The 72,089-nt window shown below is 40.6% G+C and overlaps 2 protein-coding genes and 1 long non-coding RNA gene across 3 annotated transcripts; all 3 read right to left on the reverse strand.

Moving 5' to 3' along the window:
• Positions 1-2,998: 2,998 nt before the first annotated feature.
• Positions 2,999-18,577, reverse strand: LOC104685417. Its single transcript, XR_751107.4, has 3 exons — positions 17,797-18,577; positions 13,266-13,389; positions 2,999-11,670 (listed from the first exon to the last, which is right to left on the reverse strand). It is a non-coding gene; the product is annotated as an uncharacterized LOC104685417 (long non-coding RNA).
• Positions 18,578-34,696: 16,119 nt separating this feature from the next.
• On the reverse strand, positions 34,697-39,808 carry LOC104685416 (retinol dehydrogenase 14). The gene is made up of 2 exons (XM_039569303.1): positions 39,454-39,808; positions 34,697-36,187 (listed from the first exon to the last, which is right to left on the reverse strand). The coding sequence occupies exons 1-2, from the start codon at positions 39,799-39,801 to the stop codon at positions 35,570-35,572; spliced, it is 966 nt and encodes a 321-aa protein (XP_039425237.1). The 5' UTR covers positions 39,802-39,808; the 3' UTR covers positions 34,697-35,569.
• Positions 39,809-44,439: 4,631 nt separating this feature from the next.
• Positions 44,440-50,695, reverse strand: LOC104685500 (cytosolic 5'-nucleotidase 1B-like). Its single transcript, XM_039569302.1, has 6 exons — positions 50,477-50,695; positions 50,189-50,356; positions 47,792-47,921; positions 47,198-47,320; positions 46,355-46,539; positions 44,440-45,348 (listed from the first exon to the last, which is right to left on the reverse strand). The coding sequence occupies exons 1-6, from the start codon at positions 50,603-50,605 to the stop codon at positions 45,010-45,012; spliced, it is 1,074 nt and encodes a 357-aa protein (XP_039425236.1). The 5' UTR covers positions 50,606-50,695; the 3' UTR covers positions 44,440-45,009.
• Positions 50,696-72,089: the final 21,394 nt, after the last annotated feature.

Genomic DNA, 72,089 nt, shown 5'->3' on the forward strand with positions numbered 1-72,089 from the left:
TCAGAGTTACAGAACTGGGTAACAAATTAAAAAGAAAAATATGGACTGATTAATTTTATTTTAACCTGAGAAGACATCAGGTAATTTGACCTGATAAACACTGTTATATAACGTGTTCCTATCTGAATTAAGGCCAACAGTTGTTCTCAGACAAAGTATATCTTTGCAACAGGGTCTGAGTCTGCATTTGAAAATAGAATAAGATGAATGCTTCTCTCATTCATGTAAACCCACCAGTTAATCACAGTTCAGCCACTTAAAACTATCCTACATTCTGTTTGAAAAAGAACCCATGGCATATGACCTTATTAGGGGAGATCACAGACTATAGAATAAATGAACCTATGAACAGACTTAATTATTTAAATTTCAGAGACAGGAAAATTCCTCAGTCATCCTGAAAGAAATAAAATGAGACATAGTAATAGAGACCAAAATGGATGTGATCAATATCTCTCATAAGCAGAAAATAAGACTGTAAGAACAGCACAGTATAAACTTCTTACTAGGAAGTGCTGAAAGATCCTCAGACATTGTTATCCATCAGGTCAAATTAAAAACATATTTACTGTATTTATCACCTCAAATTTTGAATTTAGAATGATTAAGTAGATAAAAGAAAACTGGCAACAGCAGTCTTTCTTCTGTGTATTATCATGGAAAAAATAGAAATGGATTGAAATGCAGACTTCGAAGGTAGTGGAGAACATGCAAGAAGAGGGCTGAGGATGTCAAACAGTAAACTCACGATGTAGTGGTGGGAGTTCAGCAGCTGTGTAATGGTTCATGGGGCCAATAACTCTGAACCTTGTTCATTGCAAAGAAATTCTGGTATGCACGTTTTGGGCACAAAAGCCTTTACACTGAAAAACCCTCATCAGAGTTCCCACAGCCATGGGGCTCTGCCCTGGGATGGGTATGAAGCTATGTGTCTGGAAAGAAAACCACAGCAAAGGAGTCAATGTACACCACATTTTATGCTTCAGTGAAGCATGGAACAAAACTGAGCAGACATTTGTTTTGGAGGACCATCATTTACCTCCAAACTGCAGGATTGAGAGAATGGCAATGCACTGCCAAGGACAGAAGGAAGAGATGGAGTTTCACTGAGCTGTGAAAAGAGATGGTCAGTCCACAGGCAGGGAACCTGTGCTCCTTCACAGTCTGTGTGATTTCATTACGTCTCAGCTCCCTGGAAGCACATTAGTGTATCTCAACACAGCCTGATGCTTAGATGACACCAGTTTTGGCTGCACTGTGAAACTCTGCAACACCACCATGTTCCAGTATCCTTTCACTTCCTGTGGTGCTGCAAGGTAATTTACAGACAGCAAAATTTTAAGAATAAGTGGAAAATTAACTGGGACTGGTAATTCTTCTAAAAATAAGCATGTAGGACCCAGATGGGATGCAGCCAGGACATTCAGGATGAGTGACCACAACTACTAAGCTGATTCCCTGGCCTCTCTAGTCCTAGTAGAGGCAATCCTAGCAGGAGCAGTCTAATCCCCAACAAATCTGTTCCTCTGAAGGATGAGCATGTCAACCAGAAGGCACACGTTTTCCATGGGAATCACTGAAATTGTACTGTGTCTTGTCAGTGATTGAATCACAGACTCAGACCGGCAGCGAAACTGAATCGTTTATTCAAAGGAATGAGCTGGTTTTATACACTTTTCCAAGGCACAGTATTTCCTTACATGGTAATTCTCACTACATGACCTATCCCATGTTGCCACATCAGTAACACACTTTCTAGATGTCCTTCTATGGGGTCATCACTCGCTGTTCACCCGTCCATCAGCTCCCAGCAGGCTCCTCTCTGTAGGGGTCTGCCCTGTGACACCTCCTCCCCCCAGGGCCCAGTGGAGACAAGCTTCTCTGTGCTGCCTGTGCTTCTCTGTGCTGCCTGTGCTCCTTTGTGCTGCCATGTGCCTCTGCAGGCAGGTTTTACAGCTCACAACCCAATTCTATCTTGTAATTCCCCATAGTGTCTTATGTCCAAAGTCTAATGGGATGATCATAATGGCCCCTTTGACCCAGAAGATTATGGCTCAGTGGTAGTTTGTAACAAATACAGTAGCCAAGAGATTTAGAAAGATAATTTTGACCAAAGCGATTTCAGAAAAACATCAGAGAAAAACTGACACTGAAAGGATTCCCCTCTACAAGCAGATACATCAAATTAAAAGACACAGTTACTTACAGGAAACAGAAAGATTCTTTCAAGACTTAAAACTTGGGAAAAGCATCAGCTACAGACAGATTTCCTGCAGCTTTTTAAAATATGTTTTTGCAACAGCTGTCTCAAGTTCTGTGGAAATATTCCAGAAGGGAATCCTGTCCCATGACAGAAGGACTGCTTTGATCACAGTGATTATAAAAGCAGATACCAAAGGTCACAGTGACAGAAACTTTCTAATTTTTTTTTCTGAATGTGGAACCTAACATATTAACTGAGACTTTAGCTACTTGGATATGTGAAATTGCTCCTATTCTCACCCTAAAGATTTAAACAACTTTGATGAAATGCAATTTTCAGCAGTCAGTACTCAGAACAGGCTTTCCTTTAGTGCATCAAGCTCAGCTAACTGTGAGATCAGCCTGCCTTTGCTTTGCTGAGAAGGCAGAAGATGTAGGTGGAGTATTCTAGGTTGAAAACATTTTGAGGAAAATTAAAAAAATTACCTTGATATTTATGAATTGTCTTCTACTTCCCCACTCCTATTAGCAAACACTGATTACTAAAATATTATTTTCTAAATTATGAGGATCCACCTTTTCCCCTTTATGCTACATTCTTTCCTATGTTTTATATGGATCTTTTTCTTATGCCAAAACCACTGACAACAAAATATGTGCTTTAAAGGAAGATTCTCTGCTAGAACGTTTTTGAATCTCAGAAACCTAAAATTTTTCACCTTAATGACCTACCCCATACCTTAAGCTTCATATACTTCCATGCAGAATGAAACAAACCATGGCAATTGGAGATATCCAAGGGACTAAAGCAGAAAGTATTTTATTTACTTTCAACTGACTTTACACAGACACAGCAGTTTGTGAATCCTGTCCAAAGCAGTTTCTGAGTTATGACCATGCTGCATATTAAGAAGGAGAAAGAGATGTCCGAAAGATCCTTTTATCAGTGCTACAGCATATGGAAAGCTAGAATGAATATCCATCCTTGGCTCTCCTACTTGCATTACAGGTTTATTACTGCTTGCATTCCTGTTTTGTGCGAGAGCTGTGAGACTATGTACAGCATGGACTAATACAGGATGATGGAGACAAAGAATATCCTGCTATTGCTATTTGTACTTCACAAGCTGGCAACAGCAAAAAGGATCTATTTTTCAAAGCTGTCAGAAATCTGGAGGCAACAACACTTAGGTGCCTCATGTTTACTTGCTTGCTTGGTTGCTATGTGAGTTTTATTAGGAAGCTAAATCCTGCACTGGCAAACAAATAAACACTTTGTTCCTAACCCTGATAAGGAAGCCCAAGGGTCGAAGGAAGAAAAGGGGAGCAGTGTCTTGGTTACAATTCAGCTTCACAGACTGGGAGCAAGAGAGCACAGACTACCCCTCTTTCTTATCACTTCTCTTGGATTTTTGGGATGTAGGTTTCAGTGCTGAGGGCCATGCGTGGGAGTGAGCTAGGTGAAAAGTTTCCCACACCAAAACCAGTTGTCCTCAAGAGAGATGGTTATTCCTGGCCCCTTCTTTTTCAACCCAAGCAGGATGCAAATAGCCAGGAGTCCCTGTTTCTCTCAGGGTAAACCTCCTGACCATGTAAATCCTGGCATCTTCTGCCTGCACAGATCCAGACATCACAACTGAGCCTCTCCCAGATATGAGCCACCAATGAAAACTGAGCAGAAGCTGGAAACCATGAGACAGAGCAATTCCCAAGTCTGCCTGCTTCACAGTACCCACAGGAGGTCAGAGGGCAGCTGATCCCTCCCTCCCATGCCACCTCCTGCTCATTTTCCATGACTATTCAGAAGGCAGCCTTTCTCCTTGAGGCATGGAGGCCTCTTGGTGCTCAGAACTGGCAAGTGATGTGGTAGAACACTGTCACTTTGGGGATAGCCTTGGCTATGGTTGGCATTCTCATATGCTTTTCTCTTTGTGAATCTGTTCCTATGCCCCTTTTGGTAAAGGGACTTGGATTCTTAAGCCGTTTAGGAGCTTCAACATGTTTCTCCCAAAGTAACTGCCCCGAGGTCACAGAGGAAATCTGTAGCAGAACTGGGAAATAAATCAAGATCTGAGTCCCAGTCTGGAACCTCAGACACAAAACTACCATTTTTCATAGGAGGCTTAAATATGTGATGAGTTCTTTTATAATCATATAGTTTCCTTTCCAATGCCTAAAGTTTTCTTGCTACAATCATTAAACTACTAGCTGTCCACTTTTAACAGTTCTGCAGGAATTCTTTCATGTCAGTAGTGTTTGATAATAGGCCACATATGAGGTTCCAAACTTACTTTTTCCATTATTAACCTTTCATTTACTGATATTTCCCTCAGTATGTTTTGTTCTTATACCCTCCTGCACCATATGTTTATAATCATCTGAAAATTCTGAGTAATCCCATTATTTTTCTATTCTCTCACACATAATAAATGTGGGCTGAGTTCCAGGATAATTTATGCAGGATTAAAACATGGAATTGGCTTCAATGCTTCATCAATGATGTCTTTAGAGTTTATCTCCCAAATTTGTATCGTTTTCAGGGCTAAAAGTCTGGTAGATGGAGATCACAAGCACAGGCACACACATTCACACACATCTTGAATACCAAACTAAGTGAAAGACGATGAAAAAACAGGATTCTGCAAGGAAAAATACCTCATTCAAAACATATTGAAATCCAGAAGAAGACTTCCTTCCATTTTGCTGTGCATCACACTAGCTCTCTACGTTTAACAGGGAAGCTTGAAACAATTATTGTACTGATGAAGTGTAGGATTGTAGAAAAGTTTTTCCAAAGGGCAGGCACAAGCAGTGAGTGTATGACAAGAAACAGTTGAGTATGTGACAGGAGAAATAGTAACTGAGAAAAATCTGGAAGCCTAAAGAGAACAAGATTCAGTCTATAAACCCAATGTGTGAGGCAGCAGCTAACACCTCTCCGAGTCCATTGGTTTTAATTAGCCTGTTTTCCTTTGCTCCAAAGGAGAAAAAAGCACCAAAGGCCTTCCTTCAGAGAGTCCACTGCCTGCAACTCCCAGTGAACGAGCTGGTTTGGCTTCTTTAATCTTCAAATTCAGTGGGAGGCCAAAGGAGCCCCAAAGGCTGTGTGACCAGAGTCGCTGAAGGCTTCGAGGTGATGAGAGCACTGCAAGTGCAGGTGGGGCCACGGGGACCCCAAAGCCAAGCACAGACAAGTGACAATAGAGGGAGGAGCAAGCTCTGAAGATAATGAGGGAGGACAGGAATCACCAGGAGCTGCACTTGCTGGAGGCAGATTTTGGCAGCTGGCTCAGGACTTACAGTCAATTTTAACAACCATTCTACCAAACCTACTGAACCATCTCCAGCTATATAGCTACAGAACCATCTCCAGCTATAGAGCTATAGAGCTGTGGCCTCAGGCAATGGGCCAAACATCCATCATGAAGATAAATGTGTTCCCCTCAGCATGCAGCCTTTGTTCCAGTAGATGACATAGGCTTTTGGTAAGACAGAAGACATAAATGTAGCATGAAAACCCCAGGTTCCTTCAGACAAGTGCAAGCTTCTGCTTATAAAGAGAAAATCAGATGTTTCCTAGAAACTACCTTTATTCCAACTACTTATTATTTTTCTAAACTCCCACAACCAGCATTGTTTTCAATGGTAGGTATTAGCTTGAAACAAAAATAATTTTAGGAGATCTTGGGTGAACACAAAAGTTATTTTTTTAAATTACGAAAATTCATTTCTTGGCCAATTCAAAAAAAAATTACTTGTTCACTTAACCCTAGTGACTTTCATATGCTTTTGGATACGGAAGGAATACCGACAGCTGTGGTCAGGGATAGGTGAAGGACCATGTTTGGGGTGTGGAAGGAGAGCAGGATACCTTTTTGGTGCAAATTGACTTACATGTATGTTAAATTGTGGCAATGACTTTCTAGGGTAGGACTCAAAAACTGAAATGAGGAAAAAAAAAGATTGGTGCATAGAAATAAATGAAACAAGTGGAAAAGGCAAGAGTGGGAAGGATGGTAAAAAACTAATTCTACTTGAGAGAAGAGACAGAAAAATCTTTGGCCATAGGGTCAAAATGTTCTCCACAGCCCAGGCTGCACCTTAGCAGTGGGACACACTGTGTCTCTTGTATTTCAAGTGAATTCCAGCAAGAGAGAAAATGAATTTGCAAAAGAAGGCCCTTCAGGAAAACATTTCAGTAATTTGGAGTAGGCTAAAAGGTGTGATGCAAATAGAAGAAGGTGGTGCATACGGATTGGGATAACTGCAACCAGTTTAGCATTGGTCTCTAATCCCAGATGAGAGAGGTATCTTATGAGAAAGAGGGTTTTTATTTTGCAACTAAAGAATATATAGCAGTGACTTCATATGACAGCTGTAAATGTCACTTGCTTCATTTTGTAACTTCTGAGTGCAGGACATCAAAACCCAAAACCTTTTAGCCTAGTCTCCATCTGTATATTTTTTGTATCTGATGAGAAATAGTCTGTCCCTACATTTATTACAGGGTACTTATGGGCCTTTCCAGTCTGGACTGAAAACTTTCACAGCACACTCCTGAAGACACTTCACCCCTTGTGGTGCCCTTCTGGGCAGTGGAACTGAGTGTTACCTGATGGGAAGGGGTTGTGCTGCAGCATTAGATGAGGGGCAGTGACAGGGTGCCGGCAGAAAGTCCGGATAACAAGGATTAATCAGGCAGTTCTAGAAGGATTCATAATGATCTGATGCACAGGGCTAGGGCTGCAACAGCTCATTCCTCTATTTTTAAAGAAAATGAGGTCTTCAGTCCTCTGCAGAGGGAGGAACAACATCTGTATGAGGAAATTAAATGGGCCAAGGACTGTGATTTGTCCCTAAGGCCATCTGGCATGGCATGGCTCATATTCATACCCTTCCAAAACAAAGAGAAGGGTGGTCCTCAGTCTGTGTCACCTGAATTGTGCCCAGGCATTATCCTGGATGGTGTTTGATGCCAAAAACAGTACCAGAGAGCCAATTTAACTGTGTGGATAACTGGGTGACAGTAGTGGGTCTGTATCCAGACCTTGGTTAGTCTGCTGATAACGTCACTGCCAATTAATCTTACCTTCTCTTTGATTACTTCTTGATACTCTACCTTCCTTGGCAAAAAAGTTTACTAAATAACAACAAAAACAAGAACAATGACAACAAAAAATTATTACCTAAATATTTATCTGGAGAAGGTCAGGAGAGCACTGGAACATGTACTTGGACAAAGAAGGTAAGATGACACTGCCGGGATGATGTCAGTATTCTGATTTGGAGAACTGGCATGGTTTTGAACCATTTACTACCCATAAGCTCATTTTGTAAAGTGATTTTCTTGTGTGCAAGTTAGGTTGCATTTAAAGGACAGTAAACTGTACCCTTGTCTCCCAGACTGCATCACAAACTTTCTAACTCTTGCAAATAAAATTTTTTAAAATTATGTTTTTAATAGCCGCAAACTATTATTATTAAATGCAAACTAAAATTACAGCAATGAGTAAAAATAATCTCTTTTTTTTTGAAAACCAAAAGTGCAAAACTGCAAAAATGGTGAATACGTACTCTGAGCACTATAAATTAAAAAAAAAAAATGGGGCAAATACTGTGCTTCGAACTTATCAGTGACAGTGCAATGCAGACAGCTCCCACAACTCTGAACATTACAGACTACAGCTGTTGGTGGCTGTGGGTTTTCTGCCTGATGACCTTTCAGGAATCTGAAGAGCTGGAAGAAATATTGTTGCAGCAATAAAGTCATATTTGGGTCAGAGGCGTCTGAGGCGGGCACTGGTGTGGTCAGTGGTTTGGGTTCTTGAGGACCTTGCCTTTCAAGTCTGATAGTTCTTTGGAGGTCTGGGGATCCAGACACAGAGCCACTTGAGGCTGCAGGATGAGAGAGAGTGGGAGGGAAGTTTCAGTACAACTTGTTTTCCATAAGAGCTGCTTGTCTGTTCAAAACCACATTAATCTCCCTGTCCTTTCCTACTGACTCCTGGGTCATTGCAAGGTTTCTCTGTCGACTTCCCGCTCATGGAAACACTGCTCTCTGCCAGTTCCCGAGCTGCCTTTTCACATGTTTAGCTGCAGTTCTGAAAAGTTGTGATTTCTCCAACCATTTCATACCTCTCAGATTTTGCAAGACATTTTGATAAGGGAAATGTACCCCAAAGCCACTTTGGTAAATCTTGCTCATAGTTCAAAAAATAACCAAGGGTTTGTTTTTCCTCCAGTTTCTATCACAAATAAACAATTTCTGTCTTAAAATGTCATCCTCATAATCTCTCATCAGCATCAAGGGGGCTGAAGATAGTAAGTGCTTTCCAACCTATGTTCATATGCCTGAAAGTCCTGTTTCAATGAACAGTCTTTGTATTCCAAAGGTCTTTGCAGCCAACTGCTTCAAGTAGCTGGCTTGATATTTTTCGTGTAGGTCTCTGTCACAGAAACAGTGGGTTTGCAAGCTTTGACACCAGCTTTGTCTTTATGTGCAGGAAATGTTGAGATAGAATGAGGACAGGATATTTCATGAAATAGGGAAGCAGGCACTAGATATTCTGGGCAGGTAGGTGTTCTGGCCACTGACATCTGTGCAGCTGTAATTCAACATTGGAGAATTTCTCACTGATCCATGAGCTCAGGGAACAGGGAAAATGATTGCTTAGGAGGTCTAAGGGGAGCAAAGCAAGATATTTTCTCTTGCTAGTCACCTGCTGTTTTGAGACTGTGGGAAAATTTAGCCATTTATTCTGGAATAAGTGAAAAAGATATAGTGCAGTGTTAATGGAGGTTATGTGTTCATTTTCTAGGCTTTTCAGCACAAGGCTTGTGATGAAATACATGAAGTTTGGAAATTGCTGCTGGGTCCATTTGCAGTTAATATGACTTGAATACACTGTTAGCTGGTACCTGTGGTACAAGGAAAACACATTCCATGGCCTTGCACTAATGGGTACTACAGGATGGACTTTAAAAGTTCCTCCAAGATACCTTAAAAGCAGTTCAGTACATGATCAATGGAATGATTTTAAATGTTCTCCATAAATTATTTTATTCCTAGTTTCTGACACCCTTCATGGAGGACACCAGGCAAAGTGACCTGAGCTGGATCTGGAGCTTTGGAGGGGAGCAGGGGATTGGAGGCAGAAGATCCTGCAGCAGGAGGAGCATGAAGGGTCAAATGCTGGGTGTGTAGCAGGAGAGTTGTAAAAGCTACTGGGTACTGCAGGGTAGTTAGACCACACCCCAAACAGTGCACAAAAGAGGGGAGATATGGGAAGGGTTGTAAGCAGGGTGAAAATAGTAGGGCTGAGATACATAAGTGTATGGGATAACAAATGGCAAAGTTTCTGATATTGTAGTCAAGGAGTTGTAACATTTCCCTGAGTAGACGCAGAGGGCATGGTAGGTGTGACTGGTCTCAGCCACAGTCCTGCCAGTCATGAGTCTGTTACTGGTTTTCCGGGAAGTCATGGTGTTAAATCTGGCTTTCTGGACTACTTCCAGCAAGAAACATCTGTGTTTCAACCTATCTGCAGCTCATATTTAACTGTGAATTTTACAGCAATTTGAATTTATAATCAAATATTTGCAAGTCACAGACATTACGTAACACTTATTGCACAGAGGTAATGAAGATGTCAGGAACAGGCTGGGACAATCTGGGCAGGCTATTTGAAAGCCATTGTGATACAGTCTGTGAAATCAGACTTGGTCTTAATCTTGTACTATGGCAACTACTGTGGAGGTGCTGATGATATCTCTGTGCTGTTGCCATGGTGCATTCTTGCCAAAATGCCCCTTGTTGCCTGTTGGAGTAGCCCATGTCCTGACAGGACAAAACCAGGTAATGCCATTCTTCACTGGGATTGCGGACCCTGCTAGAATGAGACTCAGATTTGCACTGTTCGAGCTTCTGTTGGCAGAGGAAAATAACTGAGCACAGAAAGTATGCACCAAAGAAGTACACCTGACAGCTCCAATGATACACACTTTCACTGCAGAAAACCATGCCGATGATAAGGTTTTGTTTGAAATAGCAAGGAGGTGTTTTCTCTTCAGTAGTGTGAACTGTGTAAAAATCTCTGGACGCAACATTCTTCACTATCTTGCTTTGCATAATATGGATGTCATGTGTATTTTTTCCCTGCTCTCTAACTGTTTGCCTTGTCCCACAGGCTCTCCATATGATAGCAAGATACATTTAATTGAAATAAAAGGCATTTTTCCACTCTAGGTCATAGACTAACCCAAATATAGTGACAGAGAATATATATGAACATCTATCCAGATCCTATAGGTTGAAGTATTTTAAAGACAGAGATTAATCCTTCCTGCCTAGCAGACAGATGTTTTGTGAAAATAGAAAACAGAGGAAAATAATCTTCATCTTTCTACACACTGCGTAATACCTAGAACTGGGTGTTCCTTTCTGGGACTGCAGCACTCTCCCCACTTTGACATTTCCCCATCTCTCTCCTGGAGCAACTTCTGTTGTCAGCTCACCCTCTATCACTGCTTTCTCCAACCCTTCCAGCCATGGAAATGTCTTTGCGACTGCAAGACCAGTCTTTTGGATTTAGCAGAGCATAAATGGTTTTCTGTGAGAGAGGAGGATCATATTTTCTCAATCACCATTTTTTCAGAGTTTTGGTACCTGAGCTTCCTCTGGCAGCTCAGATGAACTCATGATTACTTTCTCACTGTGAGAAAGGCTAGATGAACTTTAAAAGATATTCCTGTGGGCAAACTGAGATCAGAGATAGCCATCTCACAATGGACAAAGGTGTTGTGTCTGAGTCCTAGAAAATGGGTTGTGGTAGCAGTGTCCTCCTAAACATTTTAGGATGACTTTGGTCCCTCACTGTGGTTTCTTAATAGATCTGAATGATATGAACCCATTTTTTCCTCGTGCACTGCTTAGGATGATAGTGTGGCTATGTCTAGCAGGGGAACCTGAACATCTGCTCATTTTAATTTTTAGAGCAGTCTCTGATCTTCCCAAACAAACCTCAGCCACTGTTCAAAGTTTAGCAAGGACTTAAGACTGTTCTTGGTAGTAGTTTGGGTGTACCTGCCAAGCTTTAGAGGCTATGGGAATTCAATACAAAGGACATGGCCAGGCAGGGACTCAGACACAGAGGATGTGCTGTAGCCCTACTTAGTCCAAAGATACCTGACCTCTAGTAGTGGATCTTACCAGGGTTCAGTTAGAAGTGAGGGATAATGTGCACAGCAGTGCAAACCTAAGCTGTTTCTCTTCATCCAGTGATCAGGAAAGATGTGTCCCACAGGATCATGCAGAAAAATTTGCAGGAATGTGAAACCAAAACTATCCCAGTGATGTCCTGGCCAGCAGAGGCCCCTCAGAGCTGGGTGGTTTGAGCTTTGTTTTCCTGTTTTCTGTTCTCCACCTCTGACCACAATCTCTCTTGGTTGTCTGGGTTCCTATCCAGGTTCCTGCATATAAAAAGGATGTAAATAATGGAATACCATCACTCCTGTTATATCATCAAAGCATTTTGATACTGATGAAAGACAATGACCTGCACCATGTTATGGCTCATGACTAGAGTTTGTTAGAGGCCAGTTGATACACAAAGCATTTAAAAATAATTTTAGAATTTGTCTTGTGTAAATGTTAATACAATTTTAGAGCTAGATCATGAATTTTGTCCTTGGAGTTTGTGGCTGAATGTATGACTAGGATTCTTCTGTGATATCATAATGAAAATAACAGTAGTATCACTGTAGTCCAGGGCATTGCTGAAGACAATAGGAAATTTTTTTAACAGAGGAAGACAGTCACGGAAAAGCTAGATGTTCTGTTATGCAGAAAATGTTCTCATCTCAAAAAGCCCCATGGCAGCAATTTAACAAAAATAAAGCCCTAAAAAAAAGCACCCCACCAAAACCAGCCCAAAATCCCAAGCCAAACTAGGAAGTACTGGAAGCACTGAGGACTAAAACATGCAGTAGGCTGAGGAATAAGATACCATTATTCAAAGCATCCCTTCTTAGCACTGCAGTGCCTCTGAGGTGTGGGGGAAGCAAAAGAAAAACCAATCAACTTTTTCATTAATATTTTTAGTATTATATCTTAGTTCAGAATTTCAGGGGAAAATAAATAATTTGTGGAATTCTTTGGATTATTATATTATCTGCACATACCTGTTTTACTATTAAAAAGGAGCCAGACATCAGTAGCAATTATTACAAATACATGGATTCAGGCAATGCTTAGATAAAAGCTATCAGAGGAAACAACATAATAATGTTTTTTTTCATAATAACAAGAAGACTACAGAGAGAATAAATTTTTCCCTTTGGGATACTCCAGCACAGAGATGCATGAGCAGGTTGGTGGGACCTCACAGGCAAACCAGAGTGCAGGGGCACAGCAGAAAGAGGAGGATGAGACAGAGGGAAGGACATTGGTGTGCACATCCATCCACATGGATCCACTTTTTTTTTCACTGCTGGCCAGAACACTTCACAATTTCCATAGCTGGGAAGACATAGCCTTGAAATTATTATGTATTTTCTAATCTATCTACAGTACAAGGTTGAGGACTAATGAGGGGGGAAACCAGGCACCTGTGGATAAGTCTCTTTTGGAAGGCTTTCAGGATCCTCTGCTGACTCCATTCTAGACACCAATCTCTTGGAAACTGTAGAGTGGCAGTTTGCCTCACATGAATGTGAGAACACTGGGCACTCTTGTGGCAATGAAGATGGCAAAGCCACACTGATTTATGGGGTATTGTCACAATAGGACTTTTAAGGGAGATGATAATAAAATGGTTGGGATTGTATAAAACAATCTCTTCTTTATATCATGCCCACCAGAAGGCTTCAGCCATGATATATTTATCTGTTAGCATACCTCTGTGGGTGCATAACTTCTATCATCTCAGTGCAGAAATGGAGGACAGGTCAAGCAACAGGTATCTTAGCTTGTCCAATATACCAAATGGAGAGAAAAATTCTAAAATGAAAACTTTAATCAGCTAGGTTCATCCTGAATTACATCTCAGTACTTATAAATGCTTCACCTTAGTGTTAACGGAGTCAAGTCCGTATTAATCTTCTCCAGGTGCCTCAGTTTTGGTCCTCAGCTCCCAGCTGTCTCAGTTTTGGCAGCACTGAGAAAGCCAGTGGTTAAATCATCCTTGTGCCCTGAAAGAAGGCATAAATTAAAAACTGTTCCAGTCAGCCTCCTCTCAGCCTACACCCTACAGAATGGGCTTCAGGCAAAATGCGGCTGTTCCCTGTCTTTTATCCCACACCACTGTCTGTCCTGCTTACAGAGCACCTAAGAGGTGCATTCCATCCTTAGCTCATCTGTGGGTTTGTGCAGGACCTGTGTGGGAAGGCGGATGGAGGGGCTGGAAGGAGGGCTACCTCTACTCAGACAGTATAAGGGCAAAACCAGCCACACCAGCTGAAAAGTGAGCACAAAGGGGTTGTTCTGGAAGGGCTATTTTTAGCTTCGTTTGGATCATATTAAGTATTCACAGGTGTCCAAGACTCTGTTTCTCCCACTCAGGGATGCTACAAGGCCAGATTTGATTCTTCCAAAAGACCTATGAATAAGAGAGAGCAGTGACGGCCTTGATCCAAAACAATTGCTGTAACTAATGTGTTGTCAGTAGTGACAAATGTGGAGGAAAGGTGATTTTTTTCATCTGTGAAAAAAAGGAATGGTCTAGATTCATTGTTGAGATGTGCTGTGGCTCCTCAACTCCACAGCAGCATCTAGAAATGTGAATCCTAAACAGAAGGGATGCTTTAGTCCCAGAGGAGCAGGATTTTAGCCACATCCTTCCTTGTTCACCTGTTTTCCATCATCTGTATCACTCAGTTTTCTATTAAGTAACTCGGATTTGACAAATCTTTCTGATGCCATGCTTCGGAATTGGAACAGAACTGCCTTTCCCAATAGTGCAGGCCACTGTTTTTCTGCAAACCCATCTTCTTTCACTGAGTAGGAATCTTTCCTGTGTCTCTATAAATACTTTTTGCCACCATACTAGACTATACTAATTAATAATTCTGTGTGGTTGGAGCTTGGTAGAATGAACATGGATTTAGCAGACAGAAGGACTACAGAGTAAATCAGAGAGAGAACAACTTTTTCTAGCACAGTCAGATATTTCTTTTTTCCCCATGACAGGGTAATGTGTTACTTATTACCAGTAATGAAGGAGAAAAAAAAGGAGCAGAAAGAAAGCACTGAGCAGAAGAAATTGTTTAAAAAACCCCAAACTAAACCCAAAACCTCTTGCTCAGTGGGCACTGGCTGGTCACACAGTTAACTACATTGCTGCTCTGATATCTGATAAAGTGCAAATGGATTGAAGCACAGGAAGGTGTTCTATAGCATAAATATTTTCTGAAGCGGGAACCCTAGATGCTGCTAACAGACTGAGACTTGTGTAACTATCCTGCAAGTTTCTAGAAACTTGAATACCTTATAATTTTTTGTAATACACCATATTTCCGTAATGCAAAGTGCTCAAAAATAGCAATTAATGATGTGATTTGTATTTACATAGTGGAGAGTATTAGGAATATGAGTGAACTTGACAAAGATTGGTAGATGAACTGCTTTTCCAGTATCTATAAAGCTGGGATATTTGGCACTTGCTAGGAATGAATATTCCATATTGAGGATTTAAAACTTTCCGTAATTCTTACATATATAAGTTGCAATTTTGACACCTGCCCTGTAAAGTGCAAGTGTGAGGAATGGACTCACAGGCATAATCATCTTCCATATACTTTTTTGAACATTCATATGACTTTTCCAAATAATTACTCTTTGAATTTTATACATTTTTATACCAGGTGGCAAACTGCAGTGGTATAAACTGCATAGTACCTTGTTATGTAATGGGAAAGCATGCGATACCTGGCAATATATCCAATAAAATCTACACCTACCACCTCCTCCGTATGAGTGGGTTGTTTACTACACTTTGTGGGTTGGATTAGTGTTTTCTGTCTGCAGGTTTCATGAGCTCTGTCTTCATTGTGCACACCAATTTGCAGCATTCCCTCATGCCAAGACACTTGTATATGGTTTTATCGAGGGTGACAGTGATTTATTCAAAGAAAAATTTCTGTCTACATTTCATGGTGAGTTTGGCAACCATTTCTTTTCCAAACTTGCCATATCCTTCAAGAAAGAGGAATTAGGTTTAAGAGGCTCTGCAGCTGTTTGGCATCTGATATTCAGAGCTTATTATTATTAGTGATTTGTGATCTCTAACCAGTCAAATCATTCCTTTCTCTAAACATTTTTTACTTTATTTTTTTCACAGGGAATGTAAAACTTTCCTCCTTTCAAGTCCAATGAAGGGAGGTGAAGACATTTATTTTTCAAATGTTAATAAAATGAACTTTATATTATTATTTCAATGACTGATTAAAAATATTATTTATACCATACAAGTGCTTCCATGCATATTATAGGGTGTTTCATTTGTGATCCAGCTGAGATAGAACAGTTCCCTTTCACTTAGCAGTCCTAGAGAATGACCCCAAATTATTCACAGAACCTTATGCAAAGTAAACAGAAGTACCTCTGTGTAACATATACATTTATGGTTTTTCATTCTATGGAAAAAAGAGATTTCTGTTTGCAAAGATTTTGGGAAGTCCTGTGGCTTGTTTGAAGTGGGATGTCAAATAACTGAGCACAGTGATCTCATTGGTGTTAGACTCCATGAATCTATAACGAGCTACACTATGCACAGCAATCACAGGCCCCATTCCCCTGGCTCCAATGGCAGTGAACCCACTTAAACTGGTGGAGGACTTCGCCCAACATCCTCTCTTTCTCTGCTTTCACCAGAACGGGCAACTAAATCTTGCTAATTGAATTGTCCTGGGCAGGTTCTCAATAAGCCTCCCCATGGATTTTGTTGATGCAAATCAGTGAGTTTGTCCTGGTTTTTCAGAACAAGCCCCTCATGCTGAGCTGTGCCAGGCTTGGCACTGGCCGTGAGCCACAATGGGAACTGTGGTCGTGGCACTGAAGCTCAACAAAAGTCAGCAAGCTCTGCTTTCTAAGGAAACCTCTATATGGATGTCTAGCACCAGAGGTCAGTGCTATCAACTGTGTTATCTGAAATCACATCTCATTCAAACATTTATTTTTCCTTAATATGGATCTGAAGCAAAGTTTCCTTTGTCATGTGTTTCCTTGGAACCTGCTTATGCTGGAGCCTCAAGTTGGTACTGGGGCCGTGTACTTGGGCCAACAGCTTGCCACAAACTGCCTATGGGTGATATTAATTGCTAATAATTATAATTTATATATTAAATGAATATTATTTATATATTAAAGATAGTAGCTTATTTTTCCCTTTAATACATCTTTCATCTGGAAATCCTTCAAGAACTATAGCATTGTTACTGAAGTATGAAAAGGATCTTGAGGAGCATTAATTTAATTATTCTGCAGGTGAATAAATGTGGCAGACCCTAGGGTTATGAAGCAGTCTCAACTCCTAGTTGCCTTCCATAGCCACTAGAAAATGCTATGTAAAAGACACCAGGGTAAACTAAAACGTCTTATTAAAAACTCTTTTTGGTTGCATTTACACCATTCTGCTGAGTACAGTAAGCTTTCACTAAAGACTTTTGGTTTGTTGTGTCAGTATGCCCAAAACAATGATTGTTGTGTTAAAAATCCTCGTGGAAATCTGTGCTAAAACTGTGATTTTTCTATCTCATTCTTTGTCTTTTCCCCTTCTTTTCCAGGACTCTCTGTTCTGTAAAATGCAGAGGTGCTTCCAAGATGAGTCTCACACTCAGAGATACTCATGATACTCCCAGGTTGCCATCAGTGGGCTTTTGGCCAGTTATCCTAGCCCACAGAACTGGCAGAGTATAATCAGAGCTCTTGGCCAGGAACCCAGAGCCATTCCCAAAGTAGAAAATTAGTCCTTAAAAATAGTGATCTGGCCACTACAGCTGAGGAACAGTTTCAGTAGTATGCTTGTAAGAAGCTATTCTCATTTCCATCAGAAAATTTTCTGGCTAAAACTTATTAGATTATGGTTGGAATAGGGTTGGTATCAAGTGTTCAAAGACAGCCAAGAGTGACTATTAGATATGGTCCAGGAATCCAGAAAACCGATTTCTACTACTGGCATATGAGTATTCATGAAAAAATAATCTGAGTTTTCTGTTCTTTCAGTTCATGTGTTTGTCCAAACTGAGTGATTACATGGATGACATTTATAAAGCACCTTGAGACCTGCAGAGTACTAGTCTAACAGCTGGGTGTTATTATTGGTCTGTTCAGTTGATGTTTTATACTATAACCATAGCAATGCTAAATCTGAATGACTTCCAAAGGTAAAAATAAACAATGTGGTTATTTAACATAATTTCTCCCATAAAGGGAGGTGTGTATTTATTTTTAGTTCAGGCCTAAAAAATATTAGCAAAATCCAGATTGGAAGGATAAGCAGAAAGGAAAGTATAAGGAAAAAGGTTGGATTTGGACTAAAAAGTGAGATTTGCATATCTCCCATTGGAATTAATTTTATTATTCTGACTTATAAATCTTACCTTATGTAAATGAGTTTCACCGATGGAAAGATTTCCAGAGAAAGGAGCTTCTAGCAGTGGTTAATATCTTGATGGTGAGAGAGTCCATTACATATGTTAAGTTCTGTAGGCAAAAGGAAACACAAGGGTTCATCTTTTATGCATCATGAGTAAATGTTTAACACTGTGGAAAAGGCTTCAAAAGCTAAAAGAAACAGTTGGTAGGAAGGCTTGACATTTGACCAAGGACAGCTGCAAAATCTTTTCCTCCTGTTATGATGAAAAACAGTTAGAAATATTTACCTGAGACCAAAAACCAGTGCTTTGGCAGGTTTTTAACACCGTTTCAGAGAAAGTAAGTTACAGTTCTCTGTTTATTCTCTTGTCCTGTATTTCCTTGGTGTCAGTTTTAAAGATTCTTAGAATTATGGCATAGAGTCACCCCCACTTCTAGATCCATCAGGCTTAAAAAAAAAAGGTGCGTGATGTCCCCAGTGATGTACCTGATTTCTCTCGCAGTTGTAGCTTCATAGCTCCCTTGCCCACCGTATCCTATGAAAATTCATGATGTTACAAGGATAGCTCTGTAAAAAACCCTTCGAAGCAAGGACGAGGAACTAAGCCACAGATGCTATGTCTATTGGTATTCTATATGCTAAAAGTATTTGCCCCTGGGAGTGATTTGAGCTTGAGGGGTGCAGAATGGTCACACCCAGGCTGTCCAGAGCACACTGACCACACACACACAATATAGCACTTGCCTGTGAATCTCCTCTGTCCCTGTGTGGTATCTCTGTGGCAGTGAGACTTGATTATCTTATAGCTTTTAACAGTTTATGGTGTTAAAAATATTTTCTATGCTGTCTTGCAGCCCATTTTTATGGCATGAGACAGATACTCTGTGCTGCACACCTTGGAGCATGACAGCATACGGGAGTGCTTGAAGTCTCCAAGCACCCTGCCTGGAGAGGGTTACAGGGCTGTGTAGAGATCCAAGTCAGGTACATTTATCTGTTCTGCTTACTGGTAGAAGTCTGGAAGCAAAATTTCCCCAAGAAATGCACCTGATGGTTTCTAATGGAACTAACTAACCTATTCCTGAAGGAAGCCTAGACGTGAACCGCACTGCATCTGCACAGGGTAGACTGCCATGGGACCACGATGGATGAAGGAAGTGGGAACACAGGCATTTGAGAGTACAGACACATCCAGATGAAAAAAGATACGTACTCATGAGCTGAGTGAAGTTACAAACACATTTCACAGTCTGGGTTCTGCAGAGGAGTCCATAGAGACAGAACAAAGACAGTGTCCTAAAGCAGCCAGTGGGACTGTCCCAAAAAGTCTGTGGAAACGCAGGAACTTCAGCTAAAAGAGAGAATGATGCCAAAGCACCCACTCCTTTGTTTGTTCTACACATGTGACTGTTTTTGCTTATTACCACTGATGTCTTAAGTGTCAAACACCAAGAACTGAGTCTCCATAAACAGTTGTTTTGGAAGATGAAATATATGTGGTCAGTTCTGTCTATGAAAAGTTCTTTTGATGTGCAGCTACAGCAGCAAGCAGGAATCTGCAGCTGCAAGCAGAGGAGCAGAAAGGGAAAATCCAGATTTTATGGATTTATTTATATAAAGCAAATTCTTTGATTCCACATTGCAGTCAGCTCTGTCAGATGTGCAAGTAACACTATGTGAGTGAAGGCTGAAGTGCTCATTCTTGCTTAGTTATTCTAAAGGCACTTGTCGTCACTTCTGCCACTTCAGTACACTAGCTTCTCTCAGCTGTCGTACTTGAGCAGTGAGGTAAATCCAACAAGATTCATCCAATTCAGGGAAAAAATGGCTGGGTCAATGGGCTGAGGCCAATTGTATGAGGTTTAAGAAGGTGAGTCCTGCACTTGGGTCACAACAACCCCTGCAGTGATACAGGTAGGGGCAGAGTGGATGGAAAGCTGCCCAGAGGAGAAGGACCTGGTGATGCTGATCAACAGCAGCTGAACATGAGCCAGGGTGTGCCCAGGTGGCCAAGAAGGCCAATGGCACCTGGCCTGTATCAGCAATAGTGTGGCCAGCGGGACCAGTCACCATTGTCCTGCCTGTAAATCTCATCTCCAAAATAGACAGAGCCTCCATCTGAATGGGCTTCTTATTTTGGGCATCATAAGGGGTTATCCTTTACAGGTTTTTACACCCAAGGTTGTCCAGGTTTAGACACCTAATTCCAAAAAACAGTTAATAGTCATTAAAACAGCATATAGGATGGACTAAGTTCTTGTAGGTCAGCTGAAATTCAGCTCAGTCTCTTCAGCATTTCCTCCTGACAGAGCTGGTGTTTTACCACTCTAGGTGTTGATCTGGGAGCTCACTCTTCCGTGCTCAAGTGATTGTGATTGATTGTGCAGGGAGACTGGACGGGTAATTTTTGTCTTCTGATTCTTGTTGCCTGGGCTCTGAATATCTGAATACCTGAATATAAAGATTTGCAATACTGAGAGTTCGTCCATGCAGCTGAGAGTAGCACCCTGATAGGCACTCCAGTCACAGGTCATCATTCCAGGGGGCATCTACTGTGAAGTTGCAGTGGGTTGACTTGGCTGGCCACCAGGTGTCCAGCAAGTCACTCCATAAATCAAAGACAATTTAAGGAAGAGCCACAGTCAAGCTGGCTCTGGCAAGATCTTTGATGTTAGCAAACAGCATCACACTGAATGTGGCAATACAGAAATGAAAGTGTAAGTGAGTTGGTGCTGGGGCATGTACACCTTAACTTGTTAGTCTACAGGCTTGATGCCCAAATACCTCTTGAGATATAGTCCTGATGATTGTGTTGTTGGGTTGTATTAATTCTCTAATTGTGCCCAACATGCAGTGTGTAGGATGCGTGTGACCTTGCCTTGTTCACCTTTTTTTTGACACTAAGAAATTTGAAACAGGCATTCAACTATATATGTATTTTACATTCCTAATGTTTCAAGGAAACATGGGATTACAATTTACACACAGCTAAACTTTCTTTAATGAATAACGAAAACAATATTTGCTGATGTGGCCTACTTAGCAGGAAGGTCTGTGCTCAGCTAGTGTAGTGGAATTGTACTTGACTAGTAAAAGTGTAAAGCAGCAATCTGAACAGCAGCTTCTTCCAAATAATAATGCCACAATTAACAGAAGTGTTTTTCCATTCCTCTACAACACAGCTGCTTGTGAAGCCCACTTATAATAATGACACCTGATGACTTGCAGGCCAAACACAAAACAGTTATTCCATACTTTTACATGAAGTAGAAGATAATTATTTTTGGAATTTTTATTAAGAGACCCAGAAGCTGCAGTAGTTTATGCCTCTACTGACACAGATATATCTGAGACATCAAAAATGGTGGATAAAGGAGCAGTTCAGTTTACATTTCCTTTCCACTCTGCTACTGCACAGAGCTGAGTCCCACTGTTCCTACAACATGATATTATCCTTACAGCTACTTGTGTCAGCCAAGTCATATGGACCATGCATTTGAAGAATGACCTCTGTTTAGGTTATATTTTCACAAAATTTTAAAATCAACAGCATCATTTCCTTTTGTTTATCTATTCCCTTGTTCAAACAAAAGAACTTGAAGTAATATGAAACATGTCGAGTTTTGTTATCAGTAGGACTAACTTACATAGGCATAGAACTATTTTAAGTATTTAGAGCCTTTAATTAGTATGTTTTCATGAACGGACATTTCTAATCTCCTCGGACTTTCAAGCAGATGTTTCTGAATTAAAATCATTCTATTTCAAAAGACATCACTGGGCTTATTACAATATTTAAATAATACATTCCTTTTGATCATGGTATTGTGACATACCTCAGACATCTTCATTGTTTGTGCTATTTCTTCAGAGCCCCAATGAAATATGATATTTTGTTGGCACTGAATCAAGTGGTTATGCTAGGCACTGCTCTATGTTATGCAGTGTTTATTAAAATCTACCCTATAAGCAATTTAAATCTATTATTATTACTCAAGAGGCCTTTAAATTAATTTGTGCTGATGGAAAAACTACAAACTCTGACCTGATTCAGCAGTTTGCCTGTGAAAGCAAGAGCAATTTTTCAAATATTATATATGAAAGATAAAAGTCTATGTTTTATACTACCTGTTCCAGAAATTACATTTGACTGGGGAAAATATTCAATCAGAATAGCACATGTGACCAGAAAGAGTGTACCAGGTACATTGCAAAGGGTTTGGCCCCTTCACCTTGGTTTTACTTCAGCCCACATCTAACCTATACATATAATATTACAAACTATTACAGATGTGAGATTCCTCAACACTGCTGCAATGCAATGTTTAAAAGAACTATTTTCACAACTCTGCTAAAAAGGAAGTGCCATTCCTGAACTGCCATTTGGATGTCTCCATTCTCCAGAGGAAGCAAATCTATTTTCTGAATAAGAGGAGAAGCAAAACTTTTAAAAAGAAAAAAAATGTTTATGTTTATTATCTACTATCTCTTGATATGCGTCAAAATTCTTATGTGAAAACAAATGCACGAAAGGTTGGGTTTCATCCCAGGTAGTCTGAGCCCTAATTCAGTAAACATTTATGTTTTGGACAGCCTCAGCGGAATTTAGATGTATGTGTCAGTACCCTGCTGGAAAAGGTTGCTATCCTGAATCTCTTGGATATTTTTATTCTGTCTTATTTAGCAGCATTACCAAAGCTGTAGAATTCAGATCTCGAGGCTAGAATGGGCAGAATGTGCACATATTAAATTTAGTCAAAGAGAGCATTTCACTGCAATAGTCCAGACACCAGCTTGAAAATAGAAAAATGTCTCCTAAAATATGAAGGTATTAGTGATATCTGTCCTGTCACACGTGTTTGCCAATGTATTTTATACAAAATGCATGATTAGCCCTTCAAAGCACATGGAACACTATATTTTTGATTTCTCTCTGCCTTCCTAAAATGCAAAAGAAAAGTATGAACATATACTTTTTGCTATTTCTAAACTTTAGAAATACAAGAAATAGGCAATTTTACTGGAAAATAATTTAAGTATATCCATCTACCAAGAAGTTAAAAAAAACTTCCCTTACTCAAAATGCTCATTTTTTCATTCTTTAATAACAACATATTTTAAGCAGTCTGATAAACATCCTTTACTTTGAAAATCTCCCAGCCTCCAGTTATTCTTCAAGACCAATCATTTATCAATTTTTCTAGGCAACAGAAAACCCACATTTCTTGTCAATGAAAAGGGTGTAGAAAAAGATATCTTGAGCAACATTTTAAAAAATCCCAAAACCACAGACAATTCTACAAGCTGGGGATTTTAGCTGGTTACCATCAGAGGCTGATTATCATTATCAATAAACTTGGCAAAATGATCTGAAATTATTTCATTTCTTCCTTGAAATCTCACTGGGTCCTTTGCTAACATCAAACTCAGGATGAATTCATAGGGAGTAATGAAAAGCAATTTCGTAATTTATGAACAGAGAGCAGATCCATCCTTGAAACATATGTACAAACACATGGCCATGCCCCAGTGCGAATTTCAAGCAAACAGTACGTTTCATAAGAAACAGTCAGTTTGCTCATTTCTAGAGAACTGGCAGCCACTTTGACTTGCTGAAAGATCCAAAAAACATAATTTAAATACTGTATTTAAAGTTAATCTAGCTAACAAAAAACAGGGATAAACTTTCCTAGACTAAAATTGTAAATTAGATGCAAATTGACAATAGGAGTGGAACTTTAATGAAGTACAGTATTCCCCACTGCTGAGGAAGTTAATTTGATGGTTAATGGCATTCATTTACACATGGGTTCATTTGCTGACTTCCTCCAGTGCAATGGCACTAGCTACCCTGTTGGCAGTTAGCAATCAAGAAGGAGGTTTTTTTAAAAAAACTCATCTAAGAGAATTAGGAACAAACCAAGGGGATAAAAAAAGGAAAATCAATGGGACTGACACTTCTGAATCTCCCCCAGTGAGCAGTGGAAAGTTTTAAGCAGAAAGACTGACACTTGAGTAAGTATTTGACTCACTTCTCTAAAGGATGGTTTCTGGGATGCTCTAAGGGTATCCTGTGGCCTGCCTGGTGGGATGGCAGTGGGCATAAGGCCTCTGCCAGTGAAGTGCCCTCAACCCTTTGGAGTAAGCTCAGCAAGTTAGAGGAGTGGAGGAACAAAGAGAAGAATACAACTTCTAGAGTCAAAAATTCCCAGGCTTTTCCCAAGTTAGCCCAATCATGACCTGCCCAATACAATTTTCTTCCAGCCATTCTATATCAGTCCTAACAGTGAATTCAACAAAGCTGTGACCAAGCCCTTAGTCTCTATTGGCAGAGATCAAATCAATAGCACACCAAATAAATTACTGAGTCAAAAATGCAAATGGATTTCTTACTATATTAATGACTTCACTATAGAAGTGCCCTACTTTATGCTATTTCAATCAACTTCAGCAGTGAAGCTCCAACTTGCTCAGCTGCTTGGCTTCCCTACCAGAAAAGAAACATAGAATTTATTAATATCTCTGTGAATTACATTGCATTTTGGACTGTTTTACATGCTATATTATTGTACATAGGGTGAACAGGAACCTACTGGAACAGAATTCACAGCTGAGGAGAATTTAGTTTTTTGCAGATGGTAACATCCATGTTTTATATTTTTTTATTTGAAGAAAACAAAGGGAAGATTGAGAGAGAGAATAAAAACTAAAAATGAGAAAGAAATACTTTTATAAGAGTATTATGAAAACATTTGCCATGCATATTTTGTTTCAAAATATATTAACTGTTGTCTACCAAGATCAGATAAACTACAGCATAAAAAGAGCACATTTGTTTTCTCTGTACTCAGCAGGATTATTCACATTTGTTGTTTCATCAGATATTATTAATATAATAAATTTCACATGTTTCATGTTTGCCAACATTCCTAAATTAGTCTTCAAAGAGACATCTAAATGATCTTCCACTATAAAGGGAAGAAAATACTGAATGTACAGTGTGTTAAAAATAACAGAGTGGTATCATAAATAACTGCATGCACATTCATTTTTGCTAACCCAGTCTGCCCAGAGGTCTTTCACTGCCAGGGATCTCTAAATCCAAACTAGACCAATGGTTATATTTTTGCCCAGGAAGCCCTTGTTTTAAGTAATCTCCTCTCTTTGATCAGCTGCAAAAGCGCAAATCTAAAATCAACGGTGGCAGAACAAACTTCAGCAAACAAAGACTTGCCAGATGGACAGGTGCTGAGAAATACTAGACTGCAGCTGTAGTGTTTAACTCCCTTACATGGTGATGAAAGAAACACTGTATGTGTCACTGAAGGTGATGATAATAAATGTAGTGAAAGTAATAATGAATCTCCACTGTATGTCTGCAACAGGCTTTGCCTTGGTTCACGCCAAATCAGCTATCACTTCAAATTATTCCTGAACACAGGTGTTTCTGAGGTAAGAACAACAATTTGTGCTTTTTCTATACTCACACAAATTAATATTAAAGCTGGTTTACAAGTGAGAAGAAAGTCAAAACTGCTATTCATGTTTGCTGATAGATCTGCCTCGGGTGGCTGAGAGTTATCATATCTGCCATCCCTTGCACTCTCCACAACGAGTTACTGTCCTGTATCAAGGATGACGGAACAGAGCAGGAATTTTGTCCCAAACTACCACAGCTCTAGCCCACTCTACAGCCCAAACTGGTGACAGCCTCTGAATATGAGTCTCACATTCACAGTTGGAATATGCTGTGCTCAGCACTCCATGCCTCACTAGGACCTGTCTCTTGGATACAGTGAAACTGGTTGCAAGGACCTTCCATGGCTTTCACCTAACCAGGTGCAAGCACAAACACACCACTGTTTGTATTTTGAAAACTCAGGACAGAAGGTTTTATTTCATGTACAAATCTTCGTGTAAAAGTCAGAGAAAATGAATTAAAGATCTGTTTATTATATCCATGTAAATATATTTATGGGTAATATTTTAACAAAAAAAAACCATTCTGTGATTTAGATGCATATTTATCACAAAAAGAAGTCATCCCCATAGGAGTAGGAATCAGTACAAAAGTGAAGCTGAGCAGGAGTTATTTCACCTAAATCTTGTCATGAAAAGTTAGACTTGGACTCTTAATTGTCCAAGTACCCTTACTGTTAGTGGTGAAGTGGGGAGAGGCAAATCCTACCAGACAAAGAAACTGTTCAAAAATAGGCATCCGAGGAAAATGGGGTGAATGAAAATCAGGAGATATCTAACTTGACAATATCTCCATGTAGCCAAGGTGACCAGTTGAGCCCACATATTTGTCCTCTAGGTTCTTAAAACAAAAAAGAAAAATGTGTCTTTTTTCATACTTTCACTGAAGCTAAAAATATAAGTGATGCTTTGAGGGTAACTGGACCATTTTAGGCTACCATATTGAATAAAATAAATTCCAGGAAAAGTTCCTAGGGATTAGCCCTTAAACATACACACCATGGGATGGTTATTTTTCATCCTTGGCATGGTTTTTGGCCTTTGACAGCATTTTCCCAGATGATTTCCAAACACCGACTCAGTATCAGAAATTGGCAGGAAGCAATACTGAAAAGTAGTTTGGATGTCAACATCCTGTTGTGAAAGATAAAAAGCATTCAAGAGTAGTGATGCAAACTGTGATATTCCAGCTGGCCTGAGTGCCAGGGGGCTGCCCAAGGCACATCTAAATTAGTGATAGCTTTAGAGAAACTGAGGGAAAGCACTGAGAAGCACTAGGATTGCCTATAAATGGACACACACTGTAGTATTACATCCAGTTCTTGTTTCGTTGTTTCACAAAAGAGGTAAAAAATTGGCTGGGATGTGGAGGAGAGCCACAGAAGTTATTGAAAACCTTGGAAAAGGGCCTTGCAATAAGAGAATAAAGGGGTTCAGTCTGTTGACTTTAATAAAAACATCCAACGATGATTTCAGTGATTACAGTGTGCAAGTATCACCACAGGGAGAAAATACTGAGCAGTAACAGCAGCACTCTCTCTCACACAGAAAGGCATAATGAGAGGTGATTGCTGGAAGTGAAAGCCAGACAAATTCAGGCAAAACTCAAACCACATATTTTTAAGAGGGTGGGCTGCACTTTCAAAGGAAGCGATGGATTCTCCCAACTACTGATGGCTTTAGATCTTGACTGGACATTGTTCTAGAAGATAAGCCTTAGCCAAACACAGATTGCTGGACTAACTGGGTTAAATTAAATGTCTTGTGTCATTCAGGAAGTCAGATTAAATAATTTAAGGGCCTTTTCTGGCTTTAAAAACTCTACGGATCTATAAAATGCAACTGCATAACTGTGATTTCTAGTCCAAGAATAACACATTTTGATAAAATAAGGTTTCCATAGTCCAGTGCTGTGTTAGCGGATGCAATTCCAAGAGATCAGACTATTGTTATAAAATTGGAAATGAATAATGCATGATGACATGGTGATGTTAATAACAATACCAATTCCCCATGTGTTTACAGGGTCAGTCCATAGAAATTGCAGCAAAGTCAAAAAGTTTATAGTGTGGAATTTTCACACTATAAAATTATTAAGAGAAAATATGGTTCAGCTTTTCAAGCCAGTCTCTGAATGTCATGGATGTAAATTGAAAAGTCACTTTTATCTATTAACACTTGAAGGAGGAAGGGGCATTTTTTGGCTATGCTTATTGCACTCAGTTAAGGAGTTACAGGGCACCAGCCCAAGCACTGAAATTCAATCATCTGTGCTGTTCAATAGTTCTGGCAGTTCCTGGCACAATTTTGGCTTTGGCCAAATACTACTTTTTGCAATAACTCTGCATCATTCAGGAGTCAGCATGGGCCAAGGACGCTCCTAGCAAGCAGTTTGGATGTACCTATGCATCTTCTGGGAGAGAACAGGATATGGCAACATGAACATTGCCCCGCATTCAAACTGTGATTAAGGAAACAATTTATTCTGGCAATAAATGCCCAGTAATACAGATACAGCCAGTGAGTTCAAAGTGTCAACTGCTCTGTGGGAAAAGAGCTGAGCTCTCAATTCCTTCCCCATCTTCCGCTACAAAAACATTTACACTATATGTAATTTAATTTCACACGAGTTATATTGATCTGTCTCTGAGGAAAATTAGCACTTAACAAACTGTTCAACTGCAAATGGAACCACAGAATTAACTATTTGAAGTGCCCTATCAAGGCCAGATCCAATTAAAAGACAGAATGACTACAAATAAGGTACAGTCAATACTTATATTTTAGAACTTTAGACCAAAGAGCAGAATTTGAATCCAAGATAAGATACCTATTATGCACGCAGTTAGGCACTGTGGAAAAATCACTCAGAATACATTGAGAAGGGAGACATTACATTATCTTGAGCACTGAAGAGCATCAGAATACCAGCCTCTCCCTAGAATTTAAACACAAGGTATAAGGGAATGCTTCCATTTACTCACAGCTTGGTATTTGCTTTTCAAGGCATAATCCCCTGGTTATTTTACTTCCAGGTATAGCCATTCAAGGCTCTTTCTTTTGTATTACAGCAAGAGGAGGCAGACTAATATTAATATAATAATGAAGTAGCTAGATCTTTTGCCTGATAAATGGAAATATCCTGATCTGGAGACAATTTTGGCTCAGGTTAAGAACTGGGAGAATTCCTTAATCACAAAGCTACTGGTTACATCATACAGCAGTCCCGCTAAAGAAGCTTTATTTCCCAGCAGGAATACAAGTTTCATGAAGTTGAGAAGGGACCATAAAGGAGAAAATACAGTTACCATCAGGGCAAAGATACCAACCTAGGGCTGGATGCTCAGTGATCTGGTCCCATCTGAGCTACGTGTAAGTGTTGAATTAAATGGGCAAAAGCCCAAGCAGATCTGGAGTGAATAAAACCATGAAGAGAATGAAAAGGAAACATCAAACTCAAGGAAAATGCTTAATATAGGTAATGGCACAATGAATTTGGCACATCCCTTTCCCTAATGCTGTTCTAATTTTAAACAACCTATTGTACTGTGCTGTTGATAGCCTTGTGTGAGCCATGTAGGGTTCAGCCAACTCAGCTGCATGATCAGTAAAGAGACAATGCTACCACACACGGGGTTATTTGGATTAGTGAATACCATACGCAAGTAAATCATCTGCCAGATGGCATCAGAAGAAAGCTGCAACTCTCTCACTTTCATTTCCACAGCAGCAAACAATGTTCCGTGTTTAAAATAAACTCTTCCAGATGAGTAAAAGATAAACTTTGTGGTGCTTTTTTCTTGGTCTTCTCTTTGACTTCAGCTTTTTTCCTAAAAAAATTAACAAAAAACCAGAAAAAAACCTCACCTACTCTGATTGAGTTACATTAATGAAAAATCCCAGTTTAGACCACCACAGTACAAAGCTGTCCCTCTAGGCAGCATCAAAATTCCATGCTATTTACTGAACAAAAGGCAAAAATGAAATACAATATTTTCATTCATCAACTTCTGTCAACAGAACCCTTAAAAATGAACACCTACCACATTAAGCCATTTCCTGTCATTTTATGGTTTTTCCACAGTGAAGAACTGTGCTGTTTTGTTGAAACATGTTTTTTTTCATATTTAATGCAGTTTTAACCCTTTTTAAAAGAATAGCAAGTATCTAGAATCAAACAAACAAACAGAACTCCTCCAAAAACCCCAAATGCAGAAACAACATAACAATAATTGAAGTTTTTCAGTTATTCCTTTTGAGTTTTCAAGTTGCCTCTCTTTCCTCTACAGATGACAGCTCATTTATCTCTTTGTCTGTTCTACTGTCTCAAGCTCCCAGTCTTAGCTACACTAATACAATTATTTCATAATGCATCTTGCTATACAAAATAAGAAATTAATGAGTTTTCCACTTATGGCAAGATTTTATGGACAAAAACCTCCATAGAGCAATCTTATTTTTTTTTTCCCCACGTCTGTGGTTATTTATCTGAGACACATCTAGGACTATGAAGATTTTGAGGAGGGCACACTGAAGGAAAATTATGCTCTGGTCTCCTCCCAAGTATTTTCAAAGACAGGTGAGGTGTCAACTAGAACTATCAATAACTTCAACGGGACCTGTAGGATCTAAGCCCTTCAGAGTAGCAAATGGGTTGTACTGAATCAATTTTCAATTTACTATACTTACTCATGGAACACACCTACAGTGTTGTATATACAGGCCTTCAGAGCAGCCTGAAGCTTAAAATACCTATCTATGTATGCTGGAGAAGGTATTTCTGCATGTAAATGAACATGTAATATAATACCAAGCCTCCTTGTTGCAGTGCATTTTGGTTCCGAGCCTCCAGGAGTGTCACTTGTTGTTTTGCAGATGCTGTTCATGACCCCTTTCTTGAAGTACCTAGAAGGACCCTAGTATTGCTTGTCTCGAGGGCAGACAGCAGTTGGAGAGGGGATGGTCATGCAGTGACTTAGGAGGACCCAGGATACACACTTACGGTTGGGAGAGGTTGCAACAGGACTTAGAGAAACTTAAGTAACATCAGTCATCATCAAACTGCAATCCAGGTGGCAAACTGGCAAACATCCCAACAACTGCAGAGACAGGCTGACATTTCTTTGGGGAAAAAGTATACATTTCTGGAGAGCGTTGCAGGATATTTAATATATATACAGCACTGCTACTGCCACAACCACCCCACCCTCATAATTCCATAATTTGTGAAGTATTTCTTTAAAAAGACCATACATACACAGAAGAGCATAAAGTCTCTTTCATCAGGCTTGAAAGAATCATCATCCAACTGGCTGTAAGGGTCCTACTGCCCAAACCTAAAGCTGAGAGATCAAGATCAGCAAAAATATTTAGGTTCTGACTCCCAGTGCTTTTAGTGGGATCATGATTCCAGATTGCTTGTTTTGGCCATGAAGCAGACAGCGAGAAAACCTCAGCACCTTGATATAGTGATTCAAGCATGTGATGGCCTCCTGAATCTCTCATGGCAAATAAGCTATCGATGCCTTCCCTTATACAGATTAACTAAGTTTCTTTCACATTATCTGTGAAAAGACGTGATCATTCTTAAACGTGGAAAGAAAGGGCTCTCAACCTTGTTTGGTGGTCATTGTGCCAGGCTTCTCCCAAAAAGGCGATTAGGAAAGCATTCCTTTCTCCATGTTACACAGGACATTTGGAATTAATTAACTTTTCTAATTAATTTCTCTGATCTGAATCCAGTTACGACAGGTGTGAGGCTGCTAGTGGTAGCTAAAGCCGTAAGTAAAAAATCTAGTGGGAGCTTGTCCTTTTCTGTTATGAGAAATAGCAGCACCATTCTGGGACAGATCAAAAATAGTAATTCAACTGTGGAGGCCTCCTGGATCGTTTTGCAAGTCAATTACTCTCTAAATGATTAGTTTGGAAAAAGTTATGCGAAAAAGGGAACAGGCCTTCCATTTTAAAGTTATTTGTATGACTCTTGCAAGTTGTTTATTTTGTTTATAGCCTTAGGTGAAAAATTAAGTGTGTTTGAAGTGGGAATGATCCACATTTTTCAGCAAAAGCATAATCATACCGCACATTCACAGGGCTCAGGCTTTGGAGCCCGTGAAGCATTCACTTAGTAGGAAGCTTAGGCAAACCAGGCAACTGCTGAAGGAGAGTGTAAATACTTCTGGTTTTATTGCATCATGGAAAAACTGATCATTTATCTCATTATGATGGGAGAATTTTTACTGGAGAACCCCCACTGGGTTTATAAGCTTGACTGCTGTGTTGACTGCAGTAACTGAAAGAGCAGAGTTGTCCCTTTGCCTGGGGATAGATGTTGGCCTTTGCAGCAAGGTAAGGAAGGTAAATTGGTGACAGATTCAGAGTACTTTTTTAAAAGTATGTAAGTCTCCCTTAGCTTAAACAGATGGGGCATATAAAATAAATACATGCAACTTCAATTTAGTTTGCTTGCAGAAACCTCAGCTGTAATACCTACATGTGTGCAGGGAAAGCTGGCTCAGAGCTAGGGCCAGCAACACAATCAAAATAAAGAAATAAAAAAAAAAAAAAAGCGAAGCTTTTCTTTCTTAAATTCTTGGTCTGTCCATGAGGAAAGTTGGTTATTATAGGGGTACTTTCAAAAGCAACACAGCCAAAGGTGAATAAATTACACTGAAGCAGTTAGAAAGTGGTCCGCTTAAGATACTTGAAGTCTGTTTCCAAAAGCAGACACTGTATACCTGGATGTGGCTTTAAGCAGTTGAGCTGAACACTGAGCTCAAGCCTGACCGCTCTGTCCCCAGCCCAATGCCTCACCACGTACCAGAGCAGCAGAGTGGCAGGTGACACTCACATGCCAACAACCCACTCTCCTTGATATACCTCAGCTCCTTGCTGAAGCACCGACAGCTCCTCCTGTCTTTTAAACGGGGAGATTAAACTGCACCTGCACATGTGTCTGCACACACACAGACACACACACCTCCTCTACACGCCAATTCTAAAACTGCATTTTAGAATGCAGTTAGAGTGCGATGTTGTTGCCATACAAAATGTGACCACTGAGAAATGGGGCCACTTGGAAACACTGCTGACACTGGCCAAAAGCTTCAGTGGGGAAAGTGTGCAAACAGTCAGAAGTTAATCCCTGCTGTGGCCCTCCACCTCCCAGCTATGGCAGGCCAGACGCACTTTCCCTGGGCAAAGCAAAAGGGCAGGGAATACGTTCTCAGGAGTCACTGTGCCCTATACACATCCCAGCCTGTTTTCAAATACCCTGGGCACAGGTATGAAGTGCCAGCCCAACACTGCTCATGGACTCAAAATTCAACACTCAAATTTTAACCATTTACCTAAGAAAGCTGAAGGTACATTTTGCATTTGGAAAAAGTTGCCTTTTAACATTTATCAGAAACTTCAACAAGATCTTAAACTTAGCTGTGTCTTCCTTAACAGTATCTACATATCTGCAGGTGTGATTAGATATTTCTACTTCCATATCTGTAATGTACTTGCCAGCAATGTGGTCAGTGTCTGTACCTGCCAATGAAAGCTGCATTTCCATGGGCTTTGCCTGATATCCCTGGTCATTGCCTTCCTCTTTCACCCTTGTTTTAAAAACTTTAATTCTTCATAGGAAGTAAGTTTAATTTGAGGGTAAGGGTGCTCAAATGGTGGTGATGGTGAAAGAAGGCAACTGGAATGCAACAGTTTTGGCTGCATGCTCTTGACACAAGGGTAGGGTAGGATGAGGATGAGGAGAGGAATACTGCCTTAGCCAAAATTCTTGGTTCTAACCCAGACTGAGTCAGCATTACTGCTTGTTGAAATAAGGGCTCTTTAGTTTTACACTCAGATTTTGTAGATCTGTTGACCTTTGAGGACTCCAGTTCCTGGATGCTACTAGAATAACAAAGGGATCACATAAACATTCACAGCAGCCTCCAGGGAGTAATCAAAGCTTTCTAGTCCACAGCAGTTAAATGACATTCAACCTTAAAAGTGACAAATTGTACTTATTTCAGATGTTGAAAAAAGCCTACCTTTCCATAAGTTCCTAACAATCCATCCTTTCAAATTGTTTTCAGGTAGTATTCATCCATTAATATTTCATTAAGGGTCCATTAAGGATTAGTCTACTCTGGAATGAGGGCTGTAATTTAGTTATAATTACAGGAATGTAATCTCTTTCTGACAATGGCTCTTATTTCCACAACATTTCAAAAGAACAATACCAAGTACATGGTAGAACTATGGCCTGCCATGCACAACTGGGACTTCCTATTCTGCATCTCCTATTTCAGTACAAATCCACCTCTGCTGTTTTGAAGGCAAGTGCACATCCTATGTAGGCCATTCAGTCTAAAAATTACATCTGTCTCTGCTCTTCAGGTAGTTTCAGTGCAGTTTTTCAGTGCAGTATTTTCAGGCTAATCATCCTCTCCATTGTCCACCTTTGCATGCAAGGCTTTTCTTGCAAGAGGTGTACACACATTTCAGCAGAGGAACAATGCAGTAGTGTTCCTTTAGAATTGCTCTGGTAGTATTGAAACACAAACCTGATTTTGGCTCAGCTTCTTTGTAACTCTTTACAGAGAAGTTAATGAACTCTTCCATTCTTCAGCTACCTGTTAAAGGTGCTGCTTGCAGCCATTTACAGGTATTTAAAATGAAAATGTGAAATGCATCACTGAAGACCAAAGCAGGACTTCCTTAAGTGTGTAACACAACTCCCTCTGCATCACTTAGAGAACTTTGTTCAACACTCACAGTGTGCTTTGACAACACATCCACCTCTACACCTCACCTTACAGTAAGCGGTGCAAAGTTCAACCTGTTACGTGGTTTTACAAACCTGCTCTGCTTTGTACCTTGCCTTCTGATTTTCTGGAATGCTGCTTTCTGCCCTACCCATGCCACCTGCCCAGTATAGACTCTTGCTGGGGAAGGCGAAGGCAAGATCAAGTCCACTCCACTGTGCAAAAGCTAAAGTATTCTGAGAGTCTGAGTAAACAATCACAGAAAGTATTTTAAAAATTTAGTTGGTCACCACCTGAAGTGCAGAACTGATGTATTTATAACTAAGGAACTATTGAATACATAATTTATTATTGATTCTCCTTCGAGTAATAGTAACATAGATCACTCTAAATCATTCTTCCATTTTTATACTATATATCTTAATAATGTAGACCAAAACAAAAAGGCATAAATGTTAATATGAAATCGTAATTTATATGAATTAAAAAAAAAAAAATCAGTACAGACTCACGCAAAACTCACGTATTTCTTTGGAGCCCGTTTTATTTCTACAAACCCCAAGCTCCCTAAACCAACACATAGGTTCATCTTCTGCTTTGAAACCAGGCTACTGCATCAAGGCTGCTGGTTTCTGATACATCTCCCACAATAAATGAATGAATCCTATGTCTTCTTTTTAAAAGATTTTATTAAAGAATATTCAGTCAGCGGTATGAGACATTTATTGAACCTCATTACTGAGTTAAAGTGCCATCAGTTGAGCCAAACACACTGAGCAGCTTATTCACTTCGGTCTCATTTGCATGAGGTCTTACACAGTTCATGCCATGCAAAGCCCTGCCAAGGCCATTACACATTTTGCAACTACCCTTTTAATGAAACCCAAGGCTTCAAGAAACAGCAAGTTCAACACACATGGAAATAAAAACACAACTTGCACAACCAAGTATACTTACACACTGAACAGCAGCAACATCACTAAAAATATCTGACTTTGTGCTTCACAGCAAAACCACGCACGGCTCAACAGTTCTGTTCACTGAACCATGGGGCTGACAAGCCTTTGAAAGGCACTCAGAGGCCTCAACAATTATAGTGCAAGATATCAGGAAAACTCTTTATTCCATTTTTCATTGTGATGGCTCAAAAAGAGATGACTAAGACTTATTTTCAAATAATTTTTTACAGAAGTGTTTCACCATCAGTACCCTGCATTGTCCAGCCAGACATGTAATGACAAATATGCGTATATATTGCTGAACACAGTTCTGCCTTATTTGTAAAATATGAGTTTCTAAGCAGATTTAACCAGAAATTATATTCACACCAACAAACTTTAGTTCAGATTTTTTCTGAATGCCTGTGTCTATTGAAGATTGTCTTTTATTTCAAAACAGAGTTCCAACATAAATCACTCCCTTATTTCATACTTACTGAGCAAAATACCCTGTATTCCCACAGCATTTAAAGTGAGAATTTCACTGTTGCCAAAATGCATTGCATAGCTATCTGCCTTCTTTTTTGCAAACACTCCCTGGCACTTACTTCAGTAAGCCAACCATCACTTCACTGATATCCCACAATTTTCTTGCAACCAAGTCATCCATGGCTTTGGGCAGGAGTTCTTCCTCTTTGCAGTCTCCAAAATACTTTCCTGACACACCTTCAACATCAGGAGAAGAGGCCAAATAAATAGATGTCTGGGCTCCTTCCAGAGGCGTTTTGAAGAAAGCCCATGACACCAAGTTGAACAGAGGTTTGGCCAGCAAAGGAATATTCACATGCCTGCCTAGATTTGTTCTGACAATCCCAGGATGAAGCGAGTTCACGGTGACTCCTGTCCCTTCCAACCGACGGGCCAACTCCCTGGCAAATAATATGTTAGCCAGTTTACTTCGGCTGTAACAAAAGCTTTTATTGTAGCTTATTTCACTGTTCAAGTCTTCAAAGTTGATCTCTCCATATTTGTAAAGCTTTGAGGATACTACAACAATCCTGCTCGGGGCAGAATTTTTGAGGAGGCCCAGAAGAAGGTTGGTGAGCAAGAAGTGGCCCAAGTGGTTTACACCGAACTGCATCTCAAAACCATCCTCCGTCTTCATGTATGGACACTGGAATATGCCTGCATTATTTATCAGAACATCCAGCCTTGACTCTTCCTTTAAATAGGAAAGAAAAAAAATCATTCAGTTTTAGAACTCTCATGTAAACATTATTATGCTTCAATTTCTCACTAAGCATCGTTAAAAAAGAAATAATTTCGTTCCTAGTTTTCTGAATTGTAGCTTTCTGACATTTTCTTAAAGCACTACTGAAAAAAAACCACCTTTAAGTTGAACTACCACTAAACTGTGCACTTGACCCCAGCAAGACCTGAGAGTATGTCTGTATCAACCTCTAATGCAGGCAAAGAACACAACCATCTGCTTCTCTAAGAGCAGCTTTTTCTACAGCAATTCAGTGATAAATTACCTTTGTGATGTATTTTTTTACTCTTTAAAAAGCAACCTGTCTTTTGCACTGCAAAAGGCCACACGTTAATTTATGGCAAATCTCTGCTACAGCAGAGGGATCTAGTGTGCAGACATGCAAACATGGAACACAAGGTGTTAGCACAAAGAAGTAACCTCAGGGCTGAAGAGCCATTACACTGTAGACCCATCATCTCACCTGGATGATATCACGAAAAACTTTGCCAAATAATGTTTTCATGATTTTAAACTTGTCTTACTTTAAAACCAGTACACATCACTCTGCTTCTTGGTGAGAACTATGTAGCAGGACTCATAGAAAAGTAACATTCATGTTTCATACAATTTGAGTCCAATAGGTCTACTCAGGAACTAAGGAACAGAGGCTTGAAATATCTAGGTGCTCAGCACATGAGATTTAATGGATCAGAATTCTGGTTCAGGTCAGTAAAAATCAGTCTCAAGGATGTATGTTACACTCTCCAGGATAAGAAAATATAAGTAATTGACAGAGGTGGCACTGATAATTTAAATATATGAATCATGCACTTCATGCACCAGAATCCACTCAAAAGAGGTCTCCAATTTACCCAAAACTGTAACTTAAAAAAACCCCAAAATCTATGAATTAAAGAAAGCTGCTTAAGTAAGCTTTGAATTCAGCACCCTTACCCACCTCTAAAAAAAGACTGTGAGAGCACAATTTATGCTTGCATGAATCAAAGGCAAAGGTATTCATTTTCTCTAGAAAGAGCACTGGGAGTTTTCTTTGCCGTTAATTCTTTAAACCCCACGCAAGGACTGGAAGACAAGCTGAGACAATCTTGGGCCATTGTGATGATAAAAATAGAGAACCTCATAAATGAATTCTGCACCATTTCCCTTTTATTTCACTGCCATTAGCAGCAAAGATACAAAGAGAGCAAAAACCAAATCTGCACTTGGCATTCAGTTAAAGGTGGTGGCATCTGATCACTCAAAACTTCAAGTACTTCAACCTCAGACTGATTTTCATGGAACTTGTGACTGCTTAGTGTTTCAAATAATTGTGTCCCTCAGGCGTGATCCAAAGAGCACCAAACTCACTTCTCTTCACCCAAAGGGACACAGTGGTCAGTCACTATCACTAAATCAGGACAGGAGTGAAGAAGTACTGACTGCAGATCTGCTCACTGAAGTGATCCTTCTTTCTCCTTTAGAGAATAATATCTGACTGAAGGATTTAATTTGCAAGACTTACACTCCAGCAAGACCTCCAAATGTGCTATTTTCTGGAAGTCCTAAATGTAATAACTTAGAGTGATGTGATCAATGCCAAGCAGGCAGCTATGACAACCAAGTGCAACAGAGTGCACAAAACATTGCTTTAATGGGCAATGCTATTCCTTGCAGCCTCTAAGCTCACTTTCACTTTCTCCCTTTTCCCATGGAACCCTCCAACATCTCAGTCTTTTTTTTTTTTCAGTGAGACTAAGGAATGAGAGACAATCACTTTCAGTTATGCAAAGTAAAGCTCCCATGGCTAAGTAGTGGGAGTGCCTTGTCTCCCCATCCTACCAACATTTACATCTTCTTTATGTCAAACGAAAAACCACAAGAACCCCCAAACAAATCCCAAAACCACAGCTCCAAAAAAGGACTCGCAAATAGGGAAGGTAAATAACAAGAACTTGGGTGGAACAGCTCTTGAAAGTTATCTCTTGAACTCGCATCCCTTGTCAGTCAGGTGCATTCAAATTACAATGCAAGCATCAGCAATACTGTGCAGACAGCACACCCTCTTTTCATTTATCCATTTCTCACTTAAAAGCCACTCTGATATTTTGAACTATAAAATATGTAATTCTTAAAAGTTAAACATTTAAAGTCATGTTAAAGAAAGTTAAAGTATGTCTCTTTTTTTTGCTGTGTGTGTATCACACAAATTTTAACTACTTTCATGCATGCAGGTTTTCCCACAACATTGAAGGAACATTAGAGCTTACCACCGGATTCATATATATGAAGGATTCATACATACGAATATGTATGTCTACCAAGTGCCTCACTAGAGAACTTAAAACTTGACACTTTTAAAAAAGCAGTTTGAAAATTAATGCAGTGAAGTCCCTCTCTGGTTTCTCCCTCTCTTACAATGGGATCTGAGCATCTTTTAAGCACTTAACAAGCACATCTCCGAGCAGCAGCAGGACTTATTAAGCCTACCTTCCCATGACTTCATGTCTCATGGCTTGAGTAGCTAGATGTGGTGAGATCAAAGTCCCAAAAGATGATTTCTGTGGGAATGAAATAATGCCTCCGACAGTGCTTCCCTCTGCTCTACATATCTAGTGGCACTTCAGTCAGGCAAAGCAACTGGATGTCCCTATTCTCCTTAAGCTCAGGTTTTCAGGGAATCTGCAAATACTTTATATGTTCAAAAATGCCTGTCGACTAGATTCTGCTGGTGGTGGGTGAGAGGTTTAAAGTCCTTGGGGGTTGCAACCTAAGGAGGCAGCAGAAGGATGTCTGGAGCACGTGAACAGTGCACCTGTCAACTTTTATTTTTCTGGTGACAAAGCTGAGCTGTAACACTAATTTAAATCGACAAAGGTTAAAGCTAGTTAATTCAGAGAGAAAGGAAGAAAAATCATTTCTCACCCAGAGACAAGCATTTCCTTTCCAGAACAGAAAAGGTCTAGAATATTTTGCACCAAAACAAACTATCAAGAAGTTCATGCTTCCAGGCGCTAATTCACGGCCAATTTGCTTACACCCTCCTCCTAAACCCTGCGGTGACCTCGGGGACTTCCCCCGTCCCCCGAGTGCGCTGCCGGCAGGAGAACAGCCTCCTGCAACCCACACGGAAACCCGGGCGCCAACACGGAGCGCAGAGGCCGCCGCCATCACCGCCCAGCCCGTGCCTGCCGGCGCTGTCCGGGCGCGGGGAGAGCAGCGCGGTGACCCGGCCGTACCTGCAGGACGCGGTGGCAGAAGGCGCGCACGGAGCGCAGCGAGGCCAGGTCCAGCTCGCGGACCACCAGCTCGCCCGCGCCGTCCGCCTGCTCGCCCACCTCAGCCCGGATCTCGCGGGCCGCCCGCTCGGCCCGCGCCCGGTCGCGGCAGCCCATGATGACGCGGGCCCGCATCCGCAGCAGCTCTGCCGCCGCCGCCCGGCCCAGCCCGCTGTTGGCGCCGGTGATGATGACGGTCTTGCCCCGCATGGAGCCCCCGCGCACGGGCCGCGCCGCGCCCCACAGCCAGCGCCAGGCGGCCACCAGCAGCCCCGCGCCCAGGGCCAGCGCCGGCAGCGCCGCGGCCATGCCGGGCCCGGCCGAGCCGCGCGGAGCCTGCTGGGACCTGTGGTTCCGGGCGGCTCGGGAGCCTGCGCGCTGCCTGCCGGGCCGGGCGGTGCGCCCGCCGCACGCTGCTGACGGGGCGGGGCGGGCTGCGGCAGCTGAGGGGTGTGCTGCCGTTCCGCCGGACCGGGACGGGCTCGGGAGAGAAATCTAATGCGGTTCGACAGGGGCAAAGGCAGGGTCCTACACCTGGTGGGGAATAACCCCAAGTACCGGCACAGGTTGGGGGCTGACTGAACCTCATTAGGTGTTGGCACTGAAGCTTTTGGGCGGCCCCTCAGCTCTGCCAACTTTGTTTTGAATCCTTAACCCCAAATCTGTTTTCAGCCATAGACTTCATCTCGTGTTTTCAGACACTGTTACTAATCCCAGACCGTGATGGTCCCAACCAGGGCAGCATGAACTCATTCAGGGAGTCATGAGTAGCCACTGCGGTTCCCCCACTAAAAATCCTTTTCACCCTAGCCATGCGAGAGTCACTGGTGGAAATGTGCAGAGAGAGAATTAAAAGGTAACTGAATTTTGATCAGGAGCAATGTAAGTTAAGGAAAATAAAAGAAAAAGGTGTTTAACAACAAACAATTCAATACTGGAGTTCAGTGCAGATTTAGGGATAAGATAGAGTCAAAGAAGACAGAACAACATAGATTAAGAGAAGTTTGTGATCAGGACCTAGGGGCCAGCATGCAGGGGAATGGAGTAGAGGGAGACAATAGTATGTGGGGGGCACAAGAAACAAGCTTGACTTGGCTGATAAGGAGCATGTCTGTTCTGAGTCAAGACTTGTCATGTTTGGGGAAATGACCTAAACCCAAGAGGAAACCCATGAGCCTTTAATCAAGTTTCTTGTGGCTTGTCTGGACATGACAACCATTTGCAATAACAAGCTCCCCTTAACTGTCACATGTTGGTGCTACCTGCAGGCTGTCACATGGCTGCAATCTGTTCTGAGGCTGACCTCAGCTCATGTTACAGCAGCAGAAACATAGCAGATTCTTCTGGAAATATCCTTACCATGTGTTTTCTGACTGTCTGTCACACTATTAGGCAGTTTAAGGGCTGTACAGGCAGCACAACATCTAAACACTCTGGATTCGTTGTCAGACCTCTTCTGTCTTTCTTTTCACCACAGAAGATGCTCTCTTCATTCTCAGCCCTTCATTCCATTGTGTTTTAGCCAGGCCACACCATTGCATCTGTGTGTAAAACAGATGGATTTTGACATCCTTAACATGGTGTAAGAGCCATGTTGAGGTGTTCTTCCATATGCTCTTCTCATAGTAAATCATGTACTGGGAGGCATTGCAGCCATACCCAGTCAAGCACCATGAGGATGGAAGAGCGGTTGCCAACGAGATGTCAAAATAGGAGAACCAGAAAACCCCCTGTTACAGAGGAACAGATTCATTCCGTAAGATATCCTCTTGGTGGGCACTAAAGAATCTGCTGTTCATCACCTGGCATGGGGACTCTGCCAGTCATCTCTGATGCCCTTCCTTAGAAGGCTTGCAGGTGTGTTGGAGAGGGCACTGCCTCGAGGGTGCTGCCTGTGTTTGTTGATGTCAGTCCAGCCTTGAGTGCAAGGAGCATTTTGCTCGGGAGCTCATGGTGATCAGGAGCTGCGCATGTAGGCAGGGATGACGCATTCAGATGTTGGTCCCAGATACTCAGCTTGATAACTGGAAGTTATTTCTTCTGACATTGACCTGCTCCAGAGATTTCTCTACCCCTCTGTTGCACTCAAGGTTGTGTTTAGCAATAGTGCAGGCCAGTGCAGGTTACAGGATCTGGCAGAGGAGCCTGAGGGATACCTGAGGATCCTCCTCAGGATATAGGAGCCCTCTGAATCCCACATCCTCAGAACAGATCATAGTCCTGAACGCATGTTGGAATACATATGATGATGACCATCTCCAATTTTTGATCTGAAATACTTCATATTTTGGCTCCTCCAGATGACATGCTAACCTGGAAGTTGGAAGGGTGTCTTAAAGATGGGAAGGAACTGGGAACATGGGTTTATGATGTCTTGGTAACTGGTGGGAAATACCTAACACACTCTGAGAATATGTTCTGTAAAAAACCAGATAAACAAAAATCTGAAAACACCTTCAGAATCTTATTTCTAACATTTTTGTCCACAGGGTTTGGTGGCAGTAGGAGACATTCCCGTTTGTCCATACCTGGACCCTTATGTGGTGCAGGAACCGGAAGCTAAGGGAACAAGATCTGGGTTTTCCTGACAGAGTTCTGTTTCCACACAGAATTTATCTGTGTTATTATTAATCCTCTCCCAGATTTTGTCTAGGATGACAGTTTCTTTTTCATGAGTCTGTCTTCCAGTGTTGTAAACAGGCTGATAAAGGACAGTTCTCTCTATTTCCCTGCTGAAACATATTTCTGTTGTTTTAACTGTGACTGTCTTAGGGTTATGAGTTGCCAGGGCATAAACTCATGGTAGCCTGATAAGCGTGAGAATCAAGACATTTTTTGTTTTGTCACTGTTGTTGTTTGCTTGTTTGTTTTGTTTTGTGGACTGGAATGCTATTAAGAGACAACTCTCTTCTATGTCTACAAAAATAGAAAACGCTTTCCCTCAGCTCCCACCCCACTTCACAGAATTTTCTTGAAAAATATTATTTCGGTCCACTAGTCAAGCTGTGCCTTGGAGCAGAAGAAAATAATTTTAACGGGCAGAGGCTGCTTGGCAAGCCAAATTCTCCCCAAACATCCAGACTAGTCTGGAAGGTACTTGCCTGAACTAGTGAGGCTCTGCTCCCCCACCATGCTGCCAGCTGGATATGCAGAGAAGCAGCCACTGAGCCTGGAACAGTTGCCTGACAATTAAAAGACAGTGTGTGATCTGAAACATCTAAGGACATTTTGCTCAACTAATTTAGGAAAAGGGATTGTGGGCCTCAACATCAGCTTCTGAACTTTAATGCCAATTTGAATTCTGTGACTAAGAATGTAAATTCTACTATGTAAATTTGTGAACTCTTTTCACACATGCCTTAGTGCTGTCAGGAGGGCTCTGCAAGAGGGAGTCCCCTAGTACTGTGTGTGCACAGATCAAAAAAAGACTTGGAAGCTCCTATGTCCTGGCCAGTAGGCTTCATTCTTGCTGTAGATGGATGGTTCATTGGAAATAAACATAATAGACGAGATGACTCAACTTCCAATTTATGCACTGATTTGCATGCTTATCCTGTCAGATATGAGACTCACCTCTGGACTCCTATAGGGATTAAATATCCCATTACCTTTTCATTATCAAGATGTAATTGTTCAATGAGAGTCAAATGCCAGCTTTGTTTCCTGCACCCAACCTCTACAGTTCTAACAATGCACAGATAAAAAATGGCCGATGCATATTCTGCTTCAAAAAGGCAGGACTGGTCTTTCTGAAATTGCAGCCATGCTTGTGTGGTAAAGGTACACACACAATTTATATTCCATAGCTAAGGAATATTTTTGAATTCCTTGTGGATTCTGAGCTCTCACATAAAAACATCTGCTAATAACATTTTTCATAATCTCCATTTGGTGAGGTAACTCTATCCCATCCTGGCAGACAATGACCAGGCCTCAGTTATTCATGTCTTCCTCCCTCACCTCCTGGCTGGGCTGGGAAATACGATATGTTTTGGGCACAAAGCCTTTAGCACATACAAAGCTCCAAGTACACCAGAAATCTGCAGTGCATCCCATCAACATCACATACTGGTGTAAACACTTGAAGACCTTTCCAACGGTCTCTATTCATGTTTCATGCAGGATCAAGGCTTTTGCCTTTGCTTCCAAAGAACTTTGTGGTTTGGACCCAGAATATTAAAATGATTGCCTATGTTCCTGGGAGGGAAACCATAACTGATGCAGTGGAGCTTTCTACAGTAATAGGACAGTTCATCTGGACAGAGGAGACCAAACTTTCTCAGAGGCTAACGTGAGATTCTGGGCTGAATTCCCCCAGGGACCACAGATCATCACAAGCTTGATTCACCATTTCTACTTCCACTGCAAAGCACATTCTTTTGGTTTTGTCTCTAGTGGTATGAATATATGACAACAATAAAAAATGAAACAGGACAGTTGTTCCACTAGGGAGAGACAGAGAACAAACACCACCTGACAGATGTTAGTGGTGTCATTTGGATATCACTTAGTTACATGGATAACAATGAGATACAGGAATTTAGCATAAAAGAGAGATTAGACCTATGGTGAAATATGAAGTCATGTAGCCACAGGCACCTGTGCCCTGGAAACTCATCTGAAGTTGCCAAACTGAGTTCACGCAGATCACAGAACAGTTGTAAATCCTAAGGAAATCTAGTTAAGAAGCAAGTAGTTCCACCAATAGCATTATTTCTGGGTAGATTCTCTGCTATTATGAAGGTGTGCTGTAAAGCTTCAGCCTTTGTCCCAGCCAAGATCCTCACAACATCTCAGACTTCTGCCCAGCTCTGTGAAGTATGTTGGGTCTAAGTGAGACCTCTATCTCTCTCTCAGATTTGACAGAAGGTAGTCACTTATGGTTCTAAATATCAGGAACATTCTGATTACACAAGCTCTGCCTAAGAAATTATGCTAAAACCTCTATTCTGTAAAGCCAGCTTTATTAAGATAAGAAAACAATATAGAAGAATACATGTAAACACAAGACCAAATGCGCTAATATTTTACTAGAAGCCAAAGCCTTGTGGTGACAGACCTACTGAACACATATTTAACGAGCAAACCACCAACACGTAAACAGTTACATGTAAACTGTGCTTTTGGGAACTTCAGAAATAACTGTCAAGAACCAGCATTGCAGCATAGGTTTTCTTATAAATAACCCGTCAACAGTTTTTTAGATAAAATATAACTGTTCTGTCTCTCAGAATATGTCTCAAGCTATAAAAACAGTACAAATCTTCTCCTAATATCAAAACCACAGTGTTAGATACAGACAGGTAAAAAATCTAAACTGCTTAAGAATTATATTAAAATAACTCTATTAAAAACTTTCCAATATTAAAAATATTTCCTTTAAAGGATGTTCTAGCCAGAAGTTAAATCTTTAAAGACAGTGCTCACAATACACAAATGTAGAGGTTTTCATTTGTAACTATTGGTAGATTAGAGGCTGGCTGAGTTAAGAACCTTATCCTTAATGTTACCCTCTAGTCATGTAGATTTGCGGTACTTCTGAGCAACGCCATAGGGAACGTGTGCAGCTATGGTGCCTAATTTCTGTGCTCCTTCGATGTGGAACATCTGGTCATCAAAGAAAATATGGGGGCGAATTTTCACCAGGATTGGTCCTTTAGGTGCTCCTGCTAAGAAAAGTGCCTCATCAATCTCCAGACCCCAGCTGCGGAGAGTCTTCAGCACTCTGGCTCCAGAGCTTGCTGCACTTCTGGCTGTGACCAGGTACGTCCTTATAGGACAATTTAATCGTTCGTTTTTTGCATAGAACTTCTTCTGGAGTTTCCCCAGGTCTTCCAGAAAACCCTTCAAAGGACCCTGAGTATGAAATACCAGAAGCATATTTAGTATATGTCCACAGTTCCCCAAATCATTCTTTTGCTTTCTTCCAAACTGCCAGTTACACACAGAATTCCTTTTCCAAATGCTGTGCTCCTCCACAAACTCTCCATGTAACATCTCCAAATGGGTCTGCACCCTCACTAGGAATTCATACACCGGAAAAAAGTTAAAGCCATAACACTACATAGTAGGATCAGGGGGAAAATAATTCTCCCTAAGGCTTACAAGACCTCTTACAATATTAACTTTTAACTATAGTCTTTAATAAAGTGTTCATTAAAAACATTAAACTCTTTTTACTATGAACCATGAGTAATTCTTTTTCCTGCACAAAAAAACCAGTAGAAGACCTAATTACAAAGCCATCAGTGAACTCTTTCCAGACTAATGACTATACTACATTCCAATTAATGGAAGTAAATGACAGTTTAGTTCAAATTGCAATATATTGCACTGTCCAGTACTTTCACAAATAAAGCTTTTATTCTGAATTTATACTATTTTTAACAACAGCAGAATTGGTCTTTCAATTTAAGCTAATGTTAAAATATTTGTGGTTTTAGACAAATGGCATAGTTCTGCTTGGGAATAAGAAGGTATTATGCTGTTTCAATAACCAGAATATCTCAGGGTTTGAAATTAACATTACCTACAGTCTGATAAAAAATAATCAAGTAAATCAGTACTAGCATTTCTTTTTCTAATGATAGCATTAAAAGACAACTGTAAGTCACGGTCTTATATATGCAGTTCTCTTAGAGAAAAGAGAGGAGTGCAATGGTGGCCTGGTAAAAGGATGGCAATGGTGGCCTCTTTTATGTGAAACATGTATTTTAAAGATTATCCTCAAAAAAGGAAATAAAGCCATCAGCTTTCACAAAGAACACATCCACACTGGGGAAGCTGGAGAAATACAGTAGCAACGAAAGCCATCAGGTCTTGTGGAAACTGCCTTTAAACAAGAAATTCAAGAAATACAAACCTGTGCAAGAGGTTTATTTTCATTCAGCTGTTCATGTTCAAAAAATCTGTCTAATCCATGTTCTTTGACAATCTGTTCTGATTCATCAGAAAAGATAACAGCATCCCCATCAAATGCCACCCTCAGCTGTGTATCTGAGTAAGCAACATCTTTGTTGGCAGTGAACATTGTAGCTGATGCAATGCCTGAAAATAGATCAGAGACTCTCAGTTAGCATGTCCTGCAAAGTCTTTCATGAAACCACCAGCAGTTTGGTTTCAACAACTTATTGGTGGTGACCTTTATACATGGTGAGCACGAAAAGCTAATGATCACAAAAGCTAATTAGAGACGGCTGTTCCGTAACACAAATGCATGGACGCTGTCCCAAACTTCTTGGACATGCTTCCTTCCACTTTCATATAAGACTATACAAAAATGGTCCCCAAGCTGTGTTGCAAATGAGACAAAAGCAGGAAATCCCAAGAAGACCACTCAATCCAAGTATTTGTTATTTTTTAACTCCTTATAGGACACAGAAGTTGCTTTTGTAAGTTGTATCAAAAAGATGATGCTATTCAAACAGAAGTTGAATAGAGGTGCAAATTTGGTTTCTTGTTGAAGGAGGTAAGACAGAAAGGTGTAGGGTGATTAGGCTGTCATTATTAAGCAGGCTGAAGGGTCAGAGAGAATAGTATCACATGCTTTTATTTGGTTGAGTAAAAATAAGTGATAAGCTTGCACCATACTAAGTGGTGACTTTCTGCATTTGATGAGGCAGCACTACTTTCTGTGAAAGACACACGATATATTAATTTTTGAACAAGCTCAGCAGAGAGAAAACAAAAGAAAGTCAATTCAAACCTGCTTCTATAGCTTCCTGCACTTTTTCAGAATCCGCTGAGAGGTACAGGTTCGTGAGGTACGCAGTCAGGTAACCAATGGGGCTCTCTCCTCCCGTCATACAGAAACGTTCAATTGTTAAGCCTAAAGTAAGAACAGCACAAGGTGTAGCTCTGCCTTGACACTACAAACCTGTAAAAGGAACCTGTGAAAAGGTACACTAGCCTAGCTTACAGTAAACTTAAAAGAAAGAAAATATGTTAATCTCAATTTCAGTAAGTTACACAACTTAAAATGATTACAATGTTTGATCAGCCCATCCTCATGGAGAATTTAGGGGAAAACATTCCCTCTAAGACAGCAGAGTAACTGCTGTGAAGATGTATGCGTAGGCAGCATAGATACCAAACATCAAAATGTTTAAGGACTTCTCAGAAGTTATGGTTGACACCTGACAAATCTAGAGCACTGGACCAAATTCTGTCTAATACTATTTCTCTTACGCTAACACCCAAAAATAGATATCAAAGAAACTGCTTTTCCCAAAGTCAGAACAGGAAGGATAAAATTATGTAACAGATGGCAATTCTACACATTTGTATTTATTTTATTTACCATAGTGATTGATGCTGTTTATGAGCCTCACTCCCACTTGGGCGTGGTTATTAGTCATCAGGACAATATCAAACCGTTCTTCATCATCAGGGTACAGCTCAAGAAGCCGGGCATTGACATGCTCCAGCGCCTGCAGATCAAAAATGTGGAAGTCAATAGACAAGTGGAAATGTGCCTCCTTTTTTAGTCACTGTAGTTTTAGTGATAGGATTGTCTTGAAGGAGAATGTGAAATACCTGATACCTTAACTTGCTGAACTTGTTTTACTCCTTTGTGCTTTGCTGCCCCCAGCAACTATTTGACTGGGTTCATTTGAAAGGAAGCAAGTAAATTCCTGAGGTACAGAATTCACTTATGCTGATTTATTGACACAGTTCAAGTCATCAGATGTCAAAAGCAATCCTTAAGTAGCGAGTACAAAATCACATCCTGCCAACACGATTAGCTTGAGAGCTTCTAATTGCAGTACTGAATGAGACAGATTTTGATTTGAGATCTCTTCAAAGATAATGGGCCAAAATGTTATAACCACAGTCTGGTGTTCTTATTTCCTTGACTTTTCATCTGCTCATCTCTCTCTGTATCCATCTGTTCTCCTATTTAGAACTTCATCCCTTTGGAGTAAGATTATTAGAGGCTAAGGGTGAGTGGGGGAAGTGATGCCATTTTTTTGTCCAGTGCCTGTATACTTTGCAGTCTAAGGACACCCTGGCCTGTGATTACAAATCTTAAGAGCTACAAGCATGAGATATGATACTTTTAAGTGAGTATCTTAAACATTTCAATAAGGGAATCCAAAGAAAAATATATTATTTCTTTTTTGCTTTGTCTCCAAGTAGAAAGGGTGACTCAACAAAGCCACAGTTCTCTAGACTAATGATTCCTGTTGCTAATACAAAGAATTCAAATGCAAATAGCATATCGGAAGGAAACAGAGATCAAGGTGCATTTAGCTGGACATAGCTAACAGCTCTGATTTTCAAAGTATGAGCAGTTAAAGAGTCAAATCTTGCTTATACTCAAACTAAATTTGACACTGAACTCTAATAAATCTTAAAAACTGACTGTGCTAGCAGGACTGCTACATATAGGAAAAGATGCAGTAAATTCCCAAATCAATCTGCCCTCACTGGTGTATGAAGTGAATTATTTTATGGGCACACTTCTATGTTAAAAGCACCTTTACAGTGCTTGTGCCATTAGTGCTACTAACAGCTATATTATATTTACAGCAGCATGGGTAGTGACATAAGTAATTTTTCCACTGTGTATGTTCACAAAGTGATTAATGAAGAAAATGTTTTAAATTCCTGAGACCAAAACTGAAGTAACGAAAATCTACTTTTAAAATCTGAAATGTTCTGCCAGAACTCTGATGTCAGCAAGTATAATTTCTAAATATGATTTAACTAATCTCCTAAAATCGTTGTGGTAAATCTCACCAAACAATTCTCAACGGACATAAAATTAACTCTGTAAGACAGTGTTTTTTCAAGACAGTCCCACTAAAACCTGTGCTCTTCAAAACCATACATATTTTCAAGTCTTTTCACTTTTCTGTAATTTCACTTGCTTTCCATGCTGCAGGCTGTTTCCCTTGGCCATTTTTATTTTCTTGTACAATGAAAGCAAAATATTCTATTTCAGCTGTTCTTAAACCCTGACTCAGAAGTAGGGAGTCCATTTCTTTTGCTGGTCCTCAAGAACAATTTCCAGGGTGACAATGAATGCAAGGAAAAATTAAAAGCTGACCAGAAGAAATGAAAATCAACACTGTTTGGTTGTTTGGTTGGTTTGGGGGGTTTTTTTGGGAGGGGGGTCAGGGGGGAAGTAAGTTAGTTTTTTTGTTCTGTTTTGGGTGGTTTTGGGGAGGAAAAGGTTGTGACAAACTTAAACAATTTGGGGCCTATCTTTACTGAAACGGTCGTCAAAGGAAAGGTGCTTTGTGCGCCCCATGTCCAGCAGAAAAGGCAAGTTGCTCCTTACCCACACCTGGGATGTGATGCTGTGAGCCGGGATACAGACCGGGAAGCTGAGGGTACCACTCCGGTCCCGGTGACGCGAGCAGTACGTGCTCTGCCGCAGGCGTTCGGCATTAGTGCGGCGGGAGAGGGAGGAGAGGAGAGGGAATGGGAGAGGGAGAGAGAAGCTGTGTCCGCGGGGCCAGGGCGTGCAGAGATGCGGGGGATGCTGCCGGGCTGCCCCGCCGCGATGAGCTCGGCCTAGGGAGAACAACTCCCAAAAACATCTCCCCGAGGCAGGATTATCTCTACTGAAGGAGGCTTCGGGCTCCTCCTCTTCCCGAAATTTGGCCTCGCATCATCCTCCGCGCCCCGCCGCACCCCACACCCTCCCCCGCCCTGCCGGGCCACCCGCTCCGGGCCGCCTCCCGGCTACCTTGACGAAATAGAACGCCGGTCCGGGCTTGAGGGTGACGTTCTCGTTGTTCTGCTGGTACTCCACGTACTTCTCCACCCCATGCTCTTCGTAGATCCGCCGCTCCTCCACCAGGTCGAAGAGTGCTCGGGAAGACACGGCCACCGTGATGGCGTTCTGGGGCTTGGGCTGCGGAGCGAGCGCAGGGTAGTGCCGGCCCGCGGCCCTCAGCCCCCGGGCCCCCAGCCTCCCCCGGACCCCCGAGCTCCGGACCCCCGAGCTCCGGGCCCACGACCCGCCCGCACTCACCGGCCGGGCTCTCTTGGTAACCAGGTTGTCGTAGAAAGCCTTGGCCGCCGCCCAGTCCTGCTCGGCCTCCTGCTGCCCGTCCTCCGCCGCCTGGCTGGGCTGCGGCTCCTCCGAGCCGGAGCCGCTCATGGTTCCTGGCGCAGCCGGGGCTGTAGCGGGCGACCGGGAAGCGGCTAGAGCGGCCGCCCTCCTGCCCCGCCCCGGCCAGGCGGGGGAAGGCACCGGAGCTGCCTCTCCCCGGCTCTGTGCACGCCCGGGGACGGGGCCCGGGGCGGTCTGGCTTTACCTCGGAGCGGGGCGCCCCGGCCCCGGCCCCGACCGCGGCGCGGCGCGGGCCCTGTGGGGAAGCGGGGCCGCGACCCCCCCAACCCCTCACAGCCCGAGGCTCAGCCCGCCCGCAGTGTCTCCCCTCATCGTGGGGTTCGTGGGGTGCGCGGGAGCCGGAGCTGCGGCCCTTCCCCGCCGCCCTCACGGCACCTGCGGCGCCCCGTTCCAGCACACGCCGACTCCGGCCGCTGCCCTCCACAGTGCTCGGGGAGCGGTGCCCGCAGCTGCTTGGTGTCAGGCTGCAGCCGCCGGCACTCAGTGTGCCTACAGCACTAGAGATTCATTATTTAACTGCAATGGCTTAATTGATTTACTGTTAACTGCAACAAATTCCCAGGAGATTCCTTGTATAATATGTTTTAGCACTCAAAATGGGCTTGATGTGTGTGACCTGGGGTTGTTTGTGTCATGCAGCAATATGGAAAATACCTTCAAGAAACAGCAATATGGGCAGTGGTGTGGAGAGTGTGTGTACACCCACAAAAACTGTTATTCTGGCATGAGGTTGGAGTGGTCCTAAAATCCAGAGTCCCACACAGAGCTATGGGCAGCATCTAATACTCATACAGCTCTCTGAAATGGTCCTGTCTGCTTCTGCAGATCACCATCCGAACCACAGCAAAGGTTTCCACACTGATAAGCTGTAGGAGAGAGTGGAAAGTGAAGAAGGAATCAGATTTTCTCCTAAGCCTATACAGGATATGGCACAGCAGACCCACAGTGGTATCTGTGTCACAGCACATGTGATCACCATGCAAAGGACCTTTAACATTTTGAATGAAGACTCCAAACATTGATTCCAACCTTGATCACTACATAATCTACATCCGATTGTCAGATCTTTCTGCCTCCATCCAGTCTCCAAAGAAGAAATAGGATTGTTTTTTACTTTTGCCCCTTGTTTTTTTTTTAATGTGGCTTCCCAGTGAAAGGAGGCTTATGTGATTATACCATCTGTCCGTCTTTCCCCAGTGATGTTCAACTGCAAACAAATTTGACAAAAGGATAAAGATCTCAAAGAGATTTAAATTGTTAAAATGTTTAGTGAAAATCAACAGCAACATGCAATTTGTTGCCCCGCTGGGGAAAGCACTTTATCTGCCTGTTCCTGTGCTGTGTAGTAGCAAAAAAATACTGCCTGGCTGATCTGCCACCTCCAAATGTGCCACACTGCCTGATGCCCAGCTAACCAGGGAGGGATCTGGAAGCAGGGAAGTGATAGAAATGGGAAGGTCAGAGGAAATGGGGAGGTCAGAGGAAATGGGAAATGAGAGTTAACCATACTGGGGGAGGTGAGCTGGAAATAGGAGGTAAAAGGAGACCTACTGAGAACAGTGCATTGAGAAAACAAATGCAAAAAGACAAGTTAGGATCATTGTAGTGGCTGTTGTCATGGGAAGTTGCAAAAGGCGTAACATAAATCTGAACACACCTGATTTTAGTAGTTCTGCTACGATAGATGTGCTTTTTTCCCTTGAATTTTATCCTGAATATTTCACCCCGAGTGTGTTTCCATGTCTGAGCTCAGACCTGTAGCATGTCATATGCTACTGAAAATACCTTCTCCCCTCCATGAAGTGAGGTCAGGCTGAGCAGCCAGGCTGACCCTGGAAAAAGGGTTCAAGCCACAGAACAGCAGCTCCTGGTCCCAGTCACCGCCACTGTCCTGTTCAGAGATTTCAGCCCCAGTCTAAGAAGATGATCTCCAAGAAGAGACTATTCCTAGTTAAATTGTTGGGTCCGTTGCCTGTGGAGAAGAGGGGAAAAGAACAGAAGGAATCAGGAACCAATTATCTGGTGGTTACAAAACTGAACTGTCCTCTCTGTGTGAACATGGGACAATACATTTCCAGAGCCATGCCCAGGTTGACTTGTTGTGCTGTGTTCCCCACCACCCTGCATGTACTCAGGAGTCAAATCAGAGCTCCTCAGGCACATTCTTTGTTTTTATTTTTGTTCCCCCCTTTCCTGTCCACCCACAAAAACAGTCATCACTCAGTGAAGACTCCTTTTAACCTATGCAAGACATCTGAAAACTTAAAAGATGGTAATTTGGTACTGGGCCCAAGCAGTGCTGTTGATGTGCTGCTGCTGAAAGCAGTACTATGCTAACAGAAATACCTTGCTTGCCAGACCCACATGGTATCTCTACACAGCACTCAGCTGTGTGAACATATGCACTGAGCTGCCATGTCTCTGTTCTGTGCTTGGCTGCCTGCTGCTGACATACCCTCCATTTCCTCTTTTGCTGGAGATTGTGAGCTGAGGGCCTGACATGAAAGCCTTCCCAGCTTCAGCACCTTATAAATGAAATCTTGACTTCCCAAATGCAGAGTGTAGCAGTCCTATCTACATCTAAAACATGTAGTAATGCCCACAGGGTTCCAGGAAAGAGCTATATCTTGCTTTCACTAAACCTCCTGGGGAGTCTGAGAAATAGGAATGGATCCAAAACTGAATGACTTTGTGGTTTCTGAGCTAAGCTAGAAAGGAAAGGGAAGGAAAGGAATTTTCTGCTATCATGCATTAATTTCTAGGGCATTTACATTTAAAAAAAAGAATTTGTGTTTCTATATTTGTATGTGCATTTTTATGGTTAGTCATGCACAGTCCCTGAAATCTGTTACAAGTGTTCGAATAAAAAGAAAGTCCCCCTGCCTGAACTGCTGATATTTTTCCTGTGTTAAGAACAACCACTCAGAATGATTTATATGCTCAAGTAGGAGCTCAAAGTGCATTACTAAAAATAATTTTAAAAAGTTGTGGGTTTTTTTCTTCTTTTGATACCTACTTCTATTTGGAAAGACATTAAATATTTCCAAATATTTAAAATAATGAGAGCAAAATTTGGAGAATTTTTTTAATGGAAGGACGTTCTCTTTCATTAAATGTATAGATCCTAGTATGTGTTGTGCCTGGTTATGTCACAAACATATAGATTCCAGAGCCTACCTCTCCCAGAATCGTGACAGGGTCACTTCAGAGTGCAATTGCACTGACATTTACTTCATATATGCATTGTGATTTTTCATTCTGAATGCCCAAGACCTATAGCATAAGTATGGAAGCTGAAGGAAGGAACCTGAAAAGGGCTTTGATCTAGGTCAACCTGCCATGGCAAAATGTGTGACAACACTGCCACATTTAATCTGACCAGCCAGACAAGTAATTTGTAAAATGCTCCTGTTTGTAGATAGTAAAAGCACCTCTAATACAATCCTGGCATTGAGGACCTGATTCTATAAAACAGTTAACAGCTGATTTTCTACACGTGTTTCTACACGATTTCTACAAATCTCTAATGTGGATCTCAAGCAGTCTATATTCCTTTGTTTGTCTGCCTGCTATTATCAAATTTAGTCTAACACAGTCAGAAATAAAAAAGCAGTTGGTTTGTGCCAAAGATGTGCATGATGAAGCTGCATTATGCCTTGAAGGCACATCTGTTTATACTGAAGAAACCTTCATATTGCATCATAGTATTCACTTTCCTTTTTCGTCTCATGACACTTTCTATTTCTTTTGGTCCCTCTTCAGCAGTATTTTTCATTTCCTCTCACTTCTTTCCTCACTACCCACCCTGTGTTTGTGCAGGGAAACAAGAATGCAAAAACCTGTGGCATCACATTACAATTTATGGCAACTGCCTTGTGTCTTTTCCTGGCATTTGTCCTAGTCTTTAATAGTATGTTCATTTGCAACAGACACATAAATTACCTAATGACATAGATCTTTTGTTCTTCTAAAATGATCTATTCCACCTCCATCATTCTGAGCATGATTCATTCCAATATTCATGAGACAGGTGACAAGGAAAGCTAAATCCAGCACAAATACAGAGGAATGCATAGTAAGGTTTACTGAGCCATGATCTCTTTTCCCTAAGAAATCCAGTTTAATCATTGCAATAGAAGTTTCACTTCCCCTGTTACTGAAGTTTCCTACTCTTTAATCTTTTCAGAGGGAAATCAGCAGCCAAGTTTTGTATTTAGCTTTTGGGAGATGTCTTCGCTCTAGAGGACTTCATATAATTTTTCCTAGGAAAATACAACTGTAATAAAACTTTTAGACCTGAACTCTTTTCCTAACTATTCTGAGCTGAACAACAAATTTTTACCCCAAGAAAGGCTCATCACATAACTGCAACATTTAAAAACAAATTAAGAAGAATTCTGAAATTCAGATAAAATATTATTTTTACCTAGATGATAACTAAAAAAGTAAGAAAATGGTGTCTTAACTCCAATGCTGAATATGTCTGCCCCATCTAGTAGTTTGCCACAGGGAGAGTTGAGAAGCATCCAGTGAGCAAAAAATCCCGGCCATCTTGTCAAGAATGTGGAATATGACAAATAGGACAAGAATAGTCTTATTGAAAATCTGTGGTCAGAAAAGGCTCTACAATAGGCACATATGCTATCAAAAATAATCATATTGGGTTTTTTCTGAGTTAGAAACAAACCAGTAATAAAGACATAACTTTTGTATTCATAAAAATGAAGACAAATTGCAATAACCATATCAATAATAATAGGTTCAGCTGTTCAGGATTTGACTTTGTAGCACTGGAATCACTCTGTAGGCACTTACAGAACACAAAGGAAAAAAAAAAAAAGATGAGCTGGAGACAGGTTTGTCCCTGTTCCAAGCTTAAACAGAAGAATATTTGCATTACAAAACAACCACACATAAGATGGAAGGTAGATAAATTGTACATACAAACCCTGTGAGACTCCTAGATCCTAATGAATAAAAAGTACACTATGAAAAATTTTAGATTCAGTTCTCTATAATAGAGACAATTGTTTGAGCATTTTTTATTATGCACTAATTATCTCTTTAATAATGGAAGTTAATGGAGGCTTTAGTCACGCAAGGAGCTCCACACAGGGACATGTCTGTGCAAGACTGAGACCTAAATGTTGAAACCCTATTGATTCATTTTACCATAACAAAGACACTAAACTATTCTAAGATTCACTCTGGTAATTACATGTTCTATTCTGTGTTAAATACCCATGGTTTAGTTATGCTGTCTTGCACAAGGGTTCCCCTTAAGTATTAAAGTAGGTTAAAATCTTTAATGAGAACATCGTATTGAAAAATAGTCTTACTTCTTTTTTTGTGTGGTTGTGCAAAAATACCATAAAAATATCACTTAATTTCTGTTGCGCTGTGCTAGTTATAATTTTAAAAAAAGGGGAAACAAGCAAGTCTATTAGAAGTGGTTCTCCTCCTCCCTTTCTGGGATGTACAGAGAAAGCCATTCAAGCAAACTGTTGTTTCCCACCCATTTCCTGAATGGAGGAAGGTGTCAAACAATGTGTGCACCAGAGTGACACTGATGGGGGCTGCTGTGCATCACTGATGGGACAGCAGAGCGATCCCACGAGCTCTGGGCAGCCGGAGCAATGCTAGAGCAGAGCCATCAGAGCAAAAACATCCACTGACTGTGCTGCAGCACTGACTGCCATTCGCACATTGGGAAGAGCAGATCCACTGTATTCCAAAAACAGAGCTTTTGCCTTTCCTCTTTACATATATACCAAGTCTGATTTGAGTCTTACCCCGCAGTGAAACTCACCTACAGAGCAGACTGGGCAACAGGAATTTTGTTGACATATCCAGCCATCCTGCTGCTGTCCTTGAGAACAAAGGTTTTTGCTTGTCTCTTTATCAGTATGTGAAAAAAAAAATACATTTTCTGCACCCTCCTAGGCAATGAAGAATAGGAATATAGTCAGAAAATGTACAAATTGCTCCAAGCGAGGGGTGTGGGACGATGTGATTATACCTACTAATAAAGGAGACAAGGTTTAATTGCAGCGAGAGTGCTTTTGACTGCAGAATTACCACCCAGCTCCAAGAATAGGATTGTAAGTGATTAGTGCAGCACTCCTGATGGGAAAAGAGGAGCCAGACGTGTAAACATAAGAGGAGATTTAGGGCTTCTCTAAGCTATGGCTTCAAACCTGTCAGCAGCCTGCACACAACATCTCTGTTACTTGAGTTATAATGTGATTCTGTTTTGCAGGGAATGTGCATCCCATTTCTGGTTCAGGTCCCCTCACTCCTTTTGGCAAGTTAAATTTTTTGGAAAAAACAGGTAAGGACTAAAAGCAATGATAATGTGTCATTGTTTGTGCTGTGCTAGTTTCCAAGGGCCTCAGAAAGCATTGGGGAGCTGTTGTGTTTGCTGCTGTAGGAACACACAGGAAGGTGCTCCCCATATGACTCCCCTCCTCCCTTCTTGAATCCTCTCAGTAGAAGGAAGATTATTTTTGCAGACCTCTCCAAGCTCAAGCATTAAGTGTGAGGCTCCCACAGTTGCCCTTCTCCACATGCTTTCCCACAGCTGTGCTGCTGAGTCGTGCATTTGCAGTGCAGTGTTTCAGTCCCTCTCCTGCACTTGGCCCCCGCAGAGCCAAGAGAACTGGGCTGACCTAGTTGGTGTGATCGCTAGTGGGAATTGCCTGGTGCAGAGGGTCATGAGCTCAGGTTATAAGACTCAGCTGCAGCTGAAGGTGAGACTAACACCCAAAATGTCCTCGTGCTATGTCTTCTTTTGTTGTGCGACTTGAATGTTCCTCAGACACGTTCATCAGTTCTCACTGTGCTTGCATCAGGGTAGAGAACACTTCAGCAGTCTGTTTTTAGTTCCCTTAAAGTGGCTGAATAATGTATTATTTACATTAGAGCAGTATTTAGGTTTCTCTGTTTTCAGTATTTTTCTTGAGAGTATGGAAAGATAACAATATGACCTACAATGACAAGAGCAACACCAGTAATAACATAAAAGTAATTTTTCCAGTTGGAGGCTTCTACAATTTAATAGTGAGTATCTACATCACAAAATTATTTTAAATGGTGCTATACCTCATTTATATGGTGCTGTAAAATCGCAGAACAAAAAGAAACTCGATATTTCAGTAGGTCAGGTATCATAAAAATGGGTTATCAACTTCAGCTCCTGACAAAACCTGTCCTGCTTTCATCCTATTTCCTTCCTGTACAAAAGTTTCCAGGTTGGATGTATTCATTAAGGTCTTTCTCAGTAAAGAAAAAAAAAAAAAAGTATGTGTAGAAGACAGTTCATTACACTGAAGGCTTAACTTGCACCCTCTTTCACACAGAGAGCCTCAGGTGACTGTACTGCCAAGGTCAATGCCTTTGGCAAATGTATGTGTGTGTAATGCTGGTACAGTGTGGGGGAATGAATCCAGACTTCTGAATCTGACACTTTTCAACAAGATTAATGTGCAGTCTCTCCAAAGGTACTGCAGGACTTTGCCTGGCAAGCCCTGTGGAGAGCTCCAAAGCTAAAAGCTACAGACTTACCAAAAGTTGGAGAGCCTGTGAGAGCTACGGTCAAAGGTCACCCAAACATCTTCACCCAAGAGTCTTCACCCAAGGGTCTTCAAAGCAGTTATGTTGGGTATTGGTGTGTCAATGTGGCAGCAGTAAAGAGCACAAGGCAACTGGCAAGTGTTTGTACAGCCTAGGCTGGCCCAGTGCTGCTGTGCCTGTTCCTGGCAGTATCAGATAGTTCAGGTTTACTCATGGGCTGTAGCAACCAACCTTGGCAGCCTCCTTCTGTGTAAACACACCTCAACAAGTAGCTTCTGTTCATCTGAAATACATATTCTCTCATTTTTCTGGGTTGTATGTGTATTACTGTGTGAAATCCGGTGGTCTGTGGCAGGAGGGAGGTTATAGGAAGTTGATAGAAAGGGTTTTTCACATGTTTACACTCAGTGAATCACTGGGAGATGGGATTGAGTGTAGTGTTAGGAGAGACCCTGACACGTCCCAGTGGCCTGTTCAGATTTGTCACTTCTCTGGTGACAGTTCTGGCCACTGCCATCTTTTGGTTTTAATTAAAGTGGATTGAGTGTTTTTGTGACCTGCAGCCATGTCCTTTTGTACTGCCCTGTCTGCTTGCAGAGACTCAGAGGATTATTGTAAATCAGGGTTTGTGTGATGCTGGGGTGTGACTGTCGAGTCAGAAGGCTGAGCTGGTCCTGAACTCACCCTGTAACAACATCATTCCAATACCCACTGCTAGTCAATTTATGCAATGTTTCTTTCTAGTTTTGACTCAAAGCTTTGAATACTACTTAGTATCGTTAATTTATTTTCAGCTGACTTGATTACTAGTTGTTTGATAAAAAAACTATCCATAACTCTCTCTGTAGATATCACTTCTCTAATAGCCTTCCCATTTATACTAATCAAGTAAAAATAATATGACTTCTTATCCAGGCAGGAGGTGTGTGATGAAATATGTTGTTTAGCAGATCCAGAAGTAATGCTTATCACTGGTACCATTTGTTCTCTAGTCTGTATCCATTCATTCCTACTGAAGAGACACAGTTCCTGTTGATACTTGTACCTCTAATAATATCACAGATATTTGTACATGGTATTTCTCACAGTCTTCTTTCATTGGTTTTATAGTACTTGTCCTTATGCATGACCTTCTTCCACATTATATCTTTTAAATAAATTCTATGGTCAAAATCCTGTCTTTCCTGCCAGTAGTGAGATATTTTCATTAGGAGAATTTCACTCTTTCCAGAAACTGGCTTCTCTGTCCTAGAAGAATCTCAAATGAGCCACAGCAGACTTCCAGTGACAAGGGTTGCATACAGCCCACACAGAAGTAAAATCTTTAACAATTCATAGACCATCACAGAAATGGAAAATGGCATAGCGGTAACTGGATTTGTTTTGTTGGGTGCAAATTATTTTGAAAGGGAAAATATGCACTATATCTGAGCAATAGTTTGTTTGGTTTTTTTTCTGGTCCTATAAGAATTGTTTAGGTTAGAAACTCTTTCTAAAGCTCCTTAAATCTCCAGTTCATCTGAATTTCATCAAATTATTAATCCTTGGCAGTCATGAATGTCAAAAAAGTACCACCAAGAGCAAGGGAAAAAATTATATCCTGTAGTTCCAGTTTTCCTCACTATAACAGCATCTGAATAGTTGAGAAACATTGGCCAAAAGGCTCTTGATACTTTACAATAGGTTTTGTTTATTTTTTGTTTGTTTTTTGTGGGTGCTTTTTTGTTGTTTTTGTTTGGTTGGGTTTTTTGGTTTGGTTTTTTGTTTGGTTGCTTGGTTGGTTTTGGTTTTGGTTTTGGTTTTTTTTTTTCTGTGAGTTGCAGCATGTTTGCAGGAGTTTTTTGGGCATCTGGGTGAGAAAGGAATATTCTCAGTGCAGGTTAATTCTTGCTAACTCAAGTATGTCTCTTCTGAGCATGTGTAAACAGATTTTCCAAAGTCTCAAAAATTGAAAAATTTAATTTTCAGAAGTATGACAAAAGTTGCTTTAAAGTATTAATGCACCCCAAATGATGTATTTTTTCCTATTCTAAGAGGAGAAGAACAAATTTTGCTAAAATAACTTTTTTCAGTTCAGGTTGAAAAAAAAAATAATAATACTAATAAATCAACTGTTACTCACCCTAACATACAGCATATAAATTATATGTATTCTACCAACAATGTATTCACTCAAAAGTGGGAGGAGTCTTTGCAGCTGAATAAAAAGCTGTAAAATAACTGGTAATCTAATTCCTGTGGGTTTTTTATTGTCAGTAAAAAGATTCTAAATAGCAGACTACGCACTGCATATGATTCTGATGAAATGCAAAAGAAGGCAAGTAGTCAATTTATAGTAAAAAACAGCATAAATTGAATTTTTCAGAGGATTTGAGTACCAGTTTTATAATATGTCAGAATAAAGATGGGCAAGAGTGCAAAATATGTGAGAACAGCATCCATAAAGTGTTTCATACTAACCCTCCTTATATCATGTAAAAAGATAATAATCTGTAATAGGCCCATGTTTTCCTGTAAGACACTCTGAGGCAATTTTTTATGAGTTGATCTCATGTCATGTTGCATCAGTACAGAGTTCAAATCCTGTTACCATTTCAAAATACTTCCTGCTTCAATTTGTATAATTGCACTGAGAATCAACATTCTTCATAGATTCAGCTATTTAAAAAAACCAAAAGAAAACAAAAAAAAGAAATAGGTATTTCTTCTTATTTCTAAAATACTTTTTCCAGTTTGTCCTAAATATAACCCCCCCACAAACTAGTTAAGATTCACCTGAAATGACACAACTACAGACAGGTTTGATTCTTGATGTAGGGCTTCAGGGCAGCATCAAATGGTATTCTCTCCAGTGAATAAGCTACCCCATTCAGCTGTAGCCCATGACATACAGCACAAGCCGTGCTACTCCTGATCACATGGGCTGGATGGTAAAGCCCAGGCCAAACATTTAAGAGGTGCTCCATTTCCTGATGCTTCCATAATTTGTTGCTAATGGCCACAGCAATACTCATTTGCTCCTATTTCCTGAAAACTTAATTGGAATAATCTACTCAAGCTTGAGGGCAGAAGATTTCTGTGTTCAGGTATCTGGAGACACCTTTGCCTATGCAGCCTTTGTAGTTAACAATATCAGGGTGGATATGGAACAGGAGAAATATGGAGCAATATTAATTTATTGCTAGTAATATCTCCATCATTTAGGAAAAATAATGTCAGACTCATTGGTGTATCTCCCCTTTCCCAACATGTCCAGTAACATCTATTCAGTATTGACTCTTGTAAAAAAATAAGGAGATAACAAGGTGGCTCTATGTGACTTTTTGCTATATTTCTTCTTAATCTCCTGAAAATGAAATATATAATCTGAGTTTTCCACTTCAAGAGAAACATTCTTTCTAACAGGGTTTTTCACTCCTCCATAACAAAGATGATCAGAGCCCTGGCAGGGATGTGGTCTGTCCAAGTGCCAGCAGAGAAGCTCCAGCCTGATAGCAGACTCAAAGCTTCTGGTCTAATGGATGATGGTGGTGCCAGCATGTGTATCTTCTTGGAGATAGGAATGTCGGTCTCACACCACAGCAGGATTTCTTCCCTTTGCAGCAGTCAGCAATTGCTGCCAGGAGCAGCAGTGGTGGCATTGATTCCAGCTGCTGCTGCCCAGCTGAATGCCAAGACACATAAACTGTGGGATGCTCTTAGCAACTCCTCCATGAGGCAGTAAGATAACATGAGAAACATAAGGAGATATCAAAGAGTAGATGATAAACCATTTTCAGGAAACAGCATTTCTCCAGAAAAAGAGGCTGAACTTCTATCAAAGGGAAAATGTCTCCGGAAGGACTTGCCAAAGTAAATCTCTTTGATGCAAATGGTTTAAGCAAAGACTTTCACCTTAATCTACTGTGTGGTGACCTGGTCTTCTGATACAGAGAATAATTGCGGGTGTTTTCAGAATTGCTGTGGTATGCAAGCCCTCCAAACCTAAAATAAGCATTTATAATATTCCCACTTCACCACTCTAATCTTAGTAACCTACATTTCTCTTAAATTCAATACCTAATGCCTTTAAACTTTGCTACTTGAAAGGGCTTCAGTGCCTTGTGAAAATAAAAAATGCAATTTCTCATTAACAAGTTTCTTTCAGCTTTACAGTTTTATTATTTTGCCTGTGCTAAAAGGGATAACATCTAGTATAATGAATGACCCACAAAGAACTTGCCCAAAGGGTAGTACAAAATGGAGAGGAAAAGATGAGTGTGTAGCTGTTGAAATTAGTATTTTCTTGCAGATTGATCTTTTTTGCCAGTTTGTCACCCTGGACATTTTCAGTTTAGTTTATTTGTGTTACAGTAGAAGTGACAATGTAGTTAAATGTGTCTGAAAACAAGATCTATGCCTGTTTCATTTGAATTCTACTGTTCTTTCATTAAACATTTCTTCATCTTTGCAGAGCCAAATTCTTACAATAATAAATCAGGGTCACATAAAGTTCTTGCCAAGTCAAATATCTACAGTTTCTGGCAATTATGTAATTTCCAGATTTGCTACAATGGCTCTTGCTGATAAGTCAATTGTCATAAAAAGAAATGTTCCAGACCAATCTTTATTAGGGTGTCCTTCACTGATCTGTGTAAAATAATCCCCCTCCTGCCCCACTCTTTTTTAGAAAAGAGAAACATAATTACAGCTTTTTCGCTTGCTTTGAATGACTCTTCATCATAACAATTTATATCTGGAAAATGTCACAAGAAAATGTGAAAAAGGTAAGTTTAAACCAAAGAAATCAGGCACTGCTGTTATTAATAGAGCAACTCAAGAATGTTTCCCATGATGTGTTATAAGGGCTCTGTCTTATAATAAAATTTAACAGTGATGTATTTCCCTTGTTCTCAAGTTGATTTTGTATTAGAAGTCCAGACAAAAGTAATTTGTAGCAAAGGTCCCTGATCCGATGTCTGTATGTGGAAAAGACTCAAAGGACTTCCATGCCCATTTAAAAGCCCTTTAAAATGATTAATGGCTAAATGCATTACAAATTATCAAGTATTTCACACTGACAAAACAGAGGGACTTGTCATGAGTTTTGGCCAAATTTTTCTCTCTTATTATTTAGAGGAAAATATCTCATAAACAGTAATTTTGAGCCCCCATTCAGAGTGGTGATAAAGTTGGGGCAGATGAAATAAAGCCCTGCACCTTTTGCCCATATTTTTTGCCATTTTTTATGTTATTGTTTTATATTTAGATGGGTGTTTGAAATCCTTGTTGCCACCTCCAGTGCAAAGCATTCCCCGAGTCCTTCATCATTTTGATGGCAAATGAGGAAGAACAAAATGAAATCCCAGGACTTAGCTGCAAGTTCCCAATTTCTTGTCATACCTGGAAGTGATTCTAGCACCAACTGAAAAAGAAGGCTATTCCTTTCTGCACTTAAAATCTAATGATTTATTTTCCAGCTCTCAATAGTTTTTTTCCTTGAGTGAAAAGGCAAAGCTAAGATATATAGAAATGGAACCTGTCCTGACTAAAGAAGTTGGTCACTCTCATTCCATACTGTGCATTTGAAGTAAAGTCCTAAAATACTGTTATTGGTTTTGCAAAAGCAGAATTGTGGAGTATTAGCATAAAACCAGACAAACACAAACCCCATGGCTTTCAGTGGCAGTCAAAAAAGAAAACTCTTATTACATTTTACTTTACTTGTAGCTGCCATGTTTGGCTCTGATGGTGTTTTGGACTCCTCAGTGCTGGTGACAGCCCCACAGGAAAGCAGACATCTCCTCACATGCAGGAAGGCCAAACACAGCAGTTTGTTCATTCCCAGGGCTGTGCTGGCATCCCCAGAAGGCGCTCTCAGGGCATCACTCGCTGCACGTCTGAAAAGCTCCCTGTTCATCAGCAGACAGCCCTGAGAGCTGGCAGCATGCCTTCCAGGGATCTGCTGGCTGCCACCTCTGCTTGAACTGCCATGCAGGAACACCCAGAGGCCAGGCCAAAACCTGCTGACAGCTAAGAATATATCAAATTATAATAGCTATTACACATATTTAATGACTGTGTGTTTACACAACTTTATTAGGTCATATGCTTACTTTATGCTGAGAGCTGCTACCTGTTAATAAATGTGATAAAACTGCTGATCATATGTGTGAGATCACTGGTATCTTTTTTGCAGTTGCAAGAGGTTTGAAACACACCCAGGGAAAGTGAGAACAGAATTGTCTACCATCTCAGAAGCTTTGTGGGGATCGCAACATGGAGGAGACTAATAATCAAGCTCAAGACATGATCAGCCTGTATAATATCACAGAACATAAATGTGGACCTCTGTATGTCTGTTTATCCATTACCATTATTTTCCAGTTTCTATTTCTTTCTACAAAACATTGTTTTTTCATCCATGCATGTCGTGGCTCAATACTGTGCATATAATTCAATAACTCTTCTGAAGTTTGGCAGGTTTCCAACTGCCCTTGTGTCATCTTTATGAAATTTGAAAACATTAGGGTTGTATGTATTATCTTTTGAAGTGATGATGTGATTCATTTTCCTGCAGTTCTCATTACCCACAAGGGGGTAAGAAATTTATATCATATGCAAACTCAATTGTTTAGTGGTTTGTCCAGGGGCAATGCTAGGGTCAAAATTAAAAATGTTGAACCTCTCTCTTCCATCTTGCTTACTCCCTGCCCTCTCTTTATTAGCAAGATTTCTGTAAGATATAAACAAACAAACCACCAAAAAAATTGCTTTCAGGTATTTATAGACTTAAAGAAATGTCTCAGACAATAGAAAAAAAGTCGGTATTCATTCAAACAAGCTGAAATTCATCATAATGGTATTTTAGGAATTGTATTAAATAATTCCTTTCAAGCCTTTCATGATATCAGTTCCAACAAAATATGACTCCACCACTGATATCACTACGCCCTTTGCTGTGTGTTGTAGATGAGGGCTCAGTGAGCTTTCAAGGCAAGGTTCTCTGACTGATCCCTCACCCTCTGGATAGTCAGGATTTGTTTCTGGGGCTTACCCTCCAGGTGGCACTTGCTGTATTCATGTCAGTAAGTCTTTCTCTGCTGGCTAGGGGTCCTGGAAACCTTTGCCAGCACAGTTTTCTTGCTTGCCAATCTTGTTAGGATTCTGGGCTGGACAGGCAAGCCCATGGTAGTAAATAATACCAGGCTGAGGAAGGATTCAGGCATGAGCCCATGACCATCTGTCATGCTTTGCTGTCAGTGTGCTCCTGGGCACAATGGAGCTGTGCCACACAGGGCTCTTCCTAACCATACCCAGACCTACTGCAGGGATTTAATGGGGCAGATATTGCTTCCAGGAAACTATTTTCCATATAGACACTCTGCTTTTGGAGGCAAGAAATGTTACCCATGTGAACATGAGTTGTGCCCTGACAGCAGTCCTCAGAATATAGGAATAGCCCCCAAACTGGTTTTTATTGTAGATGTGCCATAAAATTCCACTGAAGGCTATACCCCTCTGCTGTAGCATCGTGCTTGGAAAACAGAGAAGCACATCCAGCTGTGCGAAAGGTACACAGGGCATGGTCCCCCTTCAGCTCTTCCCACAGCCAGGTGCTGGAGCACAGAAGGAGTTCAAACAGTCTTACCTGAGCTCACAGACAGCACCTGGACCAGGAAGAAAGAGGTTAAAAAGAGACTAGGGACAGGACATAAAATTAGCAGAGTCAATACAATAAGTCTATTAACATCTAATAATTTTGCCTTTTTTTTTTGAAAAGGGGATATAGACAATATATATAAGATCATTTCCATGGTATTAGTGCATCTCCCATCACTATATTCAAGTATTAAAACATGGATTACAGTTAACATTGAAATTGCTCATATGGGACCCAGGAGACCTTTTGCACTTTGGTGAATTACAGGAATGCTTTCAGTGACGTAGATTAATTGATGTGAATAGGGGAAAATCTACTCAAATTTATGGCTAACACAAGCTAGATCTGATGGATGTGTGTGTGTACGTATAAAACTATGTATCTACAGCTATCCTAGCAAATAAAAAATTGGGTTTGCAGCACAGTTATCTTTTGAGTCTGTGGAACTGATATAAAATATCTCAGCAAGAGCAGCCTCACAGTTGCAGCAGAGCCAATATCTTACAGCTGTGACTGTGCTAGGAGAACTACAATCAGTGTGGTAGTAAAAAAGAAACAGGCAGGAAATAGGTTTCACATTCTGGCCAAATGTAACAGTATGGAAAAATGTTTATGTCCTGAATCAGGACAAAGAAGTCAAAAATCTAAAAACATCATGAGCTATAAATCCAGAAGATATGGTTTTGGTTCGAGTCAGCTGTAACATTTTGTTTTGGCAATTTGGAAATACTTTGGTTGTTTTCAATATATACTTTGCAATTTAAGTTGCTTATATTTCTTCATGAAATGTAATTTTGAGACATAGAATGGTCATTTTTAGAGACAAAGACTTCGTTACTTCAAAAACATTTGCAAATGCTTTTCAATTCATTTCCCAAAACCAACATTTCCCCTTGAAAAAAAAATTATATGAAGTAATCAATATGTTCTAATTTGAGAAGTAGAACAAAAATGTTCCTGACCAACTCACTGATGTATCCATAATGACGGCAATTTTCTTTGGTAAATGAGGCTTGGAACAATTCATATATATTAGACTCATGTATGTGGGTGTTGCTGGACTGGCAATGATAGTTTTATGTTTTGATAGTTTTATAAACTCCATCTTCATTTGCTGGAGTTGATTGTTATTTTTTATTTTCTGACAGTATTGGGGATTCTTTCACCACATTCACAGATGTCAATGAGCAGAGCTACTCCCACTTAATAATGATTTTGGATTGGTTTTCGGTCTGAGCTGGACAATTACAGCATCCTAAATACTATGAGAAGGTAGGGCAGATTGGAAATAAAAACTGGAATGCGAACTGTAAACATTTTTGCTAGGTTGTATCCCCTTTTTGTGGCTTGTAATATTTAAGAAAAATATATCTGAGGAGGCATTTTGACAGAACTTTCTGATATATGTTCACTTTTCTCCAGAGGATGACATATTCTCTCATTAATGCATGTGCAGAACACCCATAACTCTGCACGCAAGACATTCACCGCTGTTTGCAGCAGAACTAATATTAGCTGAACATAATGCCATGCATTTAGCTGAGGATAAATGATTAACAAATGTGGTAACAAAGGCTAACTCTTGACACAGAGCTCAGTTTCCTCCATGGTCAGTAGGGAGCAGTGGGATCTTCTAGGGGATTATCCAAAGCAGAAACTTCCCATTGGTGCTCTTTGGCTGAGCCAACACTATAGGACTGTGACAGGTCCTTGCAGGATCCTTGCAGGCTCAGCTCATGCAGCACCATGCCCTCATTCCAGTACTGTGAGGGGAGTAGGTGGGGGTTTGTTTCATTCACTTGTACCTCAGGATTTCCTTCCAAAGAAAACACAGGTCCACAGGTACAGAGGATATCACATACCATTTCAGTTTATACCCTGATGGAAAAAGTTGTGGGGCAAGCTGCAGAGCATGGCTTTCCTGCTGTATGGATGCACATACTGGGATCAGGGCTGCAAGGGGAGCAATGGAGTACCCTTGTGGTACTGCAGAGTAGCCTCTTGCTCTCCAGGACCTCTAACTCCCTCTGTCAGATACAGATGAAGTATAGGGTGAATTACTACTTACTTCTGAAGTTATGCTCTGGATTTTCTGTCCCTCCAAACTCTGAAAAGTATCAGCTGTGAATCCAGATATTGTTTCTTTATCATCTGGAATGAAATCCAAGTACTATTGAGCAAAGTCTTGCCTCTTAATTTTGATAATGCATATCCTTTAAAATATGTTATCTCCTGAAAATAAATTATGGAATTGTTTGGTGAAGTTTTTTAAAGACCAGCTCTTTACTGCTGACTATGTCAAAATAAACCTTCTCTGCAGACTGCAGATATTTATGACCATGACCAAACCAGTGCTGATCAAACCGCTTTGGTTGATACGGAAGTTTTAGACCTTCCCTTTTGTAACTATCTGGGAAACGCTTGTTCTCATACACACATTAATAAGGTTTCTAGATTAATACTTAAATAGTGTTGTTATTCAGCTTAGTTTACCCCAACATCATTTTCCCTGTATGGTCTTTTGCTGCTGTGCTGTAACAGCTAGAAAAAAATGACTTTGCAAAAATGAAGAGAGAATCTTGAGGCCATTATGCTTTCTGATTCCAACTGTTATTTTATATACCTGTAGAAATTATATGTTAGCTAAACCATCTGCTAAAGTCATGCACTAGCTGTTGTTTAACAGGGTCTGCAAATGATCAGATAGAGCCTTACAACCAGGTCACTCAGTCATTACAAATGCATTTCAAATAGGATAATTTGACCAGCTGAAAGACATATAGAAGTATTTTCTGAGGAGAAAAACACTAGAAACTGCTTGCCTGTTACTAGGTTTTAACCTTGAAAATGTCTCTAGAAAGAGACTGGTGTCCAAACCACAAAATACAGAGCTGGATTTTAAAATCCTTGAATTTCGGGGATCTGGTCTGAAGTTTTAGTTCTGCTCATTGTTGAGAGGGAACTAATTTATGAAATTTAGAGCTGTATCTGGGTTTGAGTTGAAATTAATGCAAGAATGGGGTTATTTACTTCCAAGAGTTTTGGTTCAGACCCCATTTCTAATTATTGTCACAACTGAGAAATCTCTGATCGCTAATGCACATCATTCAGGAACTCTGTACGAGTATACTTGCACAAAAGTTTCGCTTTACTCAATTGGAAGCAAATGTAGTGTTTTCAGCCAGACCTGGTTTGGCCATGAGTAAAACTGCTTGCAGCTCTGCAGAATGCAAAATTGGATCTTAGAGGTTAGCAGGTTATGGTTTCCAGAAGCAGTCAAAAGGACATCAATTGTCTTGGGCTTTGACTAAGAGAAGATGAGTTTATGCAATGGTATGTTTGTGTCTCTGAAAGCTTTTGATACTTTTGACTAATTTCAGGAGGAGCTATTAAACATACCAGGCTCCTACAGTTTTTAGGTAGGGTCTGTGTGAGAGTCCTCTTCGAGGAGAAGGCTGGAATGTGACTGTCAAAGGAGTTTACAAATAAAAACATGGCAATTGTAAGAGAGTTTCAGTCATTGTTAACCCTTTCTGAGGTAATGGGGCAGATATCCCTGAAATCCCAAGCCATAGGAAAACATATTGAATTAGCTTTGTTGAGGACCATTGTTTTGTTTTGATTTTGGTTTTTGGTGGGTTTTGGGGTTTTTTAAGGTTTATGTATCTATTATGCTGTGGTTCGAAGCTTATTCTTTGCACCTCTCAAGCTTCATATGGTATTTTGACCAAAGAGAACACTCCTAAAGCAGTGCAGTGAAGTCCACTTCTTAGGACAGTTCATGACAGATCAGGAGGATAAATATTTCTGAACATCTTCCTACGACTCTGAACTTGTACCTGAGGATGATGCTGCCAGTCGAGTTGTTTATAGAAATAGGAATATATAAAATATAAGCTTTTTAAAAAGCAGCTGCTTTAATTCATTCTGACCTTTGAGAAAGGAAAATTCACTTGTGAATGACAAAGGAGATTGAACTTGTGGCAGGAAATCCCTTTTGTGAAGCAAGTTGTTCTATCTTACCTACTAGAAATACGTTAGGAGAAAAAAATGAAGGTAGTATGTTTCAATAGTTTACCTCTTCCTTCTCAGAGGAGATTTTTCAATTTGAAAACTTTACTTGGTATACTTTGGGAAGAAGGCTATAGGAACTGCCACAATGGATCAGATCCACTGATGATATAGTCCAGTACCCAGTACCCAACAGCAAACAATGACCAGAAGGAGATGCTTCAAAGGAAATATGGTTCATCTCCTCTTTCCTCAAGGTCTCCCAGCATGGATCTGTTTTAATATATTCACTAGAGAGGGGTTTGTGACCAGATTAGTGAGGTTTAATGTGTCAATGATATACCAATTCTGTGTAAAGGAAGAGAGGATGTAGTGAGTTTTTAAAGGGCTTAATGCTGACCTGATGATTATCCAACCTGAGTCAATAGGGTTTCTTTTACTGTTCAGCAATAGCGGAATCACAATAAGAATGATCAGGGTTTTTTTGAATGCTTAACTGCAGAGAGTCTGATACTCAATATGCCTACTCATTTCTCACTACTGAGATTTCATTAAGATTCCAGGATTTAAGGTTGGAAAGACTGCATAGCATGCAACCTCCAATTAAGTGAAATTGGGGTTTTTTTTAATTAAAACTGAAAAACAAAGATGACACAAATAGAATTTTAAATCCTACCTCTCTGCACTTTATTCTATGTATATCTGTGTTTAACATCAAAATAGCAGATGGAACCAATACTGGAAGGGGCCTATTCTCTGGTTCAGACATTCCTGAATTTCATAAAATCAGCCTCAGGATATTGCTGTTAATATGTCTGAGCATTTGTCCAATTTGCCCTCAAACCTAAATTACAACCCTAACCTGGCTCTGGACACTATCAGCGCATTCCTAATAAAAAAGTAGACTTTCCTTGTCACAATGAATAGTTTTATCAGTTGTGATCCTTTGAGGCCAAATGTCCTCACATAATGATAATTCTGTAGTCTTTTATGACCTCTCTCTTGTAGTCATCTAAAAGCACTTTATGAAAACCATATCTGACATATCAGCAAAATACATAGTTGATATCTTATTCTTTATGGACAGTTCAGTGCCCAACAATATCTGGAATCCGAAATACAAAGCTTGTCTGTTCTACCTAAGCTAAAACACCGAAATCTAACTGCTGTATTCTGTGACCAGAAAAAAAGTTGCTTCACAATAGCTGAATTGCTAATATATTGGGGTTTTTTTTCTTTTTTTATGCTCCTGTGATTTTCCTAACAGCCACTTGGCAAACGTAAGGTGATGTGAATTTAAATCAATGAGCTTCTCAACGCAGAATGCACAGTGTAGAAAATAAAGCTGTGTAAGAGTACACTAGACTAAAACACAGGACGCAGAGATTCACCTCACATATTGACCACAGCTTCCTGGGGTGATTGTGGAAGTCACATTAACTCTTTGCATGTGGAGTCTCTGACAGTTTAGAGGACTAGAGGCACTTTTTTATTTCTTCCCTGTCCAGTCTTAAAATCTTTATGGACAAAGCTGCTATTCATTAGAAATCATTATATTATCACTGATCATCAGGCTTTGAGCCCAGCTTGGCCTTGTTGGTACTACTAGAATGCAAATTTGAAGTAACACTGTAGGAATATTACATATTTATCTTGTATAGTAAATTAACTAATAGGAAGAATTATGTTAAAGTTTTGAGGTATTTCTTGTCATCTCATGGAAGTCAAAATATAGTCACTAAAATGTCAAGTGAGTATGTGTCCTGCTCTCTTTCTGCCAGAGGACTCTCTCACAGCTTTAAGGAACAATCCCAGGAAATCCTCCTGGCTCCATGCAGCAGTTGCTGTGTAGCTGAGTGCTGAGTGACCACTGGATGGCTACACTTCCCTTCGGCATGTCCTCGCCCTTGCTCCATCCTATCATCCCGGTATTATGTACGTATTAAGATGAACAATGGAAGGATACACCCAGAAATCTGGAAGTATTCAAAACCCAGGGTTCACTGTTCTCTTATTTGTACACTGTGGCCCATCAGCCTGTACAGTGCTGTTGGAAAACACCATCAAAAGGCAATAAACATGCAGGGGAGAAAGGGAGACACAGAGATGAGTTAGCAATAAAGGGAGCATATTCTGCACATTTATCTTGTTAAGTCTCCATGTGCTGGCCACTTCCCAGCCTGAGCACTTCTGATGGGTAGCCTACTAATTCACAACTATTTCAGATTTTGATTCCCTTTCCTCTGCTGGTATCTATCAAGAAGTCTCCTGCCATGTTCTGGGATG

Source organism: Corvus cornix, chromosome 3 (assembly GCF_000738735.6).
Source record: "Corvus cornix cornix isolate S_Up_H32 chromosome 3, ASM73873v5, whole genome shotgun sequence".
NCBI lineage: Eukaryota > Metazoa > Chordata > Aves > Passeriformes > Corvidae > Corvus > Corvus cornix.

Coding starts and splice junctions, on each gene's coding strand:
- LOC104685500 (XM_039569302.1), bottom strand. CDS start 50,605: ATGAGCGGCTCCGGCTCGGAGGAGCCGCAGCCCAGCCAGGCGGCGGAG. Junction 47,922..50,188: donor CGGCGTTCTATTTCGTCAAG/GTAGCCGGGAGG, acceptor TTTGATCTGCAG/GCGCTGGAGCATGTCAATGC. Junction 45,349..46,354: donor AAAATAAACCTCTTGCACAG/GTTTGTATTTCT, acceptor TTTCATACTCAG/GGTCCTTTGAAGGGTTTTCT.
- LOC104685416 (XM_039569303.1), bottom strand. CDS start 39,801: ATGGCCGCGGCGCTGCCGGCGCTGGCCCTGGGCGCGGGGCTGCTGGTG. Junction 36,188..39,453: donor TCTGCCACCGCGTCCTGCAG/GTACGGCCGGGT, acceptor TCCTATTTAAAG/GAAGAGTCAAGGCTGGATGT.